Raw genomic sequence first — 72,089 nt, 5'->3', positions numbered from 1 at the left:
ACTATCAGGACACATTTATCTTACATTTTACATGCATGAGGCTCTGCTCTTGTAAAACATTGACAGGGTGACTGTCACAGGATTTGCACTGTCTAATCACAACACATGTCAATGTGGTGGACAAAATTATATTCAAGATGCAATGCAAGCCCTATGTCCTCTCACACAGTAGCAAGACTGACCCACAATTGTCACTAAAGGAAAGACAAGAGTAATGTGAGTAATGTAGGACTTTATTTTAACAATGGCAGCCTTTACAATAGTAGTAGTGACCAACATATGTGGTGTGATACCACATGTTGCATGTGGTGCGCTCAATCTGAGAGGGAAACAGAAAAACAGACATTGGATTTTGGCAAACAGCTAAGAGAAGGATGTGTACAATGAATGAACCAGTCTACTACTTAGTACACATTGTTGGGACCCACAGATGAAGTCATTCATGGTGGATTTCAAAATGGACTCTGAACTGAACTCAGTTCCGCAGAATTCCCCAGTCTTACACCAAGGTTCAAAGACAACCAAGAGAGCCAGATTTGAGCTACTATTGGTTAGGGTGACAGACCCCCCACTGACCAGGTAGTCAAAACTCCAGCTCCTTTTTTGTCCTCGCTCTTCTCCACATCTTCTCCCACCGGGCTGCCTGTCCTCTTCTCTCTTCACAGCTCTTCTCCAGCTCTGCTCCCACTGGGCCTTGCCACCAGCTCTTCTCCGGAGAGCTGCCAGCTGCAGTTCCAGCAGGTCCACAGAACTTCTCCACACAGCAGCGACGCAAGGTCCTGCTAGTACTGATGGGCAAATGAAGCTTTTGTGAAGCAGTGAACCACTTGAGCCAATTGTTTCGAAAATGGGTTCATTACTCGAAGCTTCAGTTGCAGTGACCTCTCCTGGCAAAGTGCAAGGCTGCAGTGGATTTAAAGTATCTTTGCTTTGAAAATTCTTTGATGCACGCGCACACACACACACACACACACACACTAAGACTGAATATCATGTTCTATTTACAAATAAAGATTGATGAATGTGTGTATTGTCTTATTGAGGAGAGAGTGCTGGGAAAATATGGCATAGGTTTGGTGTGCTTGTGTAAGTATGGCAGGGGGTGATTATGTGGGATGGGGAACACTCAAAGATTTTTATTGAGGAACATTATTTAAAAAAAAAAACATACAGTTTTTGGATACACCCGGTTTCTTTATTTGCTCACAACTTCTCCACATTTGGAAAATACTCGCTCAAAAGGAACAGATGTTGCTGGCGTGCATAAAAGTTGTTTTGCTAGTTTAAACAGATGAGGGTACACAATTTGATGGTTCATCCAGTAAGCCAGTGGTCTTCTGATCTTTCCAGCGGTGGATCAGTCATGTACTGCTGCACCTCCACTGTAGCATCTGCTGTGGCATTCCTTGCCCTCCTTGCTTCAGAAGCATCTCTGTCCAGAGTTTCCCAAAGGTTAATATCTGAAAGACAAACATGACGGTGATCATCAGTACTGAAAGGTTTCAATTTGTATCCTTTTTTACTTGTACTTTGCCCTTCATTTTATCAATTAACTATTTATAACATTACCTGTGGATGATGGATTTTCAACATTTGCTGGTGCTGGTTGAGCTGATGTGGAGGGCTGTTCTTCTGTAGGTGTGTCAGGTGGTGTGTATGTTATCAATCGTGAACATTGTGCTGTCAGTCGTTTTACTGATGCCTGTGCCTGTACTTGATTGTAGAATCCAATGGTTTTGAATCTAGGATCCAGCCATTTTGAAAGGGTCTGTGCTGTTTGGTTCTCTGTAGTGTCAAACTTCTTTTGTATCACTGACACCAAATTCTGTCCCAGTGTTGTAGCTTATTTTTCTCATTGTTTCATACAAGTATAACATTAACATTTTTGTCATTGGGATAACCTTTGACCCTGAGACTCTCTTCTCCTCGGACAGTTCTAATGTTGACTGGTAAAAGGGGGCAAGCAATTGCAGGCATGCAGCAGCTCTTTCATAGTCCTCAGAGGACAGAGGTCTCACATCTGTTCTGGGCGTCACAAGAGCACACGTGATATCAGTGGGCACATGGTGTGAGTACCACCATCGTTCCTTTGTTCTCTCCTATCAAAGAAACAAGTGGTGATCCACCGTCTTGGACCGGAGTCCAACCCTCGTCGGCCATGTTGTATTCCCCCTTCGATCAGCCATTTTGTTTCTTGTCTGCTGCCATGTAGCATGGCACTTTAAACCCTAGCCACCATTTTGCTTTTGTTCTTACACACACACACACACACACACACACCTGTATATAGTACATGTTAGTTAGATTGTATGTTTTCATCTTTATATTAAATAAGACTTTTGAACCTACATGCTGTCTATTTAATATTGTACAAGAGTGAACGTTGCCAGCCTCTACACTGTCAAGGACTATGAAATCCTCTGACTATTACTAGATGTTATGGTAATTTTAGTTGTAGTTATTATATTATTATATTTCCATTATAAGGATGGTGCTCACGAGGAAATCTATTGTAAATTTGAGCTGTATTTATCCCTGAAAATCATTAATTATTATTGATAGCCAAATTTAACCCCAAATTCCCTATACGTGTTACATAAAAGCACAACAACATCAATACTGTATATTATTATTCAAAACATTGTGACAGTGTGTGTTAGGTTCTGGGTTTAAATCTAAACCTAGCTTGTTTACTCACAATTTTCTGTATCTTTTGCTGGTCTTGGAGCCTTTTGGCACGTTGATGTCCTCGTGGATGGCTGGTCATAGGATGTGATGCATGATTGTGTGCTGTGTGTGTGTCTGTTGTGGAGTGGTCTGTGATGGACCAGAGAAGAGTAAGCCAATGCTTTCCTCAGTGTGCCAGGGACCCTCTCCTCTGGCTGGACATAACGTGGCAGGTGGTCAGTGTTGATGTTGATTGTCTCTTTCCCCTTCTCTGACACTAGGTCTGCGTTTTTCCCCACAATTCGCACAATCTTCAGGGGGTCAAGCATGTCTGCCTCTAGCTTGCCCCCTTTCCTCTGCTCCTGCCTCACATTTTTTTTTGAGGACAGGCTCTCCCATCTGGAAGTTGTCCTCCTGGCCTCGGTCTTCCTTCCGTTTGCAGACCTTTTCCTGGCTCTTTCGAAAATATTCTCCCGCACTTCAGTGAAAATGGTATCCTGCCTTTGAAGGCCGTGAGATGGATCCTCCCTCTGAAGCAGGCGGGTGACCCTGTCTTCTGTGACCTGCCACAAATCAGTCATGTGTAGTAGTTATACACACATACATACTGTATATACACACACAGAGTTAACGGTGAGAACATTCAACAATCTTACTTCGTATTGTTGCAGCACCTCTGAGGGGTACTTCCCCTCCCTCCCTAACATTAAGTACTACGGACTGTACTTAGTGGTTAGCTGCTTTTTCATTTGCAGTGCAAACATGGTGGACTGTGGATACTGGTCCCACTACTTCGGATGTTCAGCCACCATTTTGTTCAGGGACCTAAACTCAATGTTACATTCTGAGAGCTACAACTCCTACTCATTCCAGTATTGAAAACAAATTATATCTCTATATCATCTGTTCAGTTTCTGCACAAGGCCGCTGGTCTGCTGATAAGGAGAGCAAAGGCTTCTTTTGATGCTCAGCCTCTCACACAAGTCATAGTTGACCTTCAAATGATTACTTGGAAAAACATGACATGAGTCAGCACAGCAGTAGTTGCATACTGGGGACACATAAGGCATCATTACCTCATTACAGAACTCCGTGCCCTGGTCTGTTAGCAGTCTTTTAGGTGCACCAAATTTGTAAAAGAAATCAAATATACAGTTTGTCACCTCGACTGCTGTTTTGCTCTTTAGTGGGTAGACCTCTGCCCATTTAGTGAAATTATCAATCATGACACGTGTACTGGTTGCCACTACCTGTCAGTGTGAGTTTACCCACTAGGGCCAAACCCCCCAAGTTCGAGAGGCTCCGTTACCAGAAGGAAAAGACAAAATAGGACATGAGAATGAGATCACGGATGTGTTTGATAACTGACAGTCAGCAATCACTGCCTCTATCTCTATTGGGTTGTACTGCCTCTTTTCTTTTATAATTGTGCTCTTCACTGGCACTGTGGACACTGAGCAACCCAGAAAAGACCAAATAGTCAAATTTGTGATGATGAACAGACACATTAGTTCAGTGTTACATCCATAGACAGCCCTACTACATTTGCTAGAATACACATTACACTCCCAAGTGCACCAGGACAGGACTGTGGCAGGTGGATGAACTACAGGTTATCAATAATGAATTGTGTGTGAACAGAACATGTGTCAACACAAGAGTTGGAAGATACCAACTCACCCATTTGCGGATGTCTTCCAACATTCCAGGCCTCCTCAAAGATGGAGTTAGTGTCTGCTGCGGTCAAGACCACTTCAGCCAGTTGCTCAGATTTGGGGGTTTTTCCGCCTGCATATGTAGTCCAGTTGCCTATCTGATGTTTCAATGGTATAGTGTTAGTTTTATAGAGAGTTGAACCATAGCAGGTGATCATTGTGTTCTAGGGTTGATAGAGCATGTATCCTTAACCTTTACCCTGAAGGTTCGATCAGCAAGAAGAGATTTATAATCAGGAGATCTGTTATGGAGCTTGAGGTCCAGGATCTCCTGAACTATTTTGGGATCCATTTTAGAATTCCCCACCTGCTGCGTGGCGTTACCTCTTGCTTTTCATTTCATGAAGACCGTTTCATGTTAGACCGTTCACACTGGATGCATGAGACGCATTTCTCAATGCGTGTGTAGCAGTATGAAGTATTGTGTGTGGTGTATTTCAGCTGTGTGGCTCTTCCAAGCCAATCGCTGTGAGAGAGCACCTTATGCTTATGCTTGATGGAGCCTGGGTCACGTCACTTCCTGACGCCCTCCACTTCCTCTTTCGCTCAGTGGCAGGTAGGCTGGCAGCGGCGACTGCAGTCTGGTCTCACGCTGTCCATCCAGTTGTTCATTATGGTTATTTTATTTCAGCGGCTCGCTTGGGTGTTGCTGCTGGCTGCATGCTGCTCACCGCTTGCTGTGTGCTGCTCACTGTCCACTGCTAGTCGCCCTCGGTAGCTGAGCGCTACGCTCCACGCCGTGCCGATCGGGATTGCCTGACTGGTATGTAGCACAGTGACCTTAGCTTCCTCCTCCAGCCATCAGTAAGTTGCTCATATCTGTTCTTTTATTGTAGGGTAAAGATACCTGTGTAGCGGCACAGCACCCGCTAACCCGTCTGCAGGAAATCACTGCTGCTTTGCCTCACGGCTTCGCTGCGTTGCCTCACGGCTTCGCTGCGTTGCCTCGCAACTCTGCTGCTTTGTTTCGTTGCTATTGCTTGCTCTCATTGCTTGGATTCACAGTGCTTTGCCTTCAGACTTTTATCTGCACACGCTGACGCGGTGCTCTAACGCAGTCTGCCTGGCTCCCGGCTGCTCACTACAGCTGGCTAAGCAATAGCTTACTGCTCCTTGTTCAGGTCTTATTTTAGCGTTGCCGTGGCCGAATTGTTGCTCGGCGACGCCGTATTGTGTATTGTTGGACCTGTCACCTCTCAATCCGTGTGTGTGTGTGTGTGTGTGAGAGAGAGAGAGAGAGAGAGAGAGAGAGAGAGAGAGAGAGAGAACAGTGGGAAAGTTTCTTATTTTATTTTCTTCGTGATTAGTTGCTCTTTATGGTATATTCTTTATTTTTCTTTTGTAACAATGTCATGTAGATTTTGTTAATTCCATTTGATTTGTTATTGTGTTAATTGTTAGATACTTTGTATAGTTAATTTCTTGATTTCTTCTGTGTGTTTTGTGATTAGTTGCATCTAATTTCTTTTGTTTCTCACTTGCTGTCCCCCCATTCAGGTGCTGAGTCTAGGGTGGCGGATTGGTGTCCCGGTCTTTGTGTTAGCACTTCTTGGGTTGATTTTGTTTCACTTTCATTTACTTCACGTGTGGTGTGTCACACCGGTATGTCAAGTTGAGTTTTTGTCCTGTCTCCATGTTTGTTTCGTGAATTCCTGTTTTATTTTGGAAATTAACTCTCCTCTCGTTTCAGGTCACTTGCCCTTCCTCATGTGTCACCAGTCTGATTGGCTGTGTCCAAATTCAGGGGCTGCAGCCTTCAAGGCCGCGGCCTTAGCGGTCCACGAAGGCCGCGGCCTTCGGAGAGACCTTGAAGGCCGCGTCAACCGTTGTGAAATGGGACGGTCTAGCCGTCGGAGCATTTCCTGGTTGGCCACCAGATGTTCCCGCCCCACCCGTACGTCACTACATCTGCCGCACAGGCCCGCGAAATCCAGAACACGAGTAGAGAGGCTGATGAAAATGTTTGAGCGTATGAAAGCAGTGGTGTGCCTACTGATATACCTCATCTTGGAGGAAGAGGAGATGCTGCTCCGTCGGCACCGGAGCTGGAGCCGGCGTCGACGCCGACTGGTGTATCTCCGGTTGAGTGAGGAACGTGGAGAGGTAAAACATTTTCATTTGAACCCACAGTAATGTTATCATCATCATCATCATCATCATCATTAGCCAGGTGTCAGTAACATGCCAATACAACACTGAAATGCTAGACATATAAACTGTAGAAAGGCACAGGTGAATGCCAGATAACCGTGACAATTGATTGACAGACCCGACCTCAATTAAATGACTAGGAAAAGTAGCATTACCTGCGAAAATACAGTGTGAATGCTGAAGGCTGAAGTGATTTCGGAAACCCGCTGAATGTAGGCCTACTGGAAAACACTCGCCGGAAATGCATAAAACTGCAAGAGTGAATGGGCAAGAATGTGCAGAAAAAGTTGAAAAGCTAAAAAGCGGAAAAGTACAAGGCTGAAAGAGCATAAAAAGCTGAACATCCTGATAGTGGAATGGTGACCGTAGCATGAAATCTGTAGGAGTAGAAGCATGCTGAAGAACGTACGGACGACTACTACTACTACTACCACTACTACTACTACTAATAATAATAATGACAATCATAATAATAATATGACAATAATAATGACAACAACAGTAATAGTAATAATGTCAATAATAACAACAATAATAACAATAATAATAATAATAATAATAATAACTGCAATAAATTCCAGAAGGACAATAGTGTGAATGCTCTGAAGCATCCACACTAACTAGAATCATCTCATCAACTAAAATGAGGCTAGCTATTGTCTGATCTACCATTTTTCGTCTCCTGTTCTTCCCCTCCTTTCCAAATCCAGACCAGACCCCGGTACTGCAGGGTCAACATGGCCGTTCCCGTCCTCGACAGGTTCTTCGAGGACGGGGACACCAGGCAGGACTTCCGGCTGAGCAGAGAGTCCCTGGCAGTGCTGCTGAACCTTCTCAAACAAGATCGGAGACACGGATGGGGTGCCACAATAGAGACCTTGGTGTTTCTCTTCTGGCTGGCGAGTGGGGCATCATACAGGGTGGTCTCAAGGGTGTTCGGGATGCCTCGCTCCACCGTCCACTGGATCGTCCACCGAGTTACTGGGGAGGTGGTGGCCATTCGCCACAAGGTCATCCACCTCCCAAAGACAGCTGAAGACCTGGCTGCAGTAACTCGGGGGTTTGCAGGGCTGGCAGGACACAGAGCTTTTTTAAAAGCTGCTGGATCGATCGACGGCTGCCATGTGAGGATCAAGCCACCAAGCGGCCCTGATGGTCACTGCTACAAGAACAGAAAACTGTTCTCCTCCATCATAATGCAGGCAGTATGTGACCATCAGGGCCGCTTCATGGACACGTACCTGGGCTAGCCGGGGTCGGTGCACGACTCCAGAGTACTCCGGCACAGCCCACTGTACAGGCCATCTACCCTCCTCCAGGGCACTTCATCCTCGCAGATGGCGGGTACCCGTGCCTCCGACAGCCACTCCCCCTCATCACTCCCTACAAACGGCCTGTGCAAGGTGTGGGAGCCCAGCGCTTTAATGTCCATCATTCCAGGGCACGCTCTATCATTGAGCGTGCCTTTGGAATGATGAAGACCAGGTTCAGGTCCATCTACCTGCAAGCGCTGGAGGTGCACCACACCTTTGTGCCTCAGGTATGTCAGGATTCATTTTTGTTTCCTTGAGTATTCAAGCAGAGTGAGTCAAAATTGATGTACATCCCCTGTCATTCCAGGTCGTAACAGCTTGTGCCGTCCTGCACAACATCTGCCTGGGGGCAGGTGACATCATGCCCCCAGAGGATGAGCTGCAGGACGTCATGCCGGAGGATGAGGGGGAGAACGTGTTGGAGGCAGCCAGTGGTGCTCCATGGCGGGACCAGCTGTCTGCGGAGGTGTCTGCCCTGGAGGAGGTGATCCCTGACCACGACTATCTATAGTTGGCAAGTAAAATGATCTTGGAGGCATTATTCCTATTTAAAGTGTGTGGTAGATAGTTGTGTTCGTCGTAATCAGTCACCATGTTTATATAATGATCACATTATGATGTCATAATTCTTGCCTCTTTCCTGAAAAATTCTCAGTGGCATGGCAGCCGTCGATCGAGTCAGCCCTGCAAACCCTGTTGATGGACGACCTGGTGGACAGTGGAGACCGCACCCCCCAAACACCCCGAATGCCACCCCAGATGATGTCCCACTGCCACCAGGGTCTTTATTGTGGCATCCCATCCAGCCCAGCAGCACTGCCAGGGACTCCTGCTCAGCCTACCACTGCAACTGACTTCATTCATCATTGTTTTACCCCTTACCCCCATTTTTGTACACTCCCCTCATTTCTTTTTGTTGTCTGTGATCAGTTTGGCTGTCACGGCTCATTACATGAATTTCATGGCACTTTTCTTTCCAGTAAAATTTTGTTGTCCAATGTCCTTTACTCTCATGTCTTTCATGCTCTATTTATGGATTCACCAACCTCTGGACACCGTCGTGGCCAAGACTGCCTCATCAGAATCAGAATCAAAATTCCTTTGTGTCCTGCAAATGGGGAAATTACTCAGTCATAGCAGCCAGAGGACAGTATCACAGTTGTACAACAATAAAAGGTGACAAACAACATAATAAGAAGTTCAGCAATAGTAATGACTCGTATATACATGTCATTTACAACATGACATGGTATCTATAATATTCTCATGTACTCATTGACTGCCATTCAAACCACATTTTTCAATCTCACTGCCATCACAGTATTGAACCATGCATTGCCTAATGTCAGCATGTCATTCTGACGGAGAGTAGTGATACGTGACATTTTTACTGCAGTCCACCAGATTCAACCATTCTCCCATTGTGGGCCAAGGCATGAAATCCTGATTGGATGTTTGGTAGTTGCATGAGTGGGAAGTTTGAGTGATTCATGAAACACAAGGTCGGAAATACATATTGGTGTGTGGTGATTTCATGGCAGTTTGTCTGTGCGTGTACATTTTTGCCACAAAGGTGTCCAGAGGGTGGTAAACTTGAGGGGGGGACAAGGGTCAATGTCGTCATGTTTCAGTTCAAGTTGTGAGGTGCATCAAAGTCTGTTTTGGTTGAAATCCATCAAACGTGTACATTTTTTTGTGTGCACAATAATTAACGACAGGATGTGTCAGAGCTGACTTGTATTATCAACGTTGCAAAATCAACGTTGACCCATTGGTGAATAACAGCTATGTTTAGTATGTCGAAGGTGCAATATGGGACAGAGAGTGAAAGAAGACAGGTTTGATGTTGTGACTTGTTAATATTATGTTCATATTATGAAAATTGTGAACACTGAATGGAATGGACTACGAATGACAGGGGAAATACTTTTAATCAAATTAAATACATCTCACAAATAATAATGGTGAACACAATGGTGAATAACTAGAAATGATAAATTAACAATAAATTATAAGTGATGGCCGACCAAAAGAAAATACGACACTCAACGGTCGGCCATCCGCTCGAGCAGAGAGAACAGCCTGTCCATCCTCTCTCTGCTCGAGCGTTCCCGCTGTTCGTCCGCCTCCCTCTGCTGTCTCATGTCCTCCCGCAGGAGCTCGACCAATTCGTCATTGCTACTGCTCCTGCTCCTCCTCCTCCTCCTTGACGGGGGCCCTGCCTCCCCTGCTCCCTCCTGGCCCGGACCCCCCTCCACCTCCTCCTCCTCCTCCTCCTCGGCCGCGTGGTCCACCGCCGCCGCACTCGGCCCTGGTGTGTCCTCTGGTAACGAGGCAATCAGGACAGGGGGTCTGATCGACGGCCTCTGTCCCAACACCTCGTCCATGTGGACAAACCAGGGCCACGTAGCAGCGGTGGAACTCCCCGCGACCCCCTCTCCACTCGCTGGATATTTGCAGTCCTAAGGCAGTGGAAATCAATCACGTCAGCTATTTCCAGCAAAGTATTCATTGACTTGCATGGGTTAAATGAATGAAATTTAGTTTCCACATCATCATTCACACCTGCACCTACTTTGTACTTTTTCTTTAGGTTGTCCCACTTCTTCTTGGCCTGCAGGGGCTTGACCCTACCCTGCAGGCCCATTTCTTCCAGGATTGTTCTGAACACAGACAGACACAAGAGGCATTGTGAACACGACCACATTCACACAGGGATGCAAAGATTTACAAGTGACACCAGGACACTGACGACTGGGTTATTCGTTATTGCCTTACCTCCATCCAACAGCGGCCGAGTTCTTCGCCCCCGTGAACAGGTCCACGGAGGGCGATAAGGCTGGCCGTCTGCTCCCTGCTCCCTAAGACAAAATGAAATGAAACACACGTGTTGTGTTGTGTCAACAGGCAAAAGGGTTCTAATGTCGCAAACATACATGATGACAATGATGATAATGAGGATGATCCTGAATTTAGCTCTTCATTCAATCCAAACGTTGGACTGGACTTTTTTTCCGTTTTCCGTCAAACATTTCGGCAGTCACGGCATTTGAGGCTTTACATCCGACAGCATGATGCTGAGCATGACCAGCGTCACATATTCTGACTGAATGATGGCATTTGGGGGTTTTCTAATCCCTTGATGTTTAACATGTCTGAAGTTGGGTGTTGAGATGAGTCACAAGTGTGAACACGATACTTACATGTGAATGTCGTGTCCTCTCCGCTTGGTGTCGCCATCGTTACTGAGCTGCGGCGCGCAAAGGCGCTTGGGATTTATAGGGCCGCGAAGGATGGTAGCGGTGCGTCCTCCTAAACGAGGGCGGAGAAGGCTGCATTTGTGGGCTGCATGTGGCGCAGCCTACGAATTTGGACAGCCTTCGCGCAGCGTTGTGACGTAATTGGCCTTCAAATGCGCCCTTCCTGGGCTGCAGCCCCTGAATTTGGACACGGCCACTGTCTTCCCTGATTCCTGATCGTGTCCACCTGTTCCCCATTACCTCATGTGTTCATATAGTAAGGCGTCTCCCTTTGTCCTGTGCCAGTGTGTCATGTCGTGTGTTGTAAAGCACCACTCTAGTCATAGTAAAGCCTTAGTCTCAGTCTCAGTTTTTGCCTCGCTAAGAGAGTTTTTTGTTGACCGTTTGTCATTTAACTTTTCATAGCCTTAGTTAGTTTTGACTTCTTCCCTTTTGTGGTTTTTCCCTCCTCGGAGGCGTTTTTTGTTCTCTTCGTTTTTGTTGTTATCTTTCCCTAGAAGATTGGTTTTTTGTTGCTACTTTTCCTAGCCATCCCTCCTTTGCGAGGCGCTTTCTGTTTTTGCCTTCAAAATAAAGTATCCTCGCCAGCTCTGCATCCGAGTCCGAACTCTGTGTTCCAGGTCTGTCATGGTGTTCCTGGGATCCCCCTTTGTTTTGGACCCATCTGCCCAGTAAGTCTCAGCCCTGAATGGCTCCCCTTTTTTTGGCCCCAGTGAGTGACTCCTTAATGTTGGAGCTTTAAAGGTTTTGAAATTTAATTAATAAATATTTTTGTTACCAGAAATGCTGTCTCTGCCTCGCTTGTAAAACAGACCTTAGTGCCTTCCTTGGTTGGAAATAGTCCTTTAAAAAAAAGGGTCCCTGGGTGAAACCCCCAGGGTGGCGTTGTTCGGCGTGAAATTCATTCTTAATCAAGTGCTGCCCAAAGTACGACCCTGGTGCCGCCACACATGTCAAGCGAGGCTGCTGCGTCGTGTCATCTCAAGTTTCACAGTCTTGCCTGTTCTAACACAACATGCGCGCTTCTCGGCAAAAATAAAGCTGAAAACAACCTGTAGACAGTCATTTCCACATCATACCAGCGTTTCACTACAGTTTTAACGTCTGTGTGTAGAATATGTCACATATATGAAGGGAATAAACACAACAGGTGAGAGGCAGTTTCTTTTCTGTGGACTATCTTTCTTTTGCTTTTCTTTTACTTTCTGTCCCTCCCTCCCTCTCGTTACCTCTTGTGTTTTCGTGCTCTTTAAAAGGGGGTAAAGGAAAATCACGTCATCATATTTATCAGTAATCATCAAAGGCAAACTCTATGTAAACAGATAGGGCAGGCAGGAGCCGCCACTCAGCACACAGGCATCCAATGTGTCCAGCCTGTTAGACTGGAAGAAAAAGTGAGGGGGGCTTTAAAGTAAATTGACATAAAATAGCTATTTTGTTTAAGGGTCATTCCATACCAACTCACCAAGGGCCTCCAAGGTCATGTCATGGATTTTGTTAAAACTTCTATTAAATCCATGGGACCCTTTAAAATCCTATAACTGTACTCCAAATATTTTTTAAGTTATGCATTTTGAAGTTTGGCAATCTGAGCATTTTTGTGATTCTGTGAATGTGTATTCTGAACCTCACTAAACGCTTATTTTTCACTGGATCGGGTTGAAATTTGTCCTGAACATAAGGAAACTTATGCAACATGTTTTCATATAAATAGTTGTTGCTGAATGTTTACAGTAATCAAATTAATAACAGGAAGTCATTTTTTACCAGAACGAAGAATTTGTAATTTTCAAAAAAGTATATCTCCACTCTGTTTACTCTACACTTTCTTGCAACCAACAGATCATGTTAAATATAGCCACAGAGCCAAAAACACCACTTTTTATGATACTTGAACTGTAGGTTTTCACAGGAAGGATTATTAGAATTTCCTTAATGTGTTAATCGAAAAGTACCATACTCATTGCAGATACATCAAATAAAATCATAGATTATTTATTAATTTTAATTTTAATTCTTTATTAACTTATTAATTAAATTAAATGAATAAATTAATTGATACATCTGGATAGCAGTCGATAATCATGTTGAAGTACATCCTCACTTGAAACAAAGACCTTCACATTTTGTATGTTGCCACATCCCCAATCATACAGCTGTCTTGGACTAAGTATGTGGCCAGTGGTAAGAGCCTGGAGATTAGCTTTTGCTGCTTTCTCATTTTATGGAGCACACGATGCTATCACAGGCATTCTTGCCGTGGCTTGTGGCAAACAAGAGCCACTCAGCTGTGAGGCCACAGTCTTCCTCATGATGTACAAGGTTACTGAAGTTCTTAAACTTCATGTCTGTGATGCTGCACCATCTGAAAAGTAGTGCACTTTGGAAAGATTTGGACATATTTCTTGCAAGTACGAATGAGCTTCCAGTCGAAAATGATGCACTGATGTAGCAGAATGTTGTAAATGGTCGCTGATCACACACATGCTGATGTAACAGCCATGGGATGGATAGTGCCCTGAGAGTTTTCCCAATGAAATCCTTGGATCAGAAAACTGTTATTTTCTACAGGATCCAAAAGAATGACAGCTTCATTTCTGTGAATGTTGTCCTTTAACTGAGTCAAGTACGATGATTGGTGCTTTGCAATAAAATGATGACTTGTCAGTTTGTCCAATTTGTCAGCCAGTATTTCCATGAAATCTTGAAAGCTGAGGGTTGAAGGTTAAGGTCAGTTGTAATCCATTGCTTGTATTGTGCCATCTAAAGACACTTCATGAGCCTCATGGATGTTTTCCAAGTACTCCAGCAAAGCATCTGATCCAGGACCATCACATCAAACTGCTAAATGATTCAGTGAACTGTAATTGCACTCTTTAAATACTGTTGGTTTTATTGCAATCCATTTTGTAATAATCTGCCTTAATCTTAATCTTAATCTTAATGCTACTAGGTGATGTTCAGAAAGTTAGAAATTGTGAAATATTGGGTCTCATGCACAAAGCATTTTTTTGTGCTTCTCTTTGTTAAAAGAAAATTGTAAGAATGGTCAAGAGCACAAAAAGAAACATCCCGTTTACATAGTCCACAATTTGTTTGTCCAGTGCACGGAAATGATATGATGATGCATGCATTCAGCACCTGAATCATGGCTTCCCTACTGCTACTAGATGCTTTGGCAAACCAGGCCTTACGCAGAGAGCGTGTTGTCAGAGATTGCACAGATCTGTTTGAGACAGATGAATGGCTGCTGATTCGTTTCAGATTGCCACGAGCACTGCTTATGGATTTGTGCAGTAACCAGCAAAACACGCACCAGTCAAATCCCGTGCCTCCACACCTTCAAGTACTCAGCGCACTCTGAGTATTGGCCACAGGATCATTTCAGAGAGAGACAGGAGACAGGTCAGGCATTTCACAGTCCTCTTTGAGTTGTGCGCTTCCGAGAGTACTGAAAGCGATAACAACATTCATGCCCCAGTACATATTGTTCCTGTACTGTTCCTGCTGCAGCACCAAATATCATTGGTGCTGTAGATTGCATGCATATACGGATCAGAGCACCCTCTCCAGATCCATTCCCATCCTTCAACCAAAAGCTGTATCACTCTATAAACATTCAAATAATATCAGATGCAAATAGATAGTTTGATAAAAATTAAGATTAATATTTTGAACGAGATGACATCATGTACTATGCGACAAACCAAGCCATTACAAGCTGTAACTTGAAGATTTCCAGAGCCCAATGATAAACAGGTTCAATAGGTATCAGACAGATAGAAAACCTTGAAATCAACACAGTATAAATATCTACTGATGAAATAAAACCACTTAATGTGATATTACACACCAGTGAACGGTATGCAAAATTAGCTGTTTTTAAAAAAAATGATAACTGATGGAGTAATATAACTTCTATGATTTTTTTGATTTTTTATATCTGCAATAAATAGTACTACTTTCTCATAAACTAATTTAAAAGAAATTTGAATAATGCTTCCCGTGAAAATGTACAGTCAAAGTATTATAAAAAGTGGGGTTCTTGGCTCTGTGGCTATATCTAGCAGATCTGTGGATTTTGCAAGGTCCTATGTATTTTCAACATGAATTGTTTTGAGAAAATCCATGACATGAACTGGGAAAAGTTCTTGATTTTGGGTGAATTGACATGGAATGACCCTTAATTTTTACATTTAATAAAGTAAATAAGGCATAACTGGCTTTGCTATAGGCAAACAGCCCAGATGTCGGCTTAATAGCTGACATTAGCTTAACTAGCTAGCTACTTTTTCCCTATCTTTATTTAGGAGCGCAGTCTTTCAATTTGAAAACATGAGTTCATAATTTTTTTTGTAAAGTTTCCCCTCAAAACCCTGCCCTTGCTCTCAAATATCCTCTGCTTGCACTGAGACATATTGTTGTTACACAGATTTCATGTGTTTGACCTTCAGCCCTTCTCCTCTCACTCGGGCTCTCGTTCTGTGCTCATGAAACATACCGACCAATATTTTGATTGCTGTCTGGATGTTAAGAGATTGTATACAAACATAATAAAAAATGCTTTTGCACAGAATTACCAACCCCAGCTTTAACTCTGGTGGTATGTCGACCCGTATTTGTTTTGAGTATGACTTCAACAGCTGGCCAATCCTTACATATTGCACCTTTATCACACTGTGAATGCTACTTACTGTACTTTCCTGTGCATATTTCAGAATGTGAACAAATACAGTATTTGTAAGTATCACTCATAATCGTTTGCACTTAGACTAACATCCATATTGGACATGTCTGTCCACTCATATTGATGAACACACACTGCTCTCTTTTAAAATGTAATTTGTAAGAAATTGCCAAATGTCAAAGATAGCTACAAAACTATCTTGCTACACATTGCTGTAGCTATCTTTGGCTGTAGCGCCTAGCCGCTGCAAGCAACTGAGTTAGCCATGGAGCTTAGTGGCAGTCTGCCTGCACTGCAACCTCCGATGACGAGGAAAGTCACCGCGGGCGACGGGGCTTAGCTCAACTGGCCTCCCAGTTTACCGACAGATAAGAACAGAGGATGCGGTGCAGAGGTGATTCACAGCGGCTCTGACTTTGCCAATGAGAAGACACAGCAGGTGGGGACAGAGGAGAGGGAGAGAGAGTCAGACTTCAGCAGCGGGTGAAAATGGCGTGTAGGGCTGGAATATTTTCACGTTGTACTCTGTGAAGTGAGGATTTATTACCAAACCAGTGGTGGAAAGACAAACCAACACTGTGTAGGTGTTTATTCATTTTTATTTTACGATGAGTTAACGAGGCAGTTAAGTTCATCTTAATTCTAAGTGCTGTATCGTAGGCAACTGGACTTGTTTCAGTTTCTTGAAGATGTTTCACTTCTCATCCAAGGGGCTTCTTCAGTTCTAACTAACTGGAGGGGAGCAGGCTTTTAAACCCTGTGTGGGAGTGTCCTTACAGTCATTAAGGACATGTGTGAGCTCTGACTTAGGAGTCGTTAGGGCCACTTGTGGGTCGTTGATGAGAGGGAGATATACTTCTCTTTTCTACTCAGTCTACACACAACTGAGTAGAGAAGAACATCTCCCAGCTGTAACTACGGAGATCCCCTCTCGAGGTACAATGTGGCATGAGACAGGATGGGCTGGGGCGAGCTGGTTAGCATGCTAACTTCAGTAGACATCTCTGCAACACAATACATTGATGTCTTTGAAATAAGTTGAACACTGTTGTTTCTTGACATTCTGATGATGATGTGAGTTCATTTTTCAATGTTTTAAACAAAAATTCTGGCCATATCTTACGTATTGCCCCTTTAACTGCGGTCCTCTCCTCTGGATAGTCCACCAGCCTGTCACATCCTACACCATCACATTCTTTCTATTCTCTCCTGTTTCACCTTGGCCCATCTTCACTCCTGCTTTGTCTCCTTCCCTTCTCTCTGTCCCTCCTGGGTTGAATCTGTTTTACTTTTCCTTACAGCCTTTAATGCACTGTTTAATGAAGTGATACAGATTTGTAATTGTTCAAATTCATTCGACATCCCGTGGCAACATGTTTAATGTTTTGTTTTTTCATGATGTTAATACGTAGGTATATTATATACATCTCTTCCTTCTAAAATGCAGGTTTGATGCTTTTGTAGTTCAAAAATAAAAACACTTCACTGAGAATAGGCTGGAGGCTTCCTGTTGGGCCACAGTAGTAGCATCCTGAAGCGACTGCTGTTAGTGCAACCAATGTCTAGCGGATCCTGAACACGTAGGGCGCACTAGTAATATTTTTGAAGGGGATGTTTAAGTGCTCTCCGGGGGGCGTTGTTCAAGACGAGGGGTCTACAACAAACCTGTCAGTTTACATCAGTCAAGACTACAGTTTTGGCAACATGGCATTACCTGTGTCAACTCAGGAAAATGAACGCTCTCTTTCATGGTATTCCCGTGGAGGGAATTATGAGTTTATTTCTCTTGAAAGCATGAATTTCTCCTGAGGATACACTGTGTAATGGCTGTGGTTACAATTTACAAGAAGGTTAAGAATGTCTTTCTCCTTCTCTTGAAAGTATTTACTTTTCCAGAGGATGGGCTATGTGGATGGATAGTCCACTGTCAGACCTCCAGTGAAAGCAACTTTGTCAGGCATGCAGACACACACCAGCGCCATAAGATAAGAGTGAATATATATTTATATTGAATATCGAATGAATAATGGTGCTGACACACACTATGACACTTAAGCAACTGGAATAAATTCACAGAACCACACAGAGGTTGAAGCTCTGTCTCAGCTTTGAGCCTTCAAAGTGTTGCTCTGTGCATCTTGAGGAAATGCCATCTGGTACTGTTCAAACCTGTCCCTCTGCTGCAAGGCAAGGTGGCACTGAAGGAGAAACTCTTGTGTGTCCTGGTTTGGTATCAAAGACTAGGTACAGAAGAAATTAATAAAAATGTGTGTTGAGATGATGAAATGCCCATTTCACCTACATCACCTGAAGTCACCACCTCTTTTACAATCTAGGAAGTCATAAAACAAGTAGGAAAGTATGAAGTCCAAGGTCTTAGAAAGCCTTCTGCTGCCATCTGTTGGACAAAACGCAAACATGTGACTGCTGCAGATGAGTTCTGAACTCTTCCAGCAGCAAACCTTGATGTTACAAATATCTGGTCATTAAATTCCCTCAGTTGATCATCCATGTGATGTAAGTGACAACTCACTATCACCGTACAAGTGCCTGAGCACATCTTCATTAAAAATGTGGTGAAAACTTTTAAGTTTGAGGGTGATGAACTACTATAGACTTCTAATGGCCCAAAACTCTGAATGACTCTAACTAATGAACCAAACTGATATCTAGCTTTATTTTACAGCACAACAGCGATGCAGCAGTGTGTCTCGGCACAGAGAAGGTCATAAAGCATTCTAAAAGGGATTTGACATAATTTATATGGTGTAACAAACAAGGACATGCTCAGGAAATGCATTTCATCCATGGTATGCCTCTGTTATAATCATACAAAGTAGTAATTTACTAAACTTTTACAAAGTAGTGAAGGTCAGGTTTGCAGATGCACCAAGAGAAGTACCATTATTGGAGCTCCTGCGTGACACACACCCTGATCACTCTCAATACAGAAACATAGTCCTCACAGATGAATTTCACTAAGACAATATTAACTTTTAGATGTGAGGCTTTCAGCTCTAATTTATAGTTTAACAGCTTGTGGTTACATTTTCATCTGCACTAACTAGATAAAAAAGTTGACAAACACCCCGTTCACAGATGTTGAATCCAAAACACTGCAGTGTAACATGGACTGACTGATTTCTACCATGTAAACTCCCCTCTGCTCCAATCCTTTCATGGCCCTCTGGACAGATTGCTGGCTAAGAGCCACTGCTTTGCTCAACCATGGAGTGAAGAGAGTTTCTGCCAAGGACAAACAGACTAGAGACCACAGAGAACAAAAGAAGCTGCCATCATACGGTGGATCACACCTGCCACAACACCCCTCAACATGTTGACACTTACACCCATGAGTACTATTAACTATATCATTATATGAGTACTTAGTACTCATGGGTGAGACCACACCCATCTTGTAATTCATCATTTTATTCTCAACTACACAACTGCAAAGTTTCCTGATTTAATTTTCCATGGTTATGGTGTTATTGTGTGGCTTTATTTGGACAGGAAAGCTTTACAGTTTGCTGCATGTCATCCTCACTCTCTCCCCATTTCCTGTCAAAGGCCCACAGGTTAGAATCGAACCTGAGCCAACACTCTTCCAGTCTGAGGCTAGACTATTATGCTCAAATGGCACATTATACTGTATATCCCTTTCATGCATGAATTATTACATCACAAAGTAATTAAAAAAAATCAACGTTTGTTTTTTACTCTTAAAAAAGTGAAATACCACTCCAATAACTTTTTTAAATGTTTTTTTTTAAAGATTATTTTTGAGCTTTGAGCCTTTGTTTAGACAGAACAGCTTAGAGAGGTGACAGGAAATGGGGGAGAGAGAGGGGTGATGACATGCAGCAGAGGGTCACAGGTCAGAATCTAACCCGGGTCTGCAGTGGACACCAAGCATCAAAAATATAAAAAATGATTTAGAAACAACATGTTAAAGGTCCTATTTGTAAGAATTCCCAACTCATCAGATATTGATGTTTTGGGATTGTAGGTCGGGTCAGCTGTCATCCCAAAGCGTCAGTGTTTGGGAATGAGACTTAAAAAACAACTTTCTTACAAATAGGACCTTTGAGGCCTTTTATTCTCAGGAAACCAGACTGGTTAAAACAATAATTTTCAACAAAATAAGATGCTAGAAATATGTTCATCCAGATTATAATATTTTTCTTGTACATCTTTTTTTCTGTGACTGAAAACTTGTCCACTCCATGAGCCACTGGGCCTTTTCTCTCTATTGCACCTATATTTAGATAACATCTGAGGACTATTTAATATTGTTGTTTAATAAAAGTGTCATCATTTTAAATAAAACACACAAAATAAGATGGATAAAAGTAGACAATACCCTTTGGTTTTTTGGGGAACAGAAAAAAAATTGCAAGTATGTTATTAAAATCTATTACTAACACCACGTATTTAGTTGAAATATTGCTTCCCTGATTTTCTGAGAATAAGAGCATTTAACAGTTATTTCAGAGGAACTTGGGACATATCCTCTTCCCGCCATTTTGAATAATGACTCAATATCTCAAAATGACAAAGACACGCAAGGATAATGATCACATGGAATTGTGGACAGTGCTTCTGGGGTCTACTACCTGGTGATAGCGACGTAGTACTTAAAGTGAAACTCTCGCTAAAATGCAACCTAGGCTTTTTTTGTGAATGTACCCGAGTCAAACCTTCGTGTAAAAGCATAATTACGGTGAAAAAGCCACTTTTAAGATTTACCGTAGTTTCGTTTTCGGGTCAAAATCATTTTCAATTGTGTGCTAGGGGCAACATTACGGTAGCATCAAAATCGCTATTTGTAAAACACTAAGAAGACTCAACACAACATGAAACTTTGCTCGTAGCATCACCAGGGTCTCTACACATGAACAGGAGCATTGAGAACATTGTTTGTGTACACAGAGTTTACTAAAAAGAAGGTTTTTGAACAACTCACGCTAGCAGTAGCAGTAGTTGTCCTGCCAGTCGAGCAGGGTCGATCCCCAAGTGCGACGTAACATGGAGCTTTCCATCTTTACTCTCCTCCATGTTACGTCGCACTTGGGGATCGACCCTGCTCGACTGGCAGGACGGACCTGAAAACGAAAATACGATAAATCTTAAAAGTGGCTTTTTCGTCGTAATTATGCTTTTACATGAAGGTTTGACTCGGGTTCCTTCACAAAAAAAGCCTAGGTTGCATTTTGGCGAGAGTTTCACTTTAAATAGATAAAATGACTTCCAATTATCTGTCCAGTGTAGTGGATGGGGAGCCTTTCCTCTATGAAAGCCTGTCAGTGGTAGAAAGAATGTCGCACAGGCTATTAAAGGAAATCAGCATGTCATTTTGACAAGACGATAATACAAATAAGATGTCTACAAGTTGAGGAAGGGCCTCAATTAGGCTAATGCACAAAAAAGACAAACGGTCGACTTAATACAATAATAACATTTTGAGACTTTTCATTTGGTTTACTAGAATCTTCTGGGAGGCGTCAGTGTTTGTGGACGGCTGTTAATTAAAGTGCAACAGTATGTGTTCATGTGTTTCACTGGCAGGGTGAACCAATGGACTCAACTGTGCTGTCACGTGCACGGCTGCAGGTTTATAATTAGAGTGAGCTGAGAGTCATGGGACAGCATTCCAGCCTCATCCCCACAGTGAGCACACACACTCAGTTAACGGCGGCATGAGCTTTTCAGTGCCTATTAAATAACTGTAGATGTTTCTATCCCACACAGGGAGGGATTCTCTGTGAGAGTGTGATTCCACTGATTGATGAAATTTATGCTTGACTGAATTTATTATTATTATTATTATTATTATTCTTATTATTATCATTATTATTATTATTATTTGGTGGGACCTTCCAGGAGTGTCAAATCCAGTCCCACCAGACATAGTCCCGACCCGGGCTGTGTCCTGACCAAACGTCACTTTCCAAAGTGAACTAGAAGCTGGCAGAAAGCATTTCTCTCAGTAAGAGCAGCGTTAAGGTTAGCAGCACTGAGAAGCTGTGTTGACCGCCTCTCCTGTGACAGTGAACGCAGCGTCAAACCAACGTCGGATTAGCGCTCTGGACGTGTGACGTCACGGACGGGCTGGGCTTTCTAATTGTGACAGAAATATTTATCCGAGTCGTCTCTGGAGAAACAAACAGCGTCGACGTCTTCTTCACCGCAAAGTAAGAGATTTAATGTGAACGTTACTAACATGTGTGTCAGCCGACAGCGAGCTGCTGCTGTACAACAAACAGTGACATGATGCAGGAGACACACTGCGACCTGTTATCACCGCTGCTACAGGCTCCATCCTGTGTCTGCTTATCAGCTACGTCACAGCAGCTTTTTGTAAAGAAATACCCAGAGAAGGACGGGTTGACTGTTCTGTTCGGTTCGGTCCGGTCCGGTCCGGGCGGGATGAAGCACAGCTCTGTTGTCCTGTCTGTTAGAAGATTAATCACGTGATGACTTCGGTTAGGCTCGCGCTCGTATCTGTCTTTTGTATTTGTGTGTCAGTCTGTGCTGCTGTGAGACAACACGGAGGACACATCTGTCTCCTGAGCAGCGGCGTGAGGAGGAAGAGGGTTCGGCTCTCCATCACATTAGATTCATAATGAAACACAACAGTGACTTAACGTTTTGTATGTGTCGGGGACAGCGGCCGTAGCAGCAGCGAAGCTTTGTGAAATAAGAGATACACGTGTTTATTGTGGATGGATGTTGAAACCATGTTTTGAAACAAAGATTTTGACTTTGCATTAGAGCATTAAAGGTGCAATATGTAAGAATTGGCCACCTTGCAAGTTCATATTCCAAACCAATAGGGGGCAGCGTATCACCACTAACTGCTGCAAACTGTAGCTGCTTTTAGCTAGTTAGCGCTCAGGGAAAGTGCCAGGCTTTGAGGCCAGTTTTTGTAGTGGCCAAACCATGTAATTACATCGTCACATGACGCGCCGTGGCCCAGAAAGACATTGTGAAAGAAGCATCTATAAAACAGTGGATTATTATGTTTTGAGCATCACAACACCTGCGAAATGACTAATTTCACTGTCATAATTTGAACCATTCGGTCCAATACATTTTGGAAAGTCTACAGGAGCTGCAAGATTAAATTATTTCATCTCCATTCAAGGTTAGGGTTAGCTAGCCCGCACGGTCGGCGGAAGTCTCTAGTGTGCACACTCTATGGGCGCCACAACACGGAAGATCTGGATCATTTTATCAGCCTGAAGTCGAGCAATTTTGGCTTCAAAACGCCTCTGAGCAGCTCTCACAAGAATGAATGGGGCTCCATCTCCAACACTGTATCCAGACTTTAATGTCACGTCCTTGGTTAGCTCAGTTAGCAGCTATTTCTTAACTGCTTATTGGAAAATAGCAGAATATTATTATTATAGTAAAATAGCATTTGGGTAATTTTTCAATATACGTTGAGGTAATAATTTTAGTAATTTGGGGGTCATTTCAAATAAAAAACCTACTTGATATTTACAGACCTGTGAACTGAAGTGTTACCTGCTCTGTCCTCCTCATGGTTGCTGTGTTTAGGTTGTGTTTGGAGTGTGTTCCTGAGCTTCAGCCAGGATGTCCTATATGAGAGGAGACAGCAGCTGGTCCCAGCCATCGGACTTCGGCAGCCTTATCCAGACATGCAGCTCCAACATCCAGAAGATCAGCCAGAACTGTGAGTGCTTACTGTGGCCAACACACACACACATACACTGAGAGCTGCGTGTTTACTGAAGTGGTCCCTTTTCTCTGCAGCTGGTCAGATCAAAAATCTGCTGTACCAGCTGGAGATGAGACAGGAAACCTCGGAGCTCCAGGAGAAGCTGTAAGTACTGGTGTGGGACTATTTGTATCTCACATATGATCATTATTCAAGTGTGTGACCTGTAAAAATTTTGTGAGGTCTTAGTAGTGTTTGTGTTCCCCTGCAGCCAACAGCTCCAGCACTACACCAATCAGCTGGCTAAAGAAACCAACACACATCTGAAGGAGCTGGGCTCACTGCCTCCATCACTGTCCCCATCAGAACAGGTCAGTCTGTGGACACTAGATACAGTCAGTGAGAATCCCACACACAATAATCACTGAAAGGCACACAAAACAGAATTGCAGATTTAGATATGCCAGTGGTTATTCATCAGTTTTTCAAGAAATTTTGTTGCTTCATGGGGAGCTCGAAGATTTAGAGCTCGAAGGGAGTTAGAAGATGAAAGGATTAACACATATGTAGCCATAACTTTGTGGTAACAAGCTCCAGAAATACACAGGGACAGGATACAGCAGACTTCCAGCTGAGTTTGGGCACAGTCCTCAAGTCCACAGGAGCTCCAGCAGAGGGTGCTCATGTTACACATATCACAGTGCTCAGCAGTTCACACCTAATGTGATGAAATCCAAAAAAGACGGATCCCAGGCAGTCTTCTGGCAAAAAGTCAAAAGTCCGTTATTCACATGGCTATTGGTCATTCTTAAAAACAAAGATAGTTCATGTTCAAACAAGTAACGACCCACATGTAGCGACGCAAGCAGCATTAGCCAGGGTGCATCTCCTAGCACACAGCTTCCCCTGTTGTTGCTACAAGATAATTATAGCCACATCGATTCCAAAATTCTCTGTTTCTGCGCGTCCATACACAAACACTGACAACAGAGTTTCTGAATATCTTCACCCTGGCAGGAGTTTTCTTAAAGCTCCGTTTGCACTGACCCCGGATCACTTCACCTGTCAGTGGTTTTAATGTTGTGGCTGACTGGTGTATGTCCCGGCCATGTTATGGTCTGGTCACCTGTCCAGGGTGTCAGCTGGGATCACTACAGCCCCTGCCACCCTGCACAAGATAATGAATGGAGGGATGTGAAGTATCAAAATTTGAAGTATAAATGCCATACTGGTAAACAATCATAAAATGTAGAAATAAAAAATGAAAAAGGAGAATTAAAAATGTTTTACCTATAATGAGCAAAGGACAGAAATTAGCATTGGCAGAGGAACATTTTGTTCTTTGAATTGATGTAAAGATCACAGAATAATGATGTTAAGCGCAAGACACGAAATGAATGTAGAGATTATCATGGTGATTTTACGTACATATTTCAGTCATGTGAAGTGGGAGTGGGCCAGACTTTCTCCATGCTTAGAAACCATTTTACGCCTCTAAAGTTCCTCACTACAGTGTCATTCATGTTACATTCACAGTATGTAAGTTCAAAACCTTTGCTCTAAATTTACATTAAATCAATTAGTCCTTGGAATGTGAGGAAATAGTGGAAATGCCTGTCACAAACTAATGTATTCAGATTACTTCTTCTATAGAACAGAGAAGAGCAGCAAGAAATCACATTGGAGAAGCTGAGACCACAGAATGTTTGGCATTTTTGCTTGATGATGGACTTAAAAGATTAAAATGATCAGAACTGTCAATTTCTTTTCTGTTGATCAATCAATTAAATGACAGATTGTTTCAGCACTACATTTACAGGGACATTTAAGAAGATAAAATACATTAATAGTGATGTAAGCCAATAGAGAGAGGGCAACACTGAAGTAATGTACTCGCTGGCTGCTGCTTCTGAACCATCTGCAGACGAGGTACAGCTCCTTGGCTGAGGCAGGGGCCCCTTTAAAATTATACAATATGTCTGATATAAAGGTTAAACATCCCAGAGACTGCTGCAGGGTCTGGTGTGCAGTCTCAGGTCTGGTAGGACCTGACCTTGTTATTCCTCTTCTTTGTTTTATTCTCCCTTAATATGAACATCCATGTTGTCTGCAGTGGAAAGATGTATTAAAAACCCCAAATAAGGCCCAGCAAAATTTACTTCCTAAACGTAATGCATTACCTATTACTAGTTACTTTCTTTTGAAAGTAATAGGTTACTTTACCATATGACTGTCAGCATAGATTCATGTGTTATTGATTAGAATACTTTTGCATTACTTTCTCCAAAATAACCACAAAAGTATTACAAGGCATTATCAAATAAAACAGGGTAATATTGTTTCATAATCAGAGCACAGAGGCTGGAGTTTATTGCAGGTCATGTAGTTAATTTCTAGTTGTGATATTTGATGATGAAGGCTCTCCTCTGGAGCGCAGATCTAGCCTGTTCATGCATTCACATGCAGTGGTTACCACTATGCATTAAACTTGCTTGCTTATCTTACAATAGTGTCATGAACAAGTAAATATCCAAGACCTTTTTAAATAAACCAATAGCCCCCAGACAAAGAATCAAAGTTAAGATAAGTTATGAATACTTGAAAATGTGTACCGTCTCTCGCTGTAGAGTTTCCTCGGCTTCCTTCCTAAACTCAAAGTAACAGGAGCATACCCAAACCCAAAAGGTAGAGTTGTCTCTGCAGCCATTTCATCATTTCATCAATATGATTGTTTTTTGGAGGATATTGTTTTGATGGCTCACTGGCAGAAGTGGCGTTGTGTGGATAAATTCTTGAAAACGAAACATAGTTCGTACAGAAATACGAATGCGTTATATTACTGCTCAGGGTAATTTATTACTGTAATGTGCTGTAGCGCTTTACACTGGGTAGCATTCAGTGTTCATTTTGGGAACTATTTTAGATGTAGTATTAGTCTGTAGATACCAGCAGCACTGATGAGCATTTTTCTAAATTTTAACATGTAGCTTGCTGTGCATTAGTGCCTTGTGACTCTGCTCTGTCCATAGAAGAACAGGGACCAGAGGGCATCTTCACATGCTGATACTCCTGCTATTAATATTGTATTCATCCTGCGTCGGCCTTTTTTTCTACCACTGTCAGCACCGTGCCTGAGTTCAGGAAATTGAAGTGTAATATTAATTTAATGTTGTTGTTTTTTTCTTTCCTCCAGCGGCAGCAGAAGCTGAGGAAGGAGCGCCTGATGAACGATTTCTCTGCAGCCCTCAACAACTTCCAGGTGGTGCAGCGGAGGGCGGCAGAAAAAGAGAAAGAGTTAGTGGTCAGAGCTAGAGCTGGATCCAGGGGCATGGTAAATACCAGTCTCTCATTGGACAAAGGCTGTTACACCTTCATAACCAATAAACATATAGTGATTGATATAATAACTACCAATACATTTGCATACATGATGAAAAAGTGATGTGAACTGATGTTCATTCTACAGGGAGACAGAGGCAACATGAATGAACAGCTGGTTGCATTTGAAAAGTAAGTGTCTCCACTGTGTTTTTAACTGTTGTAGCTTCAGTCAGTTCCACACTTAGCTCCTTATGCATTTTGTTTAAAAAGCCACAGCAAGGCCAAATTATATTCCTCTTCTGTTCATTGAGCGGATGCTTGTTAGTACAGAGCTATTTTAAATGAACAATCTACAGTGAAACACCTACATTGTTGTTTGATGGTGTATTTTCTATATATTCAAATAAAAATGATGTCACATCCTCCCTTAGAATCCGACCAATTCCTTGGCACTGCAAGTATTATCAGCTTTTAGCCTCATGTTCAAATTAAGTGCCTGTGTCCACATAGCGTTTTTTTCAATTGTTCCCGATGAGGAGCGAGCATCTGCAGCAGCAGGCGGCTGCCCAGAGGAAAGGTGCAGCACCCAGCGTCTTCTTTCTGAGCGCTCTGCCTTTTTTGTGCAACCGCTCTGAGTGCTTCAGGTTTTCTTTCACTCACAGTAGCAAAAAATAATACGAGAATGAAATGCTGCCACAACTCATGCTCTAGATCTGTTATGAGAGATCAATATTTTCTCTTTCCATTTTTGTTGTGGTTGTTTTAAGGCTTTCTGGGAGATGAAAACATTTTTAACTTAAGTTGTATGAGACCGAGGGCAAGTCTGTCTGACATCTATCAGTCAGAGGGTATATCACTACTAATAAACTGTGATCTCTCTGATTGTGCAGGGAAGATGATTGGGGTCAGAGCCAGACTCAGACTGAGGAGCCCACCATCACAGAGGAGGACCTGGAAAACATCAAGGAGAGGGAGACTAACATCAGACAGCTGGAGGTATCAACCTGAATGAGAGGAAGCACTGCAGCTGTCAGACACACTTCTATTCAGCAATTAACCCTCTCCTGTCCTCTCCAGGCTGACATTATGGATGTGAACCAGATATTCAAGGACCTTGCTGTCATGATCCACGACCAGGGAGAGATGATTGGTTAGTGAGAAGATACTCAGATCAGCATTGAGTTGTACACATTTAGATGTAGAAGTGTGTGTGTGTGTGTGTGTGTGTGTGTGTGTGTGTGTGTGTGTGTGTGTGTTTGCGCACACACTTCAAACCTCCTCATGTGTTCTGATTTCAGACAGCATTGAGGCCAATGTGGAGAGTGCAGAGGTCCATGTAGACAGAGGGGCCGTCCAGCTGCAGAAAGCAGCCTATTACCAGGTAGGATAGACGGCCTGGACATAATATAAGGAACGCTACATGAAAAGACCAGTAATAATATAATATACATATAATACATGTTAAAGGATAAGTCTGATGATACTGTGATTCCTACTAACAACTACTGTATAATAAAGTTTTATATAAAAATATTCATATAGCAATTTTAAAAGTTACAAATTGCTCTACTTACATACAGAAAACAATGAAAGAGTCACAATGAGAAGCAAGTATTACAGTGGCAATACAAACATTAATATAAAGTTGACAGAATGAATTAAAGAGGACGACAAAAATAAGGAAAACCTGAATAAAACAGAAAATAAAAGCATAAAACATCAGGGGTTAATAGCAGCTTTAAACAGTTGTTTAAAGTGGGGCACTGATTCAGCACCTGATCTCTTCTGGCAGGGCACCCCTGTCTGGGGACAGTCTGCGGGCTGTAATAGCAAAAGCACAGTCACCTTTAGTCTTTAGCCGCAACTTTGGAGCAGTTAACAGAGTTTTGCCTGACGGCCTCAGGCAGCGTGTTTGGCCACAAAGGGAGATAAATATAAGGATGTGCCAATCCAGACAGGTCCTGCAAAGTGATTTGAAATGTTTTAAAATTGATTCTAAAGGACACGAGTAGCCAATGTAAAGAAGCTTAAACAGGAGCAATATGGTAATATTTTTGGAGTTGAAGGCAATGGAGAAACTCCTGGGAGAGACGTGTATACAGAGAGTTGCAGTAGTTGAGACGAGATAAACGTGTGAATAACCTTCAGATCAGTGAACGACACATGATTTGATAAAAATAATATTGGATTTACACAGGTTTCCTTACAGTCCAAATCAAATAGAACTTTAAATTGGAGGCCAGTGGGGCGAGGAGGTATCTGTACCATAGTCTGATATTTCTTCCTCCTCTGAGCCAGAGAGCTTCATTCTCCAAAATGGGAATTCATCCGCCACTGAAAATAGTCTTCATGTTTGAGAATCATTTGATAAGAACTACAGTGACCTGAGGCCTCATTTGTTAAAAGGTTGCTATGACGATAATTGAACTTAGTCTCAAGAAAAAGTCTGACAGTGTGCTTACATTCCATTCATAAAAGATCAAGTAGGTATTAATGCTGCGTTCCGGACAACTTGAACGTGTAATCTCACTTGTAAACTTAGACACATCTACCCCAACTTCATGAGGGAGCAGCTGTCTAATGTCACACAACGATGGCAGCACCCACAGCGTGGTGTGTTTGTAGACCACAGTATTTGTATTAACCGAGTGAATGGAATATTTAGATATGTTTCCAAGTATAGAAGTGCTGTAAAATCAAATTAATAACAGCGCCTGTTACCGTATGTGTCGTTTCTCTCCTCTATTTCATTTATATATGCAGGGAGGCTTCACTGCTGAGTCATTTTGTTACAATCAGCCAAGTTTTGAGTTCACTTTTGGCATCACCTTGAAAACTCGGAGGTCAGAAGTTGTCAATTTCAACTACGAAATTCCAATCTGGCTTTGACCGGAACACAGCATAAGAATCCCATTTGAAACTTAAACACCTGTGATCCATAAATCTAAAATCATCTTAAATTGACAGCATTTGCTTTGTGATTTCCCTTTATTACAATATCAGCATAAATAAGGATTTAGTCAGAAATAACCTTAGACCATAAGAGAGAATCAGACTCTTTGGAAGACCAGATTACGCTGATGGTAGAGGAGATTGAAGCCAGGCAACACGTATCATTCAGTGGAATAAATAGTGGGCTGACAACCAAAGCCAAACACGCAGCTTTGGAGTTTGTCAGTGCTCATAAAGCTCATGCAAAGTTCACCACAGGCTTGGGCTCATATCTAGCCCAAACATTCACACTGAGGTATAGGAACAGCTGCCTTTTTTGAGGGGGTTGGGGTTTAAAAAACCTGCATATACATTCATTCTGGTGTTAAAGTGGTATTAGTCTAGTCTAGATTTTCCTCAGAAATAAGATCATTTCCACACCAATGTAAGGATTTATAAATGGTTTTCTGCCTAGGTCATACTTAAGATCATAATTGCTCATTAGTCCGTTTTATAAACAAAGTCCTTTTAAAGAATTGTTGTATTCAGTAAGAGCCAGTGCACTTGAAGCTGAGCAGGAGGGTAGGGGAGTCAGAAAGTATTGAGAAATCGACTGAAACACTGTTTGGGGTTTAGGTCTTTTACTTATTTGCTGACAGTAAGGAAAATATAGAACAACAGCAGACTTATTGTTGTAGTATACTAGAATGAATACAATGTAATATGATATCCTGTTTATAGCCAGTGTGAAGCTGCTGTCACTATCATGTAAAACACTGACACAGTGTGATCTGCTCCTTTGTTGTGTGCAGAGGAAGTCCCGTAAGAGGATGTGCATGCTGGCCATGGTGCTGTCGCTGGTGCTCACCATCCTGATCATCATCATCTGGCAGGCCATCAAATGAGAGAAGCACAGGCTACTGACACCTTCAGATGACTTCCAATGTGTGTTTGTGTGTGTGCGACAGAGAGCTGTATGTGTGTGTCTGTATAGACTCAACATTCCAATACAAAACAGTCAAATCGTCCTCAGTGTAACATTCTCCACCTGTGTTCAGTCACTGTGTGCGACTAAATGTGGATGTATTTATGTGGGGTAAATGAATGGGAACAACAGTGGGTTATTATTATATTATTTTATTACATTGTGTATATTCTAGGTGCTGTATCGGAGTCAACTGGACTTGTTGCAGTTTGTTGAAGACGTTTCACCTCTCATCCAAGAGGCTTCTTTAGTTATAACCAACTGGAGGGGAGTTGCAGGCTTTTAAACTCTGTGTGGGAGTGTCCTTACCGAGTCGTTAGGGCCACTTGTGGGCCATTGACCCAACCGGCCTTCATGTAGGTTGCTAAGGCTACGTGAGCCCAGGCGTGAATGGTTGTTAAGCTGTCTGGGGAGAGAACTCAGTACAGCATTGTAGGTGGGTAATAAGTAATGTCTTTGGTCACCTCCTCTGTTCAAAGACAGTCGTTCCAGTTTGACATAGATGGATTCTTTAACTCCTCTTTCAAAGAAGAGTAAAATAAGGCCGGTTGGGTCAACGACCCACAAGTGGCCCTAACGACTCTGAAACTCAGAGCTCACACGTGTCCTAATAAGGACACTCCCACACAGAGTTTAAAAGCCTGCAACTCCCCTCCAGTTAGTTAGAACTGAAGAAGCCTCTTGGATGAGAGGTGAAACATCTGCAAGGAACTGAAACACGTCCAGCTGCCTACGATACAGCACTTAGAATTACCATGACCTGGATGACTGAGATCATCAACATTGTGTATATTATTGCTTTTTTAAAGACTAACAGCAACAAGTCCAAAACTGATTTGTGTTCATGAGCTCATGTATGACTACTGCTACTTAAAACACTGACAGCAGACTGTCAGACTGGAAATGTGAAGGAAGTATGTCTGGATTTGCCAACATTTTAGCTGTAGCCTCCACAATAGTGATGTGCACGACAGTTCTTTTGACTGTAACAAATCAGTTCATTCAAAAGTTAAGTACAGAAGATTTGTTCATGTAATCCTTCAGACTGTGGAGTCCCACTCACTGAACTGAGACACAACTGAACGTTCACCAAGAACAAACTACTTAATTGGATAAAGATATCAGTTGCAAACTAAAGCTGAAGTACAAACCTAGTATTTACAGCACATATTTTCACAACACCTACAAAATACTTCTTACTTGAAGACTTTGAGGGAAGGAGAGGAAGTGTGGAGGGCTGGAGCTCACATTCACTTTGTAGTACTATTACGATGCTCCATTCAGTTGGTACTTCACACTGTGATGTTGTGTGTGGCTGACTGACAGAGCTCAGCTTCACAGATTAATGAATGGAGAGTTCAGGAAGTGATTCAGTTCAGTTTGTTCACCCAGATAATTTATTCTTTTGAAGGAAACCTTTGCGAAGAACACAACACTGCTCCCCAGTGCAGACAGGTTCTATTAGGTACTTACTCATGAATGTTGGATGATGACTATGCATGGCTAAATATCCATCTCAAGGGGGGGGGGGTGCTTCAGTGTTCTATGTGTGTGAGTGTATGTATGTGTGTGTGTGTGTGTGTATGTGTGTGTGTGTGTGTGTTATTAAACGCAATGTTGCACAATTTTGTAATACTGTAAACCCTGTCTTATTTGAAGTGTACCCTGATATAAGGAGTATCTTACCCATGACAGTGTTGAAGGACATACGGACTGTTAGCAGCTGGTAGAATGTCTGTCTTTAGTAAACTGTTCCACTGGATCTGTCCACCTGACAATTTAATACAGTACCACCTAATGAAGTGCTGCTGGTGTCTTGTCTCATTTTGTTCACCAGAGGGGGAGCTAAGCACGAGAGTCAGCAGGGTCTATTCAAGATTCAAGATAAATGTATTACACAATAGAAGATTGTATGATGAAATCTCTGTTTGTACATTCCTAAGCTACATATAAAAAATAGACTGTTTTTCTGACTTGATTATTAATCATTAATTAAACTGTTCATAGTGGAGTGTTGAGGACGAGCAGTAGGTAGTGGATACTTCTGTATCTTTTTCCAGATAACAGCAGGGTGAACCGTCTGTGGCTGGGTGGGTGTTGTCTTTTAGTATCTTTGGGCTCTGTGCAGACATCTTACTTCACCGATGTCACTGATGCTCTGTAGATGGTGCCAGTGATGTTCCCTGAGAAATGTACGTGTTAATCTACATAACAGGCCATCAACAGCTTTCATAGGGATTATTAGAGTGGTTGAGAAGAAAGTAGTTCCAAGGAATCTGATTCACCTGATATGCACAGATTTAGACAAGAAAAGTGCCGGTGTCACTTTAATAACTGCTACCAGTATGAGCACATATACTGAGTGTAAGTATTAAAACAGAAAATGCTTTGGGGAGCACTTACTGTAATTAAACTATGATTTTTACCAAACCTTGGTATTGTGTAGTATTAATGTAGTTCTGTCACAACTAGAAGATATTTGGTCCTGCATAAAAAGAGTCCAGCAGATCTTGTTAAAAAGCTTCAGAGCTGAAAAGAACATTGATTGGGTTATTCTGACCAAAGATTTTCCCAAGAAGGATTGTTTTAATTTCCTTGAAACTTTCGTTTGTGAAAGTGTTGATATTCATTGCATGTATATAAATCTTTGGTACTTTTCAATGGCTGTGATTCAGTGGTTTTAATTCATTTGTAGATAATTATACTGTGGTGACTTCTGAAACTATATTTACCAAGAACTATCACACTTAGTTTTTTGTGCAGGACCAAATCACTTCTAGATGTGACAGAACTACATTAATACTACACAGTACTAAAGTTTGGTTGCCAGAAAGTGAAAACTAGTGGAGATATGAACTTTTGAGAATGACAGTTTACTCCATTCTGGTAAAAATGTTGATTACTGTAACAATTCAGCAACAACAATGTAAATGCACACATTATATTTTTTCCTCAGGGTCTCTTGGATGTTCAGGAGAAATTTCAACCCAATCCAGTGAAAAAAAGCGATTGGTGAGACAGAGAATATACATACTCAGAAGCACAAAGCTTTAGCTCAGAGGGCAAAACTTGCATAAAAAATGCATAACTTAAAAAGTATTTGGACTAAGCTATAGGACTTTGCAGGTCCCATGAATTAAAAAGACATTTTAAAGAAAATCCATGACATGACCTGGGAAAAGTTCTGGATGAGTGAGTTAGCACCCTACTGTCAGTAGCGAGCGCAGAACATATTCCCTACAGCACCTCTTGTAGCGATGTATGTCAGCAATCACTTGCATGATTAGATTGCCAATGAAATCAAGCCTGTATTGCACTTGTAGCCACTTAAAGGAACTTCAAATTGATGAAATAAAAGACTTGTACAGTAATTGTCATCTGGATGTGCTCTGCTGATTGGGGCCCCACAGTAACTAGCTGTAAAGTGCTCTGGAGTGTTTCCTGAGTGGCTGTCTTGTTTTTGTACTGTCGATATTTAGCTGTTATTTACATCAGTTCTGGTGCCCTCAGAGTTAAAGTCATGCTCAAATGCCAGATGACACTGAAATGTCTGAATGAGACAATTGGCATGATGAGTGTGGACAGAACAGCTGATCAAGGAGAGTCTGGTGGGATTTAATGAGGCTAACATTGGGGTTGTCTTGGTTACATGTCTTCTTGTGGCCATGGAGGAACACTGAATGGTCCTCAACATCACTGGAAGGCCCTCAGGTCCCAGCAGCTCTGTGGCACCCCCGCTGCCATGACTCAACATGATACTGAAGATGATGGATCAGCCAATCACAACCATCCAGCTTCTTAAAGGTGGAGGGGAAATTTTGCACCGTCAATTATGAAACATTTTTTTATATGACTTATCTTGCTCTGACTCTGATAAAATATTTTAATCCACATATTTGCACATATCCCCATGTCTTTGTTTTGGTCACACTAATGCCATTGGTCTAGAGATGGCAGTGTCAGCTGGTCAGTCCAACACTTTGTTCCAGTGGAAATATCTGTGAGAAACATTAGATGGATTCATAGTCCTCATCAAGGCCTTGGTTTACAGTGTTAGCATACAGTACATTTCCCAGCCATCAAGTCAGGGGATCATAAAGTCATGAGGTTACATCCTCTCAGGACCATGAATGTCTGTAGGCCGACAACATTTCATGGCAAACAGTTTTCTTTTCAGTCTGGACCAAAGCGGTACACTGACTGGCCAACCAACAGATTGATAATGACAGCCACCACTAGCATCTCTGAAGATGTAAATCTTTAAAAACATCTCACAAATATATTTCGTTTTAAACCTGCAGTGCAAAACTTTTTTCTCCCCCCTCTGGCAGTGAGAGTAACTACATGAACACTGTCCACGAGCTTATGATGCCAAAGGGTCCACCATACTCCGAGCTGCTGTAGCCTACTCCATTGCCACAGCGACTCCACCGTTTAGGCCTGGCAAATCAATTGTTGCTGGCTGACATGTATTGCAATACTACTGGTGCGCCAGCAGGGAAAAGTGGCCACAGTCACCAGATTTGAAAAACGTTGGTATACTGCAAAATACCTGCTGCTACCTTATGTGAACTAGTCTGGCAAAAGATTGATTGTAAAGATGTTCATTTACTGTATATGTAGAAGTCCCATACTCCAGCTTTAGAAAAACAAGCTCAGCAATTAAAATAGCTTGGCACAGAGCCTTCCTGTTGGTCAAACAGGAGGATGGACGAGAGAGGACACGAGGAGGTACAAAACAGAAACATGAGATGCGCCCCATCATTCCGACTGACCAAAACATGACAAAGTCTACATAGGGAGAGAGTCATAATGGTTTAATGGGTCAAGCACAGAGACTGGGGTTTGTACCCCATGTGGAACTTTGTTATATTGTTGACTCACTATTTGTAGACTTAGGTGACTTATTATTCACAGGGTTTTTTCCAGTTCTCAGATTCATAGAAGAAGTTGTTATATGTAAATTGTGTCAAGACTGTAAGTAAATTATTACCGTCAATATTTTTTTCACAGTTATAAATAGAGATATTACTATACCAAAAAGTCACGGCATGATATCACGATATATAGACCACAGTACGATATTTTCACGATTCGAAAAAGAAAGAAAGAAATGAAATGTCCTTTAATATTAAATGTGAGGTGTATAGCATTTATTATTTCTATACAATTTGTTTTTACTTGAGGCACTTCTGTTATCCTTCTTTAGTAAAATAAAAATAGCCAGCCACGACCTATGCATGTGTAAAAAGTAGCCATGAATTTTCTTTGGCAATTAATAATTGGACTGTGTACAATTGCAAAACATTACAGCAGCCAGTAGCAATCCCTCCCTCCCTCTGGTTGTACAGCGGGACTACCAGGGCACCCAGGGGCTGTGACACGGGAGGACAGCCAAGAACAGGTTCCACAGATTTCCCTCTCTCTTGTTGTACAGCAGACAACTACAGCCACGAAAAACTCTGTCAACGTAACTGAACATCGATGGACTCTGGGATCGTTAGGTGAAGCAGATGGGCCGGGTGGCAGAGCAGCCTGCCTGCTTGCTCCAACTAACGAGCCCAGAGACACTCTTTTAGTGAAAGGCAGCTCTGGAGAATGAGTAAAGAGCTCAGTGTATCAGTGTGAAGAGGTCGGAGTGTTACTACAGCTCAAGCAGACATCAACAGACCCTTTGTAGGCAAAGTAGGGCAGGTCTTATGAGAATGAGTCTGTCCTCTTGAGCAGTATGACTGCGCCCTCTGCTGTTCAAACAGAACAATACAATGACAATGAGAGATAGTAGAATGCATTCAAAACTGATTTTCCCTGTTAGATCCATGAACTTTACAAGTGAAATAACCACATGATAGGTTGGTAAATACCGTCACAGTCCCACGATGGTATCGCTGCATTCTTTTTTTTGAGGTCATAAAAAGTCTGCTCGCATCAGGGTCATAAATTCAATCCATTTATTCCAAATGTGGTCACAATCATTTTTTTAGATCCTCAAAGAATAAGTCAACTTTTCCATTTTAAATATTTCCAAAATGATTCCATTCCAGTCTTCCAAAGTAGGTGGGACCGGATTTGGCCACTTTCTATTTTTTTACTTGCTGCCAAAAGGGCCTGCAGCAGCCTTGTATCACCTCTGTTTCAAAAATAGAACTTGTTCCAGATAAAGAGTCTCGAACTTCAGGGGTATTTGTGTTATGGTTAAACAAAGAGGAACCCAAACATAAGACACATAAAGGTGGGCAGGTTAAAACAGAAACAAACCAGGATCCAACAAGGCACACAACGAGAAACTTGGAACAAAAGGCAGACAAAGAAATGTCCAAAATAATAAAGAGATGTACAAAAAAATAAATTAAGTACAAAGCAGTGAAGAGCTGGGAACACCAGGAGTAAAACAGGACTGGGGACCATAGAATGCAGGACTGAGACGAGGACACCGAACAGGAACACTTAAAGGCATGATGAGAACAGACGAACCGACTAATTAACAAATTAAACATGGGTGAAGAGGAAAAAGGTCAAAGGGAGGAAGTGAAAAGCAAAACATGAAAACTGAGGAGAGAACTACAAAATAAAAACAAGAAATAACTAAACCAAAAACTCAAACCACAACAATTTGAGTCTTGACTATTGTGCTGAATGTTTTTTTCCTGGTATGGTGTCTTAACATATCTTCAAATTGTTTTCCAGCAATATTTTCTCCAATCCATGGAGTTAGTTGAGGACCACTGAAACTTCCAAATTCCCCCCAAGCCTCCTCAGAAAGCCCTATCCCAGCTTCTTTAATGATAAGGTGTCATTTTTAACATTAAAGAGAGCATTGTACAATCAAAACTTAGTTTCTGCTGTTGATAGCTCTGTGAGTGAGCACTTCTGATTGATGTAATGTTGTATTTTCTCCATTTCTCCAAATCACCACCAGGTTGTGATCAGTTGACAGCGCTGCCCCTCTCTTCACTCGAGTGTCCAAGACATACAGCTCCAGGTCTGATGATGTGACCACATTATTGATCTATGGTCTACAGTACACTTATGAACCACCTGGTCAATCCATGACAAGTGCAGCAGTCCAATAACGATGCACAGCTCCGGTTCAGATCAGGCAGGCCATTCCCCTCCAGGTCCCTCCATAATCGTCTGAGTGTTGACGTCCAGCAGTAGTAGAATTATAGAGTCCCTTGTAACGTTCTTACCACACATGTGAGATGTTATTAAGCGCTTGTTAGAAGGGGCACCACCCCCATTAATTATTGGATCGATTGATTAATAGGAGGAAAATTAATCACATCAAATGAAAGTTGTAAATTCTGATTACATTGACATCCATCTCTGTCATAAAGGAAAACACAAATACAATGACTTAATTCATGATATTTATTGAACTACTAAGGGACATGGGTGATGAATAAGGACCACTAAACATATATACATATGTACATATATTCAAATAGACTGGATGAATGAAAAGGCATAAATGAATTGTAAATGTAGTTATTGAACTATTGGCGACTGAATGAATAAATGAATGTTCTCAAAAACGCAAAAAGGGGCAATACTCATTTAAGAATTAGCTCAACATCAGCTCCCAGACAGAATGCATGAAGTTGGTTATTGCCTACTTTTCTGCGGTGATGGATGGGCTGATGATGAGGCGAAGTTTCCAGAAAACGCCGAGCATGGCAGAGCAGACTAAGTGATCCTTGGGAGTCATGGTGCAGCCAGATGATAACCGCCGGACAGTAGGTTCATCATTATTATGATGACGATGATAGTAGAAGTCAAGCAGGATTGCAGCAGCAGGGCCAACCACCATCTATGGGAACCTGCACAGAGACTCCGGGGAAGAAGCCAAGTCAGTTACATGTATTAATGAGATATGAATGTGTACAGATAGAGAGAAAGACAGAGAAGCTCAGTGCATCATAGGAAATCCCCCAGCAGTCTAGACCTATGGCAATATAGTTAAGAGCCTGTTCAGGCTCTAACTATAGGCTTTTTCAAAAAGGAAAGTTTTAAACATAGAGAGGGTGTCTGCCTCCTGAACCGACACTGGAAGATGGTTCAACAGGAGAGGAGCTGGATGGCTGAATGCTCTGCCTCCCTTCTACTTTTGGAGACTCTAGGAACCGAGAGTAATCCTGCATCATGAGAGAGCAGCATTTGATTGGGGTAATAGGGTACTATTAGGTATTTAAGATATGCCGTTGCCTGGCCATTAAGGGCTTTGTATGTGAGGAAGAGGATTTTAAATTAAATTCTGGATTTTACAGGAAGCCAGTGCAGAGAGGCTAATATGGGAGGAATATGTTCTCTAATATGAGTTTTCACAGAACACGCGCAGCAGCATTCTAGATCAGTTGGAGAGTCTTTAGAGACTTATTAGGGCGGCCTGATAAAAATAAATTACAATAATCCAGCCTTGAGGTAACAAAAGTGTGGACTACTTCCTCTGCATCTTTTTGAGATAGGATGTTCCTGATTTTTGCAATGTTCAGAAGGTGGAAGAAGGCAGTCCATGAAATTTGCTTTATGTGGGAGTTTAAGGACAAATCTTGATCAAAGATAACACATAGATTCCTTACTGTGGTGCTGGAGGCCAGAGTAATATTCCTGTTCCTGTTCAGTCCACTTGAGGCCAGCGTAATATTCCTGTTCCTGTTCGGTCTGCTACACCTTAGACTGAATCCTTTCCAGGATAGAAAGCTGGGTCGGCCTACGAGCTTCTGCTTGGTGCATAATCACATACTGTACAGCCAACCGCCTTCACATCGACATGCAATCGCATAGAAGCGACCCTCCGATTCTCTGTGGATGTGTGAGTATACCCACACCCGCTTGGCTCCTCTCACCCTGGGCATCTCTGGGAAAGGTGAGTCCAGCTCCTCTCCAGAGCTAGTGGTAAAACCAACTCTATCTGCCTCCCCTCCCAGCTTGCAAGGTAGCCACCCCCAATGCCTATCCCTGCCGTGGCTCCATGTAGTTCTTTTGGATCCCAGGAGTCAAAGATAGGGCAACCAGATGCTCGTCAACCTCCTGTCCTAGGTCTGGCTCCAGAAGGGGGTCCCAGTTTCCCATTTTCAAGCAATGTGCTGCAGCCCCTTTTTGACTGGTCATTAGGGTCTGATTTGACTCTTTATAATTTGAGTTATTGCAAATTTGTTGCAGTATAATGGTGTTTTCAGCAGATGGAAGGAAGCAATCTACAAACATAATGTAATTAAAAAGCCTTTAAAGCAAGAAAATAAATACAGAATGTAGAGTTGTATTAATTTAGTTGTGCTCAGATGATGCACATTCCTAAAAAAAAATCAGGTTTAACCCAAACTAATCACAAACCACCAAATTAACAAGCATAAGTATCAAGTATTGTACCAGCATTAATTCAGGTTACAGGGTACATACAGTGTACACATACAATACACTGGGGGTTAATAGGGGCCAAACAGGCAGATATTTGCCCTGGGACCCCCTTCAGGTTGATGTGGCTGTGATGAAACTCATGTCTCATATTGAAACAGATATCAAACTTCACCAGCCCATGTCTCCTCACTGGTGGTCTTGTTTCTCAGTTTCTCTATTAGTATGATGGTGTAATGCCTGTTGCTTTCATCCTGTATGAGTGAATATATGACAGCTCTACATGCAGCATCTGTCATCTTTGTGGTTTGAAGACCACATAAATGAAGAAGTACAATGTTAGCCTTTTCTTCCCTGTTTCCCCTGGCCTTTAGAGTAGAGAAAGTCTGTGTTCCCTCAAAGAATATACGCCTCTAGGGTAACCTAGAAAAAAAGGTCAGATAGAAATGGCTTGTCTGCCGCTCTCTCATTATGCTGGAGGATAAAAGGAGGGTGAATCTGCTTTCCATATTTTCTTTTGTTGGGGTTGAACCCATCTTCTGTGCTCTTCTTTCATTTCCTCTGTTATAAAGACTTGAACACACATCATCAGCACTGATCTTCCCCAATGATGGAAAATCATTTCCCCTATATGCAAGAGGAGAGGGAATACAGGCTCTCTTGAATGTCATCCAGGAGTAAATAGGCTTCTATTCTCCTCCTCGTGCAGATTTCATGCCTCTTGATGGATGTTTGATGGGGTTGGTCAAGGGAGGAAAGGCCAAAGATATTCCTTGAAAATACCCTCACATCAGATGGCAAACATCCTATTTCTGTGCACTTATCCTGAATTGCCTTTCCTTAACATTATCAAAATGCTTTTAAAGACAGAATAATGGGTAGTCCACAACCACTCTCCTCTCACCTGCCTCCTACTCTCTGATTTCACCCTCATTTCATGTCTGCCCACGTCTTGAGCCCACCTCAGCCACCATGTATTTCACTCTTTCTCTACGCTGTAGCTCCCTGTAAGTCCCTGTTCCTCTAACAATGTACAACAGGCCTGTCAAAACCAAATTTGTAGACTGGTGGCATACTGTCTTCCAGGAAGGAGTGTCTTAGAGGTGGGAATCTATTAATCAAAGAAAGCCTGAAGGAATCTCTATCCAGACAGTCAGTTCATGAGCAAATGAGGAAAATGAGCTTGGAAACCAACAGATTGTATGTAGAGTCTTAAAAAATCAGCACCAGTGAAAGTAAATATCTGTTTGTCAGTAAGGTGTATCTGATATTGCTGTCTTGGTGTTGTTCCCAGAACATCATAATAAATGTTATTCCAGGGCCATCATTTTAATAAGAAGACACATATTTCTTTTCACTTTTCTGTCGCTGTTTGGTTAGGTTCAAGTAAAACATGGGGAAAACATGGTTTGGGCTACAATACACCCTTTCACAATGTTAAACGTGCTTGAGAGGATAACTCCTCCCATGTGGGTATTTTTCCAGTGTTTTGCCCCAAGCCGCTAAGCCGCAAAAGTGCTGGTGGACAAACGGCAAAAGTGAGTGGTACCAAAGTCCAAAGGCAAGTGTTGCAAGCCCCCAGGACGAGCGCCCAACTTTCAAGCCAGTTTTTTTCATAGTGGCCAAATTGTATAATTACATCATCACGTGATGCACTGCAGCCCAAAAAGACTTTTTCCCATAAGCTAACATTGTGAAAGAAGTGTCTGTAGAATGGTGGATAAATTTCTTTGAGCGTCACAACCCCGCAAAGTGACTCGTTTCACTGTCATAACTGGAGTCATTCGGTCCAATTAAATATAACATTTGGAAAGTGTAGAAGAGCTGCATGATGAAATTATTTTATCCCCATTCAGGTTAGCTGGGCACTAACCGGAAGTCTCTAGTGCACACGCTCTATGGGCCACACAACATGGAAGTTCTGGGTATTTCATACCAGGGAAGCAGAGCTTTTTTGGCTTCAAAACGCCACTGATCAGCTTCTCTAGACATGAATGGGGCTTCACCTCCAACACTGTGTCTTATAACTGCAATCTCTGGTGTTACGGACTTTTCTATTCAAAATGTCTTAAGTGAATTGTCTCCTCTTATAATGTCTCCTGGCTAATCAAACATGAGCAAAGAGGTGGAGCATGGGTGGAGCTGAAGCAACCTTGTTAGTTAAACGACCCCACCTAGCAGGAAGCTACCAAGCTAGCCAAGGCTAACAAGCTTTCTGTGATCACACACAAAAAGAAGCAAATTTCATTTGTGGTTTTCCAAGTTACTCGTGAGTTTGACCAGGGTTTGATTTGCCCCAAATAGTCAGAATACCTTACTGTTACCTTCAAACCATGTGCTTGTGTGCACTTGTTTAACATGCGAAATGAACATTTTCAGCAAAGATTAAACTATCGTCTTGTGTATAGTCATGTGTTAGAGAGTGTGTGTCTAGATGTTCTTTTGTGTTCAACATATTTGTGTGTGGCTTAAACTTAACATTCAACAATCAGCTATTATTACATCAACATTGTGAGACTTATAACAGTAACACAGAGAAAGTGTGTGTGTGTGTGTGTGTGTGTGATGAGCCATTGGCTCAACTTTCCCCAACATCACTGGCACATTTTAACCCACAACCTCCATTTTGACAAAGCTGACTAAACAAACTTCTACTTATTTAAGATACAGGATTAACTTTACAAACATGATGAATTTACTTGGCATGACAATAATCTTTTTTTTTTTGCTCTTGTTTGCTCACTGCTCTCTCCATGTGCTTCAGTCCAACATGAATTCAATAATGTGAAATATACTTCCTTAATTTGTGGTCACATGACTACCTTTGTTTATGGTTACCTAGATACAGGGGGTGGCTCATTTTACCCACTGGTTCGACTTACCCCATTCTCCCCTATGTTGAACTTGCTTCTTAGTACAGGCCCCTGCAGCTGCTCCAGTCTGTTAGTCCAACTAACTGCACAGAAAGCCATATTGTTTCCCTAAAATTTGCATTAAAACTCTCCAAAAGGCACCAAGACCACAAATGCAGCTGAGAGGTCAGTACTGGAGTTAGTTTGTGACTAGCTGTCACTCAAAGCAGCCACACCCTTAATTATGCATAATTTAAACAAGTGAGTTGAATAAAAGTTCACTGTACTCAGCTACAGTCGTCATGAGCGGGGAAATTAGCTATAGAGAGTAAACCAGTTTTTTGTACCAGGCTGTAAACATGTTTATTTCTGCTGTAAGTCTGGGAATTTTAACATGGGCTCTTATGGGCTCAAGTGGCCTTTCGTGGAACTGCAGTTTTTTGTACTTCTGCATTGGCTTCATTTTTCAGCCTCTCACACACTGATAGCTGTTGTTCATGAGATGGAACCTGAGACTTTCTGGCACCAGGATGGATCCCTGCAACTGCTACTCTGCCAGAGGAGTTAGTGTTCTATCTAGGGGTGGCTAAAAATAAGACCGCACTAACAGATAACATTAAAGCATTTACTGCAGGAGATGAATTATTGCTGTTTGTCTCTCAGGAGGGGAGGTGTGAGTGATCGAACACAGCCGCAACAGCAGCACCCAGCCTTTTCCCTGCATAATCACCAACAATAGTAGTTAATGGCAGTTTGTCACCTGTGGATATCTGATCTGTTTACCCAGACTTAAAAACAGTCTACAGTCAACAATATTTTCACACTTGTGCACATAATTACACATACACACAGACTGCCCAGGGTGGAGAGGCTCTAAAAATAGCTGGTGTCTTGTGATATGTATGGAGAGAACCACTTTTGTGTGAGCCTTACGCATGATTCCAAACATGTATGCGGACATGTCCTCAGACACACACACAAACTCGATGATTATATCGTGTTCTCTCACCCTCAGTAAAAATAGCTCCAGAGCTGGTGTCTGATGCCCCTCAGTCGGTCTCCTTTCCTTCGTCATCAACCCCTAATCTAAAAAACAGGGCCATCCCCAGTGAGAATGTTTCTGCACCAGCTCCTGATGTCTGACATGATGTGAAACACACCCAGGGGTTCTCCGTCCGTTTCTGCTGACCCAGATATCATCCACACTCACTTTCTCCAGTCCAGCAAAGTCACCTTGACCAGGCACACAGAGGGAGAGCTGCTGCTATTCTGGTCTGCAAAGATCACTCTCTCAAAGCCCTCCATAGCTCTGATTACATAGGAAATATGACAATATGGCTGTCAAAATAAAAGCTTTGCTATTTTTATTTTATTTTCTAGAGCCCTACAAACCATTAATCTGGCCTGACCATCATTTAGAGTCACAGACAGGTACTAGCCCTATCAAAAAACATCCAAACCATATGACACCTTTCACCAACTAATTGATTAACTGACAGTTTTGCAAAGGTTTTGATAAATGCAATAAACGGGCTACAGGCAGAGTGGGATCTGGAGCAATTTAAATACAACACACTGTTGGACACAAAGGCTACTACAATAAGAAAAAAACACAGCATTAAAGGGGATCAATGTAACAATTTGTATTCATTTCCTTGTCATTTCATTGGCCATATGTGAGAAGATTGTAAAGTGACATGAAAAATGAGACCTTCCCCGTCTCTCTCAGTTGCCTTTATAGTGTATGATTTGTTTAAAGCAACACTATGGAGCTTTTTTCACCTTAAACTAACAGCTTCAAAATGATTTAGGGTGAATGGTGTCACGTGTTACATACATGTTTACGTCAACATACAACCCACTGAGCAAAAACTATCCAGAAGACGTTAATTCAATGTTTTTGACAACATCAGAAAAAAAGACATCCAGTGGAGAGCCTGAATGAAAGATTTTTAGACTTCTTTTCAACGTTCACTATTGATGTCCAAGTGACATCCTTACAGTGTTCAAAATGTAAACATTTTTGACATTTTTTCATGTAATTTTAGACTTCTTTTCAACCTCAGTTACAGACTTCTCAAGAACTTCTTGTGGTTCAAAATGAGAGTTGTTGTAATGATTAAATTTTACTTCATGTACTTCAGGGTGGATTTGAACCCTGAGCCTCAACTACAGTCACCCTCATGGGACATGCACTCTACCAGGTGATCTATTTATCAGCTTTCATAGATATCATGTTCCGGTCATCTAACCTTGGGTTAGGGTTAGGCAAATTGCAAATTTTAAGTTGTTGAATGCTGCTGGACTGTGGATTTCTACACTCCAAAGGATGTGACTTTGTGCCTTGAGTGCTTCGTCTCAGTACCTCTCCGATCCGCTAACAGAGAGCAACAGCAGCTAATGTTGGTTTTAGAAATGAGTCCAGTAACATAAACTAATGACCGACTTCCAGCACAACACAGAAGTTCCACAGAAGAACAGAGATTCACACAAAATGTAAATGTTAAAGGGTAATGCCACCAAATGTACACATTAAAGTGTTTTTACAAGTGGAGTGAAGTGCTGCATATGTGAAAAAAGTAGTATAAAGCCTAAAGGGGCTGCAGAAGCTTCATGTAATCTGATTCATTTGGGTTAAATTGCATTGTGGGCAATGTAGGCGCCAGGTTTGAAAAGGAAGAGGAATGTGGAATAAAAAGGTGATATCTCTGGTCCCGCTGTATCCAGTTGGATCATTAGTTTTTAAACAGTGTTAATGGACTGCAACGTTAGACCAGCAAACTGTTTTCACAACCTGGTGCCTACATCACCCACAGTGCAACAGTGAGTGACATAAACACAATTTATCAGATCACATGCAGCTTCCTCAAAAAGGCTTTATACTACCTTTATTTCCACATGTGCAGTAGTACTACACCTTAATGTGTGAAACTGGTGGAGTTACCCTTTAATCTAATGCTAATTTGGAGTTTTACTTTAAGTTAAATAATAATAATAAAAAAAAGAGTACTCAGTGGTGAAAAGTGATCAGATGTAAATGATATGAAGGCACAAACAAACAGAGACATGCATCATCAGCAGCTCCTCTGTCACACTGCCAAATGTGTTCAGTCACATGTTGTACTGTATTATTTATTCGATGCATTCACTTCGTCACATGAACATTTCTCCATGCTGTGTGTCTGATGCTGTTCCTCCTCCTCCACCTGAACATGAACCAGGATCAGCTCCGCGTGGGGTTTTATTTTTGTATCCCCGCTGTTTCCGGTCCTGGCTCAGAGCTCGGTCCTGTCCACAGTCAGCTGTTAGTCTGGACATGTCGCCGGTGTTTCACACTTTGTGTGGACTTCCAGTGCGTCTCTGAGCACTCCGCCGGCTCTGACGGACCGGGAGGACTCCGTGTGATATCCGCTGCCAGTTTCATCCACTTGGGTCGACATGGAGCCTCCGGACTTCGAAGCCATGAACTTCACGGTGGAGCCTCAGGCGGCGCCGTACCCGCTGTGTGAGGAGTGGAGGGACGGCTCGGAGGGCTCCGTCTTCCACCTGGCTCACATCTTCCTCTTCCTCGGCTTCATGGGCGGCAGCGGGTTTTACGGTCTGCTCTACCTGTTCACCTTCCTGACGCTGGGCTTCTTCTGCTCCACGCTGTGGGCATGGTCGGACCTGTGCACGACGGACGCGTTCCTGTGGAGCTTCGCGCTGTTCGGCGTGTGTTCGGGACAAGCCCTGCATGTGGCCTACAGGCTGAGGAGCGTCTCCTTCGAGAAGGAGTTCCAGGAGCTGTACGGCTGCCTGTTCAAGAGACTGGGGGTGTCGCTCACACACTTCGGGAAGATAGTGGCCTGCTGTGACGCAGAGATCCACGACATCGACAAGGACCACTGCTTCGCCATAGAGGGAAAAACCCCCATTGACAAGCTGTCGGTGCTGCTGTCCGGCAGGTGACCTCACCTCTAGTTGAGTTTGTTTAAAGGAGCAGTCTGTAGATTTATGTTAGAAATGTTAATGAGCAGAGGAAGATGTTCATTGGCTGATTATTTTCTGCCTAAACAAACTAAATAATCAAACTCTCTTTGTTTCCATGACTGAATAAACAAACTGACCTTAAAGGACAATACAGTTTATACTGTTATACTTTGTTTATATGTGGCGGACCCTGCCACCTTTCTAGCTTCAAACAGTGTTCTGGGACCTTATTTTCCTCTGAGAACAGCTCGTTTATTCACTGATGGAAACAGTTTGTATCATTGCCTCATTAATATTGTACATCATGTATCTTTAGGTAATAATATATGAATCAAAAGACAAAAATGAACACAGTATGAAGTTTCCACTCAGTTCAGCATCATTATTATTTGAAAGTCCAGCTGGGTCCCAATAGAGTAGTTGAATTATAAACTATACACATTTAACAGCTGGTTATAGTGAAATAAAGCTTTTGTTGTATAAAATGGCAGTTTAGCCAAACTAAAACTGGATTGTAGGCGCTTTAGCTCGCCTCCTATATTGGCCAAAATACCCTAATTCACACATGTATTATTTGTTGCACTAAAGAAACGCGAGGTGAAATTTTTCGTGCATCTAGATTACATACAAAGTCAATAAGAAGGTGTGAATGATGCGAACACATGAAATTTGGGCAGCATTACATTATTTGCGCATTCATGCGAGTTGAAAATATTAAACTCAAGTGAGAAATGTGGGTGACACTTTGTCTTGAACGTCTATCAGCGTTGACATTCAGACTGACGTCATGACATTAATGTCCAGACATTCATGAACAGCAATGGAGGACAGGATATGAATCACTACTGGTGGTTGTTTGCAGGAGGAAGAATGGAGGTTCTTTGTTGTATTTTTTTATTGACTTTTTCTTCTGTATCCATATATTATATTTCACTTATTCAATTTATTATTTTTACACTCTCCTCTCAGCAGTCATTAGCAGTTACTTCCAAACCTTTTCTGCTACTAACAATATACACACACACACACACACACACACACACACACACACACACACACACACACACACACACATTGCCTCTCAACAGCCTCAACATACAGTGCAACATACCAATTTGTTTTTGCTTGTATGTTTTTTGTCTCATCTTGCTGTCTCTCCATTGTTCTCCATGTTTTTTGTCTTTTTTCTTCTTTCTTTTATTGCACATAGTGTCGTTATGATCATGTCTCTTACTTATCTTGTGTCTCATTCTTTAGTAAAAAATAAGTCCAAACATTCACACCTGCTCTGCAGAGAGAGCGAGAGAGAGAGAGAGAGAGAGAGAGCGAGCTGCTCTCTGGTATTACCTCCCTCCTGTAAACACACTGATTGTGATGTGGCCCTCTCCTGTTTAACGTCGGCCTACTTATGCTGTTGTTCTGTACTAACTCATCAGTGCACCTGCTTGTTGCGATGTCATTCGGTGCACGTTGGTTTAGGTAGGCTACATAATAAGCTTCCTCCACTCGCGGCTCACCTGCTGTTCTGACAGCAGAATCGCAGGTGAGAAATCCTAAATGCAAGGTGAGTTTTTCAGTCAGCTTTATAAAAGACTCTGCTGATTGAAAAAGGCAGATAACATTGCTGGTAGAGAGACAACAGAAAGCAGAGAGAAACAGAAAAGAGAGTCAGTGTGTGCATTAAGGCGGACAGTTAGAGCAACACTAACTCTGAAAGTGAAAAGAAAGATAGTTTGAGATTCTCAGGTCAGGCCTATATGTTATAATGTATCCCACACTAGTTAATATCATTTATTCCATCTGTTCTCCTGCAGAATCCGTGTGACTGTTAACGGAGAGTTTCTGCACTACATCTACCCCTTCCAGTTTCTGGATTCACCTGAGTGGGACTCTCTCAGACCTTCAGAGGAGGGTGTATTCCAGGTTCATTTGAGCTCATGTGCATGTACAGAAAGACACATTTACCCAAGCCTGTGTCAGCAAGGTCAAGCTGTTATCCTGCAACCCTAGTTTCAGGGTCATAAATCTTCATGAGCCCAACAAGCGTGTTTATGACTCACTCACTCCTATCAGCAGTTACTGTGTGTGTCCAAAGCCTGATATATCTTATTTCTTAGCGCCATAGACCTTTTATAGACCTTTTTCACAGCAGTGATGGTGACAAAATGGTGTGAAAAGTGTAGGTGTAATGACATTATTGACGACTGAATTAGGTGAGGCACTTCCAGGGTCCCGGTGCTGTGAATGGTGGGGCACTGAATGGGATTGAGCCATTGTTAATATTGTTGTTATTGTCAATGCTTAACCTGTGCTCTACCTGCTGTGGCAAGTTATAAGGCCTGTTGTGAAAAAGATCCCTTGTTGACAAAAACAAAAGAAATACATCAGTGCCATACACTGATGTTTAAGTAACCTTTAATAAAAACTACAGTGGAATTACTAAATATTTATTTAAAAAAATGAAGTTTGTATATTTGTGATTGTGTGTTGTTTACCAACAAAACTGTCAAATGAGGTTATTATGTACAATTAATTTTGGGAACAAATCCCACTGATGACTGATGACTCATGAATGTTAGTATTAGAACATAGTATTTCATCAGTTTGATGAATGATTTGAATATCAACTCAAAGGGAATGTTCGTCCTAAGTTTGATCTGGGGTTGAATCGGCCTGTGGACAGAACTACAAGATCAGATCCAAGTTGTAATGAAGTGAAATGACCCTTTAACGAACATGTATGACTGTCAGCTTGTGTCCTGTCAGCACCAGCTCTCTGTGATCATTTATTCCTTCTCTTTCTTTCTTCACAGGTGACCCTGCGTGCTGATAACCCCTGCCGGTATGTGGCGTGGAGGAGGAAGAAACTCTATCTGCTTTTTGCTAAGCATCGTTACATAGCCAAGATCTTTGCCCTGGTTGTGCGCAATGACATCGCAGAGAAGCTGTACTCCCTCAACGACAAGGCTTTTGACGGGTCCGGGCACCGCTATGATCTCCGCTTACCAAGTTACTGTCACATGCCAGGGACTGAATTAGAAAAAACAGATGCCTTCCTGCAAGTGCCGGTGCAGGGTGAGAGGACTGCCTGAACACCCACACACACACACACACACCAACACACTCACACACACGCACGCACACCAGCACACACACACCACTCCACTTAAACACTTGAGTGACTCACTGCATGGAGGAATGGGTGTTTGTTACTATAGGTGGGCAAAGCAGAGTGTTATTTGTGCCATGTAGGGTGAGGGGGTGTCAAACTGTTACATTTACCCCCATAATCATCAGATCTCAATATGCAAATCAGGTAGATGGAGCTGGCAGCCTTGACAACAAATGTGGTGTGCCGGATCAAGAGGATACTCTTGAGGGATTGCTTCAGCGCTCAGGTGACTGATAGATATGTGTTGGCTACTTGATGGTTGCCTTGCAAACGATGCTGATGTTCATTGCTAAGGTCATTTTTTGACAGGCAGTTGAGATAGCAGAAAGAATTAGGTAACTTTTAACATCTGGGCAGACTGGCACTGAATGACACATCGGTTTTAAGATCAATTCACTTTAAACTTTGTTTTCACGACACTCTATTTTTTTGCCACTGGGCACAAAATCTCCCAGGAAATGAAGGCTGACTGGTGGTGCAGTCAGGCTGGCAGCCTGGAACCATTACAGACTAAATGAACAAATGAACTCACGTGTCCTCTGTCGTTGTTGGTAGGTACTAAACTGAAGAAAATGGAAAGGGATCCAGTTGTCTTTGCGGCAGCAGAGCCAACAGTAATTTTGCTTGGAAACACTGGCGGTGGAGAGGTTGTCTATTTCTACCTTAGCATTTTTGTCATTTGTTTAATACATACACAACAGAAATTTGTGATTTTCAGGGGAATTGGTGCCGAAATGATTTGTTGACATGTAACAGATATGGCCTCTGAGCAAAGTTGGTCTTTGTTTACACAAATCCAGTTAAGTACTCAAAGTAGATGAGTCATCGTTACTGCAGTGATGTCTCGTTACTTTTACTTTCTGTGTAATGTTACTTTTGACAACTCTGTCTAGAAAATCATGAAGAATCTCTCCAGCAGTCAGACAGTAGCAAATTTCAAGTTTGGAACAAAACTGAAAGTGAAATACACAAGCCTTAAGTTCATGAGAAGTGCCGCTGTCTGAGGCCATAGCCTACACTTTACATTGATTCCCTGGGACCCATATTGCGTTTATTATTGATTTATTAATATTATTATAAATGTAATTTTGACCTGTTATGGAGTTGGTATTTTGTTAGTCATAGCCAGGTGATTCATGGAATAGTCTTGTATTCGTACCGTAGTATATGACACAGTACTAAGCAGCTAAATTGAGGTGGATGGTCAAGTTTTTTCTCTATTTGTCTATTATCTATACATCATAACCAATGTCTAATATGTAAAATATGAATAATGTTGAGATCGACGTCCATATTAGGTACCTTAATCAGTAAGTGGAGGCCACTGTCTAATGTCTTTAATCCCACCACCCATGCTGCTGTCATTGCTGCAGCAGTGGCAGTAATGGCGGCAACGCGAAATGGTGGAACCACCTGATAACATTTTAAACATGCTGAAGTGCACAGTCAGTAAATTGTTTTTATGTCATTCATGTGTGGCGAGCCAACAGGAAGTTAGACAGCTCTGGCAGAGGGAGTCTTTAATATGGATGCTCTGTTCAAGTGGAAGCCACTTCTCCTCATACATTCATGGTGCACAGACACTGTGACCAGATGTTAAAATGAAGACGCATATTTTCCAAAAGGTTGAACTACTCCATTAAGCTGGTAGTTTGGTGAATAATTTGGTGACTCATTATGATGGTTGTATCCAACTCGAAATCGTCCAAGTGAATTATGGACCAGCTACTCTTGACTGTGCGTAAGGGAATATTTTGTAGCTGTAGTGAAATCCTGTCTAACCACTGGTTTCTGTCTGGGGTTGTACACATTATAGTGAACTAAGCCAGCAACTATAATGATAAATGAACTTTATTTATATAGCACTACCGTCCCTCCAATTTGTGGATGACCGCTCTACCTCCTGAGCCTCAGCCACTGTGAATTTCTTGAATTATCACTTGCTATCCAGTCCTGGACACCAACATTCTGTCTGAGCACCTTTTAGGTAATTAACCAGAAGAAAAAACAATTAGGAAAACTTGTATTAAAAGTGCCTGATTTGTTCCTTTTACTCTGTGGTTTTAATCACATACTGAAGCAGAACAGAAGACACTCCAGCTGCAGATCTTCAGTGTTTTCAGTCAACTCAACATCCATTTAAACTTCACACAGTGCAGCACTTTGACTGAGGAGCTCATTGATCTCAGTGTCTTCTGACCGGACTGTTGATTAAGATCAGTGTGCACACGTCTACATAAAGGTTTGACTATAGCTGAGAACACTCTGTGTGTTTATAGACTTCAGATTGTGCTGTAAGGTGAAACTGAACCTAAAGACAAACAGCTGTGCTTAGCAACTTTGTTTACAGCCATTCACTCATGCTCTCACTGAAAGGGACTTACTTGTATGTATACATACATTATGAATGTATAAAGTGAAAGGAACAGGTGGCTGCAGATGTCTTAACTGTTTGATGTGTAATGTTGACAGAGTAGATCGGTGCCTTTGTGAATGTAATAGTGTGCAAATGTAAATGTGGATGTAAACAGATGAATTATATTGTACTGTAGAAATAAATGATACTTTATATTACTGTGTAGATGTTGTGATGGTTGCATTTAATATTCAGTGAATTGACCACAGTAGTTTAACACAATAAACTTTTTGAACATTGATTTTGCAGACCTACAGGCAAAATACATGTCCAATGTGAAATGTGTTAAGTTGTTTTTTATTTGCAGTGATTTTGTAGAATATCTTTATTTGAAAAATTGTGGAATAGGAATGAACTGATGTTTGTAAAAAATATCCATCAAGCCATGTTTGTCCCCTAATCCGGGGTCGGGTCGCTGTGGCAGCAGGCTCAGCAGGGTATTCCAGACGTCCCTTTCCACAGCAACACTTTCCAGCTCCTCCTTGGGGATCCCGGAGTGTTCCCAGGCTAAATGAGATGGATAATCCCTCCAGCGAGTTCTGGTTCTGCCTCAGGGTCTCCTGCCCGGGAGGATCAGATGCTTGAAACCACCTCAGCTGGCTCTTTTTTTTTCGACATGCCAATTGAGGTGGTTCGACGAAAACTTATATTCCAAGGTATCAAAGTATTCAGTTCATCTTCCCAAAAGGAACAGACTGGATGGAAGCAAGCAGGAGGCCTGTGCTATTTAACATTTAATGATATATTGTGTTATTTGTCTGTGTTATGGAGAGCCATTCCTGACACCTTGTACTGATCCATTTTTAGTTTCCATTTCCAGTGAGAAATGAGAGCTCAAAGCAACTCATTGATTTCAAAAGTATCACAAATTTCACCATAACGGAATTGAAGGTGTGAAAAGAAATCACCTGCAGTACCTGGTAAATCATTAATTAGAACATTTCCCTTTCTCTGAAGTGTTCCCCATCAAAACCATTCCCCATCAATTCACAGCTCTGATTCATTTATAGAACTTGATTTTGGATCACGTGGGGTGTCTGGAGGGTGATACTGGAAACTCAAACAAGCCTTCAACACATATTTAAGTAAGGAAGAGAGATTACCCAACCTTAAGCTCAGTTTGTTCCATTGTCATGCAGATGGTTCAGTATATTTGTGGGCCTTGAGTTAAGTTTACTTTGTCAAAATAATATAAGTTGCACGATAAAATCCTTACAGCAAAGGAATACAATAAATACAAAGTAATAAAATATGTTCCATATAAACATTAAACATTTAATAATAGTGTCATAAAAAATGTTTTTTATTTCCAATAGCCTTCTTATAGGTTGTTTTGTTTAAAATAAGTCAAACTGCTTGCAAATGACAAAAATAAGATGATGAAATAACCAACAATTGAGTACATTTATTTGCACTCCTATCTTAAATTACCATCAGTTAATTTCTCAGAGTGGATTCATTCAATCAGACAAGTTTTAAGACTGCATTACCATCAGTGTACAGGCCGTTACTGCATTACGATGTAGCAGAAGAATTACTGTAAAACACTGGGTCATTGCAGAGTTTAAAGATGTTTGGTTATAGAAATACAGCTAGCACAGTTCTGTGGTGGATTCTTAGTATTTTATATTTGTATCCCTCATTGCATCCTAAAGACAGACTGTTAGCAGAAGAAGTTGTGTGTTCTGATATTTTAACCGTCAGCATGTCAACATTCATGTTGCACAAAATAAATGCAGCAGCCGATTTCCACGACATAGCCAAGTGCTTTAAACCTAATGTATTTGTCATTTCCACAGTCTTTTCTTCCAAAAAGCAAAGAGGAGTGGCAGCCACTGCAGCAGTTGTTTCCCAAAAAGCAAATTAGGTGGCAACTGCTGGAGATGGACAGAGAGTCGCTGTAGCTAACCCTTTTTGTTTCACCTGTTTGTGAATAGACAGATGTTTCGATATAAGCAGGGAAGTGATTCAGATGGTTGAAAACAGGCATGTGAACATTAGAATGTTAAATTATGACAGTGACAAAAAAGTCTTTCATTCACACACTTAGAATCTGTTTTGCTGTTTTTAGTTAATAGCAGGTTTAATTAAGGTGATCTTATTCAAGCCTGCTGTGTGTCCTCGTCGGGAACGATGAATCTATCTCAAGGTGATACTGTTCACATGATATTCAATGTGAAGGTTATTGTGTCACTGTCTATGAAATGGAAGTAACCTGTATGTTCCCCTGGGGTGGACTGGAATAATAACTCCTGGGAGGACTTTAACATCAGTCCAGGCAGACCTCTTGAAATATTTTTCTGTTTACTGTCTTTTACTTTTGGTTCAAACATCTAAAATCTAGTTAAAAACAGCCAAATGTCTTCACTGTCAGGGGTGAGTCAACTGCATTTCCATAGTTATATAGTTTATATAGGCTGTATTGTGTTTGTGCACTTTATGAATGATCGTTTCACAGCTGATGTTTCCTCTGACATGACTTATGGTGATCACCATGACGCTCTGGTACCACTGAGTAACTGGAGACAGAAAGAAAAGAGTATACAAGATTAATACTGTGCTAAAACACACCTCCTGCTTTTCTACATAGCATGATGACATTTTTGTTAAAACAATGAGTCAACTCAGAAAAGGCAGTAGCAGTATAAAGTCCTGAGGGCGGCTCCACTACTCCGTTTTTTTCTCTTTTTGAAACACCATCCACACACCCTGCTCGTGAAGCTTTTAACAGCACTTTCCTTCCTCCCCTGGCTTTTCTCAGCTGTACTCTCCACCCTGCTCTCTACACTTCTGTAGCTGTGGTGTGTTGCTCTCTGTTTGATATAGCCATTTCATTAAGCTTTTTATTTCTGGCACCACACTGGCAGACCAGTCAGCTCAGCCAGGTCACCGGGAATTCTCCTAGTTCTGCTGATGGCCAGTCCAGGCCTGATGTTCCCAAGTATTCACGTTACACTTTACAGGCAGTCAGAGTTAACAACAGGAACACTTTGTGGTACCTACCTCGTCTTCAGGTAGTATTTGGAAAAAATTGACATTGTTCATCCAAGTGGTTTGCCAGGCAGGCTACAGACTCCATGGGAAAGTAATTACAGCTAAAGTTCTTATCACCATGCTCTCATTTATGTTGAAACTACCAATAGGTCCAGGAGTCAAAGAAACAATGCACACTACACTTTGCAGGCAGTGGACAGGTAATTATGGGTTAACTACATTCACAGTATGAGTCCAAACACCTTTGTATTAGCTGCTAACGACCAAACCTCTTTAATCTGCAAGAATGAGCTTTGTAATTACCCAGTACACAGTTACAATTTACCTTGGTAATTAAACTTGTCATCATGTTTTATAATTTCTAAGCAAATAAATGTACAATTTGTAATTTCTGCCACTAAGGGACTCCCTATCAGAACAAAACATGAGACATCTGCAGTGTTTGTGGAAGGAGCCTCTGCTAAGAGCCAAGGATGTTACATTAAAATCTGGACACAGTGTCGGAGGTGGAGCGCCGTTCATTCATATGAAAGCTGCTCAGGGGCGCATGAAGCCGAAAAAGCTTGACCTCCCGGGTGTAAAAGCACCCAGATCCTCTGTGTTGTGCAGTCCATAGAGCATGTGCACTAGAGACTTCCACTGACCAACCTGAACAACTTGAACGGAGATATAATGATTTAATCGTGCAGCTCTTCTAGACTTTCCAAAATGTATTAGACCGAATGGCTCGAATTATGACTGTGAACCAAGTCATTTTCCACTGTTTTACAGACGCTTCTTTCACCATGTAAGCTTATAGAAAAGAGTCCCTTGGGCCACAGTGCATCATGTGATGTTGTAATTACACGGTTTGGCCACTACAAAAGTCAGCGCTCTTCCTTGCTTGGTTGCTTAATTAAGAGCGGGCTAAGTGTTTGGGCTGAACCAGACCTGAGGAATAAACAGTCACATTGAATTCTGCTCTGATCTGGAGCAGTTTACTGACGGGAGAGCTCAAGAGGTCTGTGTATCAGCCTGACTGCAGCAGCGATCAGCGGACGTGACCTCCATTATCGGTGTCACGTTGCTGTAATGTTGACTGCTGACTGCAGCTGGATGGGAAACATACTTTATGTCATGGAGGCATTACAGAGAAGAGAGGGGACAGAAGGGAGAGAATCACACTGATCAGTGCTGGATAGTGAGAGTTGACCTAAATTTAAACACACACTCTCTCCTTGTGTGCCCTTGCTGGCTAATGTTAGCTCATGGCTAATGTATTAAAGTAATCTGGCTGTTAAACACAAATGGCCCTGCAGTCAAACTCACTTTGCTGTTGGTTATTAGAACATTTAACAGCCTCCACAGCTGATGAAAAACATGTTGACACACCACGTAGTTCTGTAGTTTAAAATGCAGTCTGGTTCGCTACAGGCGACCTGATCAAACACTTTAATGCAGGAGTAAAAAATGTATCCCTAAAGAGTTATTTTTCAAAACATGCATGTCTCTTTATTTTACATAAAAATCAGATAAGTCAGTAAATGTAATGGAGGAGAACACATGAGGAAGTACTTGGACTGAATGAAGCAGTCTCTCCTTCACTGTCCGCCTCACTGACAGTGCAGCTCTGTCTCCCCCTGTCGGAGCTGGCGGTCACTGCAGGAGCGCTCCTGTCGCCTTCTTGCCCATTTTAGTCTTTCCCTGTCAGCTGTGAGGAATGTGCGACGCACATTGTGCAGCCCCCCATCTGAGGGTCCAGCCTGCAGTCAGCAGCAGTGTCTCAAGTCCTTCACAGGAATCATTCCTCCTGCTCAGCCCCACCGGCTCCTGCTCCTCCTGCTCCTCCTGCTCCTCCCGCTGCTGCTGCTGCTCAATCGGTGAGTACCTTCCTAACGAGTCGTTCTCATCTCGGTACTTTGACGAGCAGTTAGAAAGTTGCAGCTGTGAGAAATTCCTGTGAGGGGGCTGCATGTGAATCCCCTCATCTATTTTTATATGTGAGCCCTCCCAGTGCTGCAGCACATCAGCCTGAGAGGGAACAAACTGTTTGGTTGTTGGAAAGGAAAAGAAATCACTTTTCAGCTGAGTTACGGTGTTCAGTAATGATGCCATGTCTCCACTTCATGTTTGTGTTGAACACTTAGAGCCAAATATTTATATTGGAGCTTTCCTGCAGGCCTGTTGAGAGATTTCTGCCAATACAGTATTTCATAAAAACTGGATCCAATGTTCATCCAATGAAAAGAATGAAAGTAATCAAGATTACAGTTGCATTTAAAAAGTTTAAAGGAGCACTCTGTAGTTTGGGGGCAGAAAAGATATGTTAATGAGCAGAGAAAGATGTTCATTGGCTAAATATTTTCTGCCTAAACAAACTAAATAATCAAACTCTCTTTGTTTCCATGACTGAATAAACTGAATAAACAAACTGCGTTAAAGGACAACACACTTTATACTGTTTACTTTGTTTATATGTGGCGGACCCTGCCGCCTTTCTAGCTTCAAACAGTGTTCTGGGACCTTATTTTCCTCTGAGAACAGCTCGTTTATTCACTGATGGAAACAGTTGTATCATTACCTCATTAATATTGTACATATTAAAACTACACAGTGCTCCTTTAAAGACAACTAACAGAATGAATTGTTGTGGTTGTCCAGGGTTAAAACCTGTGGTGCACTCAAACTGCTCGTGAGGAAAATGAGTTCAAACCTTCAAAATTGTTTCATTTTGTCACAAAAGTCAATATTTCCATAGAAGGAAACATGTATAATTATTTGGCCACCAGTTGGTGTTTGTTGGTTTTTCATACTTGGCAGGGAGACTACAGTCATTTACATGTCACAGACAACTGAAGCTAAAAAAAACCCTTTATGTCTCAGCCACTCTGCACTTCCTGTCAGCACCACAGAGCTTTTCAGCCTCTTTGTGCTCATTTCTTTTATCATTTTCTAGCTCTGCTCTCAAGCAGCTGTTTTCAGTAACACATCTCTGTGCTAAAGGCTACAGACTGCCTGCATCAGAAAACAGCAGACAGATACTACTTCATGTCATACGTTTAAGACTTTGAATCACGATCGTCTACAGCCCCCTGAATGTCTCATGAAATATAAGCCACAGATACTGGAAGTGTCTCGCTGCTACCAGGGCTGTTTCCAGCTGTTTTGGGGCCCTGTGCAGAGTTTGGTTTGGCGAACAATATTTTGATGATGATTGAATAATTTTTAAAATGATTGTGTCACCAAGTCTCACAGCACACAGACAGCTCTTGTTTTATATTCTTATTTTATATTTCCACTAATGTTGGGGCCAATCAGGACAGGATTTGGAACTGTAATTCAGGACTATCCCATAGTTTACAGGACGTCTGGTCACCTCAGTGCTGAGCCAATGCAACAAACTGCTCTCCCTCCTGCTATCAGACACACCTGTTGTCAGTTCATTCAGTCAGTTCAGCAGCCCACTGATATCCCAACTTTATTTCAGCATCGGGGCCCCCTGGGGGCTTCAGGGGCCATGCAGCCGTGTAGTTCACATATAGCAAGAAACAGCTATGGCCGCTACAACATGTCTCCCACCTGTCAAAAAGTCAAAAATGACTGCAAAGTTTGACCGCTATTGGCAGTTACATCTAAATAAAAGCCAATATTAGCTCTAATTCAGTCCATTCAGCTGATTCAAATAAAGATTTACACTGTTATCTGGTTTTACTTGTTCACAAAACCTTGAGAAATATAACATAACACAACACAACACAAAAGATTTTGGCAATTTAGGTTTTTTGTGTCTTGTGACAGCAAGGCTAGTGGGTAATCATCCTGTAATTATAATAATACTAATGATTCTTTAAAAGATCATTCTTACTGTACTGCTGACTTTGAAAGAATGCAGCAAAAATAAGCATAGAACTGGTGAACAGTATGGACCAATAATTGTGCCTCTCCAGCCAGATATCTTCAGTGGAGACCAAAACAGAGCTCAAAGGATTGTGAATTTTGAATGAATGAATGAATGAATGAATGAATGAATGCTAATGTTGCTGCCGGAGGTGTAAATATGCAACTGTTTGCAAACGTGTTTGCCGCGGTAACTTAGGAAAATGTGAGATATGGCTGAACTTTTACTTTCACACATTCAAAAATGAACGAACATCATCAACAGGGTGAAGAAACCACAGTACTGATGTTCCGTCAAAGACGTCTCTCTACTGTGTTGCCCGTCCTGTCTTGTAATACCACTTTGTAGCAAGAGTGATAATCTGACAGCCCTCGTAGTTTCAGCTCAGAGACGTACGTTAGTGGCCAGTTCGCTACGTTTGACCAGCTCTCACAGCTTTAAGTGTATGAACTGAACCAAATAAAGTCACAAAATGTCAAGAAAGGAGATCATTTTCACTTGTTTTCCAAAAAGAATGAAACCTTTAATGCAGCTATAAGTCACATGAGACAGAAACATACTATAGATTGAATTTACTTTTTAAGGCAGATCGTAATTGATAAACCTTTCAAATGTATTTTCTAACAGGACATCATTTAGTCTAATAGAGCTAACAAACACATGAATAAATGAGAAGCTATATTCAACACACACTGTGAGCAGCGTGTTACCCAGAAGCCCAGAGCCATTCATCATCCTCCAATCACATTCTCTCTAACCTTGTCCTAGTCTTCAAGGATGTCCTCTACTCCGGAGCTGCCCTCCTTCCTCTTCACCACGCTGCCCCCCTTCCCCTCGGCCACTCCGGGAGTCTCTGCTGAGCCCAATGCCACCTCATGTCAGGAGTGGGAGCAGGCCCACCACCTCCTCTTTCATCTGGGGAACCTGTCCCTGCTGTTGGGCCTGGTCGTCCCCACCACCCTGGGCCTGCACATGATCCTGCTGCGCCTCCTCCTGATGACAGGTCTGTACACGGCGCCCCCTTCCTGTTGGCATTCCTGTGTGATCGTACAGTAGTTAGGCATATTGGAGAACGCTAACTCTATCACAGCCTCAGCAGAGCTTTACTCTGTGCCCTGCAGCTGTCAGTGATAACCACAAGCTTGTTTGGATTCTTTTAAAAGCTGTTGTGCACAAAGAGAGGTCTCTTCAACAGAGCTGAGGCCTTAAAAGGCTCTGACAATAGCAGATAACGGAAGGAGAGAGTGGAGGATGGAAAATCCACTTCCAACATGTTTATCTTCTGCTTGGAAAGAGAGTGGAGACAGGAAGTAGTAGGATTTATGGGTAATGTGGTTGTAATTGTGACAGTTCATTTATTTATATTGCTCTGGCAGAAGTTAGTCTCAGAGGGTTTTACAGAGAAACAGAAACAGCAGAGAGGAAGAGTAAACCAACAGAGCTGCAGCAGGTCATCATGGGAGCTCAATACAGACAGCTCAGTGTTTCATTAGCCCTTTTCACACAGAGACGCCACATTATGGTCGCAGCGGTGGTTCGCCAATTCTCCGCTCTGATACTACCTCTGATACTACCTCTGATACTACCTCTGATACTACCTCTGATACTACCTCTGACACTACCTCTGATACTACCTCTGACACTACCTCTGATACTACCTCTGATACTACCTCTGACACTACCTCTGATACTACCTCTGATACTACCTCTGACACTACCTCTGATACTACCTCTGATACTACCTCTGATACTACCTCAGATACTACCTCTGATACTACCTCTGATACTACCTCTGACACTACCTCTGATACTACCTCTGACACTACCTCTGATACTACCTCTGACACTACCTCTGATACTACCTCTGACACTACCTCTGATACTACCTCTGATACTACCTCTGATACTACCTCCGGAGGCGCATCAGAGGCGGAGGGAAATTTCACCCCTCGCCGCATATGAGACTTTCACACAGAGGCGGATGCGGAGAATTGGCGCAGGAACCCCGCATGCAAACGGCAGTGTGAATGGGGCTATTATTGAAGTCTAGATGAGTCATAAAATCCTACAATTTAATATAAATAAAATATGAAAATAATTGAATCAGTCATTATAATGAACATTTCCTGTGCTGAAGCTGAGTGCTGAATGTTTAGAGCCGGTCTGTTTAACTTCCACAGCCTTAAGTCAACAACATGATACATTTAAGTGACAAATCTGGATTCATTGCACTGATAACACTCAGAAACTTGTGATTTTGTCCTTTTATTTTTAGTGTCTTCACATCATGTTGTCTCATGACTATTAAACTTTGAATCAAACGTTAAAGGTCATTTAACATTTAACAGATATTGTGCCTTAAACGATCCGTCAGGACTTCTGTACATTGTGTCGTCACAGCTCTATTAGTCACTGCCTTCAGCCAACACACCCAGCACGGCTGTGGTTACAAAAATACCGGCAGAGCTGATTTATGTAGAAGAATAGCTCGTCTGGTGTACACGCTAAAAAAGTTTTCTTGCCTACTGGTTTACTTCCTGGTCATATGGCCCACTGAGGCCTCATGGCCCCGCCCATGAGTTCCTGTTTGGCTCATACAGTTCATTGTGATGATGTCACATATTTTAAATCTCTTTTCTCTGATCAGTGGAAGTTGTACAAATATGAAACCTCCGTGAATAAAAAAAATCATAATAGAAAGAGTCATCGTTGACCTCGTTTGCAGTTCGAGGTGTTTCGTCAACAGTTTAACAAAACAATGGTGGAAAATGTTTTAGGCCACTGGATTAAACTGGAAGTAAGATGAAGCAGAGCGGTCGTATCCAGGTCTGAATGAGTACATTCATGGTCTAGACATATTATTTGCTAAATCTACTTTGTGTCTGTATCCCTGTCAGGATGTGGTCTCTTCATTGCGTGGGCGGCTCTGTACAGGTGTAACCTGGATGTGATGGTTTGGAACGTGGTATTCCTGGTGGTCAACTTCATGCACTTGTTCTTCCTCCTGTACAAGCGCAGGCCGGTGAGTTCTTCATCAGCATGCCCTCATTCACATCCCAGCAGTCTCTTTTACATTCAGGCTGTACTGAAATACTGGTCCCAGGTGTCAGGGAAACAGTGTTCATTTATGCTCAGGCTCAGTGATGTCTCGGTCAGGAAGCAGCATGTGCTGCTTTATGGTAATGAGATGCAGATAACCATCCATGGTTGTCACCGGGGATTCAGTGTGAGTAAGGGCCACCGGTGAGCTGACAGAATCAGACCAGGACTTCTCATAATGAGACAGGAAACCCGTCCTCCTCAGCCACTGCTACTTTACCAATCCACCAACTCTGTGAATGTGTTCTCACACAGACCGCAGCATTCATGTGGTTTGCTCTTTATGTTAGCTTTCATTAGAAAGATGAGTTGAGGCTGTGTTTCTGCTCTCTCAGATTAAGATCGACAGGGAGCTGCGGTCAGTCTACAAACGAATGTTCGAGCCTCTCCACGTGCAGGAGGCCCTGTTCCAGAGGCTCACAGGACAGTTCTGCACCATCCAGACGCTCAAGAAAGGCCAGGCCTACGCTGCCGAGGACAAGACGTCTGTGGACGAGCGCCTCAGCATTCTCCTCAAAGGAAAGTATGTGCTGTCTGTTTGACTCTGGGTGCAACTGTTGTTCTGGTCTGTGATGGATATGTTTCAGTGACTGATCGTAGTAGAGAAACAATAAATACTGAAATGGATGACATGACAATGACAGACTTAAAGGAACAATTCACCAAAAATGTAAATCCAGTCATCATCTCCTCCCTCCATGCTGATATAAAGTCAGGTGAAGTCTCGTAGTCCACAAAACATTTCTGGAGCTTCACAGTAAAACAGCGTTGCAGCATTCTGCTAAACACCTGAAGTAGCTGGAGACAAAAAAATAAAAATACATTCAGTTCATATAGCAATGTCCAAGCCTCTGGAAGCTCCGACATCCTAAATTGATATGAAAAGACATTAATCCTTTGGCTTCACCAATCAAAACCAAAGCCAGTTTTTTAACATAAGATTGAACTCTTAAAATAACTGAAACGATGAATCATTCCAAGTTTTGACTTTGGAGTTTCTCTGTGACAGGATGAAGGTATCGTACCGAGGCCACTTCCTCCACAACATCTACACAAATTCATTTATCGACTCTCCAGAGTTCAGGTCCACTGAGATGCACCGAGGAGAGAAGTTCCAGGTAATAAGACAAATGTTAAAATGCAGTAAAAGAAATGAACAAACCTCATTTGTGCCATCATTGCTTCATAATCTCAAGGATTCAAAGGCTTTAATCAAAGTTAAATAAGAATTGAACTAATCAGGTCTGACCTGCCTCATCACTGTCAGTTGGACTCACTGATTAATGGGTTTCATATGATCCTTATTTGTTGAAAAACAAAAGTTGTTGTTGTGTTTGATTGACAGGTGACCATCATGGCAGAGGAGAACTGTAAGTTCCTGTGTTGGTCTCGAGAGAGGCTCACCTTCTTCCTGGAGTCAGATACTTTCCTCAATGAGGTGTTCAGGTACCTCATTGGCAAAGACATCACCAACAAACTGTACTCTCTGAATGACCCCACGCTCAGTGACAAGGTGGGTCCAGCACTAGCACTAACACATCAACATCATGCTGTGTAACAGCTATGCTAATGGTGGAGATGATGATGGTGATGATGTCAGTGGTGGCTGTGTCTCAGGCAGTGAAGAAGATGGACCGTCAGCCCAGCCTGTGCTCTCAGCTGTCTATGATGCAGATGAGGAACAGCATGGCCAGCACCAGCGACACCGACGATGTCCTCAACCAGATCCTGCGAGGAGGATCGGCCGGCTCATCGCTCCGTAAGTCTCACTCAACAAGATGTTTCAACCTGTCAACTACAGTGGACACATCTTTGAAAGTCTAAGCAGGAGTACTATGACCCAACCACGGACCATGGACCCCCAAAGCCTGGTGGGTAATTCCATGTCATTATTTTCCTCTCATTCAAAAAGGAAGAGGAGATTCATCATGTAGCTCGGGAATAAGTTTCAAATTCTCTTTTTCTCTGAAAACCAGACAGGTAAAAGCATGTTGTAACTAAATACGATGTAATAAATACTTTTATTGAGATTTTAATTACATTTTTCTTGTACAGTTAGTTCTTTTTACCGAATATTCTGTTTATTTAGGCCTTATTATTTTATAACTTATTTTGTATGTTGATTTAAAATTAGGATATAGAATATAGCCTTTGGTGCATGACGTCCACTGGAGTGGACACACATATTTTCAGTCGCAGAAAAACAATGTATAAGAAAAATATAAAAATGTAGATAGAAGTATTTCTAACATGTTGTTTAGTTGAAAACTATTGTTTCTTCCTCTCTGTTATTTGAATTGTTCCTGAATCACTTTTTATTCCACTGTAGTGGACCAATTAACATATATTGAAAAAGAGTTATTGCCGTGATTTTTCACTTATGTCAGCGTAAAAAACAAACCTTAAAACTGATTACTCTGTGATTTAATCATTCACGTATGAAAGTTTACGTTATGTTTTGCTCAGTTTATGTGACATTGTTCTTGAACCCAAACCTCAAAGATATCAGATTTTTTCATAGAAATAAAAGTAAGTGTACTTTTAAAGCTATTACAGTTAGTATGTGTTGAACTCCGAAGAGATTATGTCATCACTCATTTTTTTCTGATAGCAGTAATAAAAGCATGCGTCGATGGAAAAGAGGTATTTATTTGGAACAAGCTTATTAAGAGAGCCTTTCATCTTTTATCTCCTGGTTCCCTTGTTAATACAAACCTAACATCATGATCACTAATGATCATTGTGCATCATGTTTCCTCCTGTGGATATTTAGACTTTTGACTACCATCTCAGCATAGTAGTATTTTGAGTAGTAGAGTGCATAACTCCGCCAAGGTCCAGCAGTCCCCTTCAATTCAATCAAGCCCAATCCAATATCAAACTGGATAGCCCTGTATCACTCTAAATTTTAAACCATCCTTAACTGTGTAGCCATAATGTAAGCTCACCAGATGTAGGATCCACATCAAATCATACTCACATGTAGATGTTCAGGTTTGGCAAATGCAGCCACAGTGGAGGCAGGCAGGTTGCAAAACCAAAAGCAAGCTTTAATAAACTAAATTGTATCCAAAGAACAAAAAGAATCAGGCAGGGGCAAACCCAAGAACTAATGTAGTACCAAAATACAAAAACTGAGCAGATGAAGAACTGGAAACACCAGCAGGAAGACAGAGGGAACACAAGGAGAACAAACAGAGCGGGGAACAGTTCAGAAGAACACAGGAGACACAGAGCTGACCTGAGGACAAAGACAGACCAAGTGACCAAGAGTGAATGAGAAACGATAAAAGTGAGAAAAAAATCCTGGATCTATCCCTTTATCTGGATCAGAGGCTGTTACACTCAAAAAAATGGATCCACTGTTTGTGGGAAAAAGTCTTTTTGGGCTGCAGTGCGTCATGTGACGATGTAATTACACAGTTTGGCCTCTATAAAAGTCGGCTTGAAAGCCTTGCACTCTTCCTTGAGGCTTGGCAGAGAGCCATCCTCCAACCAACCAACCAACCAACCAACCAACCAACCGACAATTGAAAACAGAAAGTACTTAGAAATGATTAAAAAAGAAATGTTTTCTGAGTCCTGCATGACTGGTGAGGCACATGTTTGCAGCTCACAGAGGCTTTGTAATCTTTTGCTGTTTACTAAGCTTCACTGCTGGCCCGGTGCCTGGTTAGAGCCAGGGTAGTTGCACTTGTTAGTAAAATATAGTGTTTATAAAGATTGGCTGTAAATAATCTGCTGACAGTCTCGGCAACGCAAATGAACGAAGCCACTAGTAATTATAACCTATTAATATGCTCAGGGTAAGCTCCTCACAGACTGTAACCTGTACTGCAATTAGGAAGAGACACGTCACAACATCTGAACAATGGTATAATGAAGCTAATTTACCACAGTTACATTTTTAAGTGTGTCTCCTTCTAAACAATAAGCTATTGTGTTAACCTAACTGCTTTAACAACACTCAGACTGGAACATCTGCTCATTTCTGTGAGCTGCTGTTTGAGCTGATAAGGAATGAACTGGAATCACACATCCTCAGAAAGCTTTCACACATCTCTGCACAATAAACAGGTGTGTTTCCTGACGGGCTGCATGCCTTTCCAAAACTGGTGTCAGTGTTTTTCTGACAGTCTTCCTCCTGTCCCTCCTCCAGCTCTGACTGCTCCCTCAGATTGAGCCATTCCCTGAATTGGGCTGTAAGACCACCTCTTTTATTTCACCCTCCCACCTCCACCTTTACCCCAACCAAAACTTATATTTCAATTCACTCTGTAACCTAATAATCACCTCCTCAAACCTCCTCTAGAACATGTAACCTTCAAAACCTGTTCTGAAAGGGTTCCCCCTAACCCGCTTGGTTTTTTTAACACCTCATTGCATTTATAAGATTTACACTAACAGCAGACTGAACAGCAGTGTGTCCTTCTCCTGTGTTTCACCTCTGACCACAGTAGCATCAGTGATGGGTGTGGTCAGGGGTGTGCTGTGTCTCACCTGTATGCACACCCAGTGAACCCTGTGATGTCCCAGGTTCCTGCTGTACACCTGAACATAAACCACTGGGTCATCAGAAACAAGACCTTTCATTTGATGTTAGGTTGCCCTTTAAAGGAACACTTTACCCACAACTTAAAATTCAGTCATCATCTCCTCACCCCATGCTGATGGAAAGTCAGGTGAAGTTTCTGGAGCTTCACAGCGAAACAGTGTTGCAGCGTTCTCCTAAGCAACTGAAGTAGCTGGGGACTGGTCTTAAAACGTGAAAAACAACTGGAAAACAAAAGCATGAAATAGCTCCATGCAGGTGCAACTCTCTGGAAGCCCCTGAGATCCCACATTGATTTGAAAAGACGTTATTTACAGAATTTAAAGCCTAAATCTTCACTGTAGCTAAAAAGCTAAAGGCGTTGAAGTGGAAGTGGATGCACATCGAGGGTGTGGATTATGCTGGACAAGCTATATGGAGGCCTTCGGTTTTTTTACAACAAGTCCTCAGCTACTTCAGTTGCTCCCTTAACATATCGTGTGATTTTAGGAGTTGTTGTGTGAGGAGAAACATTAGAAACTTTGTGAAATTGCTACGACAAATTCTAAATCTATAGCCCCATTCACACTGCCTTTTCAAGGCGGGAATATTGAGCCATTACTCCGCCTTACCATCTGTATTAAGGTTACAGAGGCAGAATGTGGGCACAGTTGATCCTCTGATCCGCCAGTGGAGGTAGTCACAGAGACAAGACAACGTCTTTGTGTGAGGATAAGCCGGCAGCGCGGGACAGGGCTGTTACGTTCTGATGGCGTTCATGGTCTGACAACTAAACAGGAGGAAAAAAATGCCGAATGTATATGTTGAAAAGTGTCTGTCATCCTGTCTGTCCTACCAACTCTTCAACACACTTCCACCAAGAGAACAGTGTCTGTCCCCAGCAGAGAGAGCCGGGCAGCAGACAGTGATTATGTGACACGATTTCAAGCGAAAAACTCTCATGTTTTTGTCAACTTCCTCTATTGTGTTGTTGTAGTTACAGTCTCTGGCAACTTAAACAGAAAAAAATCTCAAATTTAATGAGGAAAAGTCAGTGTGACGGTCAGTCCTCCTGACCGAGTCTTCAGTGAACTTCCCCCTGAAAACAGCATCCCTCTCCAGGAGTGAGAGCCAGACAGGGTCCTCTGTTTACTGATGGTGATTATGGAATTATGTCATTTAGAGCAAGATGAACAGGTGGAAACATGCTAACAAACACCCACAGATCTCAACATTATGATGTGCACCACCACGTTTCTTGTGGTTCCACAACTGTGGTATTCTGTATGAAATGACACACTGGAGCAGCTTTATGTTGGTGCTGCTTGGTTCAGTGTGAATGAGCCTTGAGCCTTCACTGCGGTGTTATTGTGGCATCTCTGTCTGAGAAGGGCTGTTGGTGCCTTCTTGTAAATTCGGCATTAAATGAAAACATGAAGTTGTTTGTTTCCTTGTAAAAAGTGTCAGTTTGTGGCAGCATGGCTGTACCAGCCTGTCTGCGTCTGTGTCTAAAGTGCTAAAGACTTACCTGCCAACATTTTGCAGCTGTTTGAACACACTGTTTACACTGATTTCACCATTTACACTCAATTTATGAAAGAAACATTTTATTGACGCTGAACATGTCACATTTCACAAATACAGTAAACAGTAACCAATACGGGCTACTTCTTTGTCCCTGTGGAGAAAGTCCCCAGACTCCCTTAAAAAATGTCTCAATTTAGTGAGTTGTTGAGTGAGGAGAAAAATAATTCTTCATTATTTTGGCCTTCTTGTAAATTTGGCAAAAATACTGATGATGTCATAGTGATCCAACTGCTGAATACCCAAAGGTGTAAAGGTAGCACACGCACAAATCTTCAGGACAGAGAAATATTTTTAATAACACTACTACAGTAGAATTCAATACGGTGTATAAGCAGATACACACAGTGTGATATTGTCAGTTTTCTTAGCTATATATACCTTGAAACCAGTGTATCGCTGCAGCACTATTTACAAACAGGATTAGTAGAGTTTAAGAGACTGACATGGACATTCAGGCAGAGAGGATCTAACAAAAGACGGTATTGAGTTGCATTATGGGAAATGTAGGGTGCACAGTTTTCATGATTGCGGGGAATTCAGGTCAGCATATCTCAGCTTCTGCTGCTCTGATTCAGACTGTTCAGTCCTTCAGCTTTATTCCAGTCCAGCCCCGACGCCCTCCCCTACCCACTCTCACTCCGTTTGTGCGTTTGCGTGGAGGGTTCGCCATGTTAAGTGTCATTCCAAACCAGTCTGCCTGAAGTGGGAGTGGGTTATAAAGCCCTCCAACAGGCTGATTTACAGATCATACTCCTCTCAGGACCAGGTGAGGTGTGTCCAAGATGGAGGAAATCGACACGTACCGAGTTCCATGCAGCCATTTTCTAATGATAATAAGTTAACAGACGTGATTCTTTTGTTTTGTGCACTCATGATGGGATTAGGGGTTACATTATATATTAGAATGAACATGCTGTTAAGAAAACTGTACAGGAGTTGATTGATCAGGGATTGGGGTATCTTGAATTTCAGCACAGGGGTTTAGTATCTCCAGTTGTTGAAGCCTTTTCAGGACGCTAACTGGAAGCGACGATCAGCTCTTGGCAGCTTTTATCTAATAATATCCAATTCTTCCTACAACAGCCGTATTTGTTGAACCTAAGTGACATCACTCATTCATATTCTCCTAAACAGTGAGTGAAAGCATTACAAGGAGACACTCTGTAAAACCAAACATTTGCATGCATTGTAGCCTGGATTCAGACTAAAAGCACCAGAAGTGGAGTGCTGCTCTTCAGAAGCTTTTAGTCCAGAAGAGCAGCTCCATTTCGATTTTGCAGAAGAGCTCTTACAGTTGTAATGCAGCAGCTGTCGGTGCTAATGGAAACACATTCACAAGGCTTTTTCTGCTTTCACACTATCTGTTCATCCACTCATCTTGTGTGTATGTGAGGTTTAGGGACGCACATTTGACAATAACCTCCTCTAGTGTGAATTGTTTGCTCTACAGGTTTGTGTCCTGTGTGACATGTGACCACTTGTGTTGGTTGTTGAACCACGATGATTGCACTTTTCATCCCTGAGTGCCGATCAGCAAAAATAAAATCCGAGTTGTATGTATTGAAAATGCATTATTGATTCAGGTGCCTTTTTTTTATCTTTAGAAAAATCACCTGGCACCAGGACTTCCTCCAAAATGAAGCCCATAGAAGAAGGCATGGAGGACGACGTGTTCGAAGAATCTTCTCCCTCCAAGTCTCGCCACATGCCCAGTACTTCCACTGAGGAGGTGTAGCCAGAAAAGAAAGAACACACAGGATCAAATGTCTGTGATGTAAGTCTGTTTAACAATCTAACAACTAGAGCCTGAGTGGTACAAGTGCATTACCAGCCATGCCATGTCCTCACATACATGATTATCTGCCTGTCTGTAAGAACAAATGCCAGTGGGTCATTTAGAAACAGTGTTTCCATTATATATTTGATCCACCAGAGGGCACTGACAAGTTTATTTTTACACAGTATGTCAGTACATATCTTGGCCACAATTCTTTAAAAATACATATTCTGGTAGGCTATACATTTCCCCCATTAGCTAGTTGTTTATTACTCTGTATATTAGCAGTGTCTTGGCTCCTCGTTACATATTATGAAACACTTCTGACTTCCTTCAACTGTATGACCATAGTCTACAACAGGGGTCAGCAACCTTTACTATCAAAAGAGCCATTTTTGCCCCCGTCCCTTACCAAAAAAATCTGCCTGGAGGTGCAAAACATTTTTGTGTCTTATAATGAAGAATAACACAGCCTAGAAAGTCTAAATTAGCCTATCAAGATTATTAATAGGCCTAAATGAGCATTCATTTATATTTTCACATGATGTGGCAACTCTGCAGTGGGCTACTGATGCTTACAGTATAAGGTACTTGAACTTTGCGGTTCCAATTCAATGATGCCATGTTTTGGTGCATTTATGAAATGAAAGAACTAGCCTACAATAAATAGAAATAGAGTAGCAATACAGAACTATATATGCAGACCTACTTAAGTCCTCAATGTGTTTGTGAAAATGTACAAAATAAAAAGTAGCCTCATTTGATAATAAATAAAACACATAGCAGCAGGCTGGATTTAGAAACAGTAAAAAATAGAAAAGATAAATACAAACGCAGGACAGTTTCAATTTTATTTTAGTCCATTTCAGTGTGAGTTAATCCTTTTCTTATCCTCAGCCACATACAGCGATCAACCCTCGGCCCTGAGCATAAAACACAATGATATTAACTCAGGATCATTCAATTGATCACAACTTGATAGAACAGATACAATTATGTGTGTTGGCTGCACATTTTTACTGTCAGAGAATGTAAAACAGTGATGATGATAGAAAAAAATATTATTAATTTCCATGTAAAATGTCAAAGCTACAGGGAGCCACTGCAGAGCTGCAGACCCCTGTTCTACAACTACTGGGCCATGAACAGTGTTGGGGTTATTACTCAAAAAAGTAATGTATTACACATTACTTGTTTCTTTTTTTTCTTTTTTCTTTTTCCTTTTTCTTTTTATAAATGAATGTTCGCTCACTTGTTTACTCACTGTAGAAGATGTGTAACACTGCTTCTTACATTATTGCATTGTCACTTAATTGCCAGTTAACGTTAAATGTTATAAAGGCCCACATATCAGCCCTATCCTAACAAGGAGGACATACACGGCATCTTTCTCTTATGCTTTTAATAACATAATACCACGAAGCTGACAGAAACGTTTGTGAAAACCAGCACAAGTAGCATGCCGCAGAAAAATGTTTTGCGGGTAAAACACACTCAAACGCTCGCCCACCAAACCACGGCTTTTAGTATAATAGCCTAGTTTAAGTGGCGTGTTTGTCACTAAAGCAGTGGTTACCCTCATGAGAAGCCTGCCCAGACTGAAGAGCCTCTCCACGGGCACATTAAATGGTGTCACTGTGTCGAATACAATCAAAACCCGATGAGGTCAGGAGATGGTTGTGCAAACGTCTGACACCCCTTTTTGACCAGGCGGTTCAGGTGCTGGTTCGGAGCCACTACCTTCTCT

At 42.0% G+C, this 72,089-nt stretch overlaps 2 protein-coding genes across 2 annotated transcripts; both read left to right on the top strand.

Moving 5' to 3' along the window:
• Nucleotides 1-21,909: 21,909 nt before the first annotated feature.
• On the top strand, nucleotides 21,910-30,895 carry LOC141013627 (syntaxin-12-like). The gene is made up of 10 exons (XM_073487413.1): nucleotides 21,910-21,987; nucleotides 23,357-23,492; nucleotides 23,573-23,642; nucleotides 23,749-23,848; nucleotides 26,671-26,808; nucleotides 26,944-26,987; nucleotides 27,689-27,794; nucleotides 27,876-27,948; nucleotides 28,097-28,179; nucleotides 30,542-30,895. The coding sequence occupies exons 2-10, from the start codon at nucleotides 23,393-23,395 to the stop codon at nucleotides 30,632-30,634; spliced, it is 807 nt and encodes a 268-aa protein (XP_073343514.1). The 5' UTR covers nucleotides 21,910-21,987; nucleotides 23,357-23,392; the 3' UTR covers nucleotides 30,635-30,895.
• Nucleotides 30,896-46,036: 15,141 nt separating this feature from the next.
• LOC141012902 (uncharacterized) lies at nucleotides 46,037-71,852 on the top strand. The gene is made up of 12 exons (XM_073486450.1): nucleotides 46,037-46,864; nucleotides 48,704-48,812; nucleotides 49,703-49,964; nucleotides 52,145-52,249; nucleotides 57,206-57,330; nucleotides 60,117-60,351; nucleotides 62,246-62,370; nucleotides 62,783-62,970; nucleotides 63,457-63,565; nucleotides 63,793-63,960; nucleotides 64,065-64,206; nucleotides 70,170-71,852. Exons 1-12 carry the CDS (start codon nucleotides 46,359-46,361, stop codon nucleotides 70,298-70,300), a joined length of 2,205 nt encoding a protein of 734 aa, XP_073342551.1. The 5' UTR covers nucleotides 46,037-46,358; the 3' UTR covers nucleotides 70,301-71,852.
• The last annotated feature ends 237 nt before the right edge of the window (nucleotides 71,853-72,089 follow it).

The sequence above is a fragment of the Pagrus major genome, chromosome 18, assembly GCF_040436345.1.
Source record: "Pagrus major chromosome 18, Pma_NU_1.0".
NCBI lineage: Eukaryota > Metazoa > Chordata > Actinopteri > Spariformes > Sparidae > Pagrus > Pagrus major.
This window is presented reverse-complemented; position numbering and strand designations above follow the sequence as displayed.

Coding starts and splice junctions, on each gene's coding strand:
- LOC141012902 (XM_073486450.1), top strand. CDS start 46,359: ATGGAGCCTCCGGACTTCGAAGCCATGAACTTCACGGTGGAGCCTCAG. Junction 60,352..62,245: donor GCGCCTCCTCCTGATGACAG/GTCTGTACACGG, acceptor TATCCCTGTCAG/GATGTGGTCTCTTCATTGCG. Junction 63,566..63,792: donor ACCGAGGAGAGAAGTTCCAG/GTAATAAGACAA, acceptor TTTGATTGACAG/GTGACCATCATGGCAGAGGA.
- LOC141013627 (XM_073487413.1), top strand. CDS start 23,393: ATGTCCTATATGAGAGGAGACAGCAGCTGGTCCCAGCCATCGGACTTC. Junction 23,849..26,670: donor CACTGTCCCCATCAGAACAG/GTCAGTCTGTGG, acceptor TCTTTCCTCCAG/CGGCAGCAGAAGCTGAGGAA. Junction 26,988..27,688: donor CAGCTGGTTGCATTTGAAAA/GTAAGTGTCTCC, acceptor CTGATTGTGCAG/GGAAGATGATTGGGGTCAGA.